We start from the raw sequence: 72,089 nt of genomic DNA, 5'->3' as shown, positions 1-72,089 counted from the left end.
CTGACGTCACCGTTACCTCACAATCGCCTTTGTTGTAATTTAAAGACACAACTTTAATCCAGCTCACCAACATAAGAGAAAATGACAGATAATACATTTAGAAGAAGAAAACTGACAAATGAGGAAATTGAGGATTTTTTTAAATTCTGATGAGAAGGTTTTTGACAGCGAGGCAGAGAGTGACAGTGATGAGGATCTTCCCCCAAATCTTGAAGCTCTGGACAACTTTGAAGACGAAGAGATGACAGCAGTTCCTAATGAGGCAGAAGAGGTAACGTTAAACTCATTGTTGTGGAAGGCAACCAACCTTTTTTATCCTCCTGGCCCAGACAATTTTAACAACCAGCACTGTGGTGTGCAAAATCCACCAGAATCACCCAGTGAGGTAAATTGTTTTAAATTGTTTCTAACGGAAGATGTCATGGGAGAAATTGTGGAGGAAACAAACCGCTATGCCTCTGACTTGCAAGAGAAGGAAATGAAAGGGAAGCTGGTTAAATGGGTTCCAACAAATATCCCTGAAATGTACACATTTTTAGTGTCAGTTCTCTTAATGGGTGTGATCAAAAAAACATCACTTCGTGATTACTGGAGCACAGACCCCATGCTCTTGACCCCATTTTTTGGGTCTTTGTTCTCACAGGATTTGTTCTTCCTTCTGCTCCTCCGCTGTCTTCACTTTGCAAATAAAGAAGACAGCAGTTTCCAATGACCCGCTGAAAAAAAAAAATCAGACACATATTCACTGCGCTCACCTCCTCTTTTCGTCGCATTTTTGTGCCATACAGGGATCTGTGTGTGGATGAGTCTCTGATGAAGTGGAAAGGCAGGCTGGCATTTCGTCAGTTCATTCCATCCAAACGGCACAGATCTGGGATCAAGTTTTTTGTTTTGTGTGATGTGCTAACTGGTTATGTGGAGGACATGATCATTTACACCGGATCCTCCACTGACATCCAACATTACCCAGGACTTGGGATTTCTGGGTCCGTTGTGATGACACTCTTAGCACCTTACTTAAGCAAATGTCATGTTCTATATGTTGACAACTGGTACAGTAGTCCCACACTTTTCCAGCACCTCTTGTCACTTGGCACTGGAGCTTGTGGGAACGTGCGCGGACACAGAAAAGGGATGCCAACGTTCACCTGCAAGATGAAAAAAGGTGAGGTGGAATTCGAAGAGAATGGGTCACAGTTGGCAGTAAAATGGCATGACAAGAGGGATGTTCATGTCCTTACCACAGTCCATCCAACTGGTATGGCAGCCACAGGCAAACTGGATCACCTCACTGGGCAACCAATGATGAAGCCAGTCTGTGTGCTGGAGTACAACAAACAGATGGGAGCAGTTGACAAAGCTGATATGATGACTGGTTTTCATGAATGCACCAGAAAGTCTACTAAGTGGTACAAGAAAGTATTTTTTTCATGTACTCGACACGGTTTTACTCAACAGCCACATCGTCTACTGGCAAATTACTGGTGAGAAATGGATACAAATAAATATAAACAAGATAAAAAGTGCTGACATTTTTAATTAATGTAATTTAAAGCTTTAACAAATTCACAATAATAAACAGACCACACGGTCACATACTATTATTTTCTCCTCACTTCCTATTGATGTGCTCTACTATGAGTAGGAAAGGAAATCACCTCCCTACAATTCAGGACGAACCTGATGAGAGGGCTGCTGGAGGAGTACAGCACATTGCGAGGTCCAACCAAAGGCGGGCGTCCTGCCTTGGACACTCCTCTGCGCCTTACAGCCAGGCATTTCCCATCTGAAGTCCCTCAGACCACTTCCCAGAGCAGCAAGACCAGGCGGCACTGCAAGGTCTGCCTCTCCAGCACACGCAAGGGCAAGCAGAGGCGCCTCACCAAGCACATGTGTGTGCCATGCAACACTCCCTTGTGTGCAGTCCCGTATTTTGAGGAGTACCACACACTGAAGCATTATTAAGCCTGTAAAAAGTCAGAGTATATTAATTCATGATGATACATTGTTAATTATTATTTATTGTAATCATATTATTAAGTGTGTATAATAGTTTGCTTTAAACAAAACCATTTATTAAAAGTCAGTATATTTATAGTTTTTGGTTTAATATTTATTGTACATATATTTGTTTTTATATTTGTTTACAAAGCTGATATAATGACTGGTTTTCATGAAGCATTATTAAGCCTGTAAAAAGTCAGAGTAGCCTATATTAATGAATTTATGATGATACTTTTTATATTTAATAATATAATTACAATAAATTATAAGGTACCAGTATGTATAATATAGTTTGTTTTAAACAAAAACATTTACCAAAAGTCAGAGTATTTTTACAGATTGTGTTTATGATACTATTTTAATTGTTAGTCATTGTAAATATATTTGTTTTCTGTTTTGTAATCGTAATAACAAACGTTTGTTTAATACAAACTGTAATACATTTATATGTTTTCTATTTTTACATTAATAAAACATACATGAAGCCCAAAACATACATTCTTTTTGGGCTATATGCACAGCTGCACTACTTCCTGAACTTCAGCCAGCTCCTTTGTTTCCGGTCTGTCATTATTGGGCAAACTGATTAATCCAGGTTTGTCTGATTATTGTTGCTGTGATTTGTTAGGTCAAGCACACCTGGATTAATCAGTTTGTCCAATAATGGCAGACAGAAAACAAAGGAGCTAGCTGAAGTTCAGGAAGTAGTGCAGCTGTGCATATGCTATACATCTCTCACTACCAAAAAAAGTAAAATCTACATGGTATGACATCAAATTATATTTCCCCATACAAACATTTGAGCAAGCTGATAAGTGAGGTGTGACCATATATCAATATAATAATTGTATAGACTATATGGTCACACTTCACTTATTAGCTTGCTCAAATGTTTTGTAGGCTAGGAAAATATCACTTAACAATGTCATACCATGTAGCTTTACTCTGCTTTAACATGGCATCTTTTGATTTGCTTTGCAATTGAGAGATATAAAACTCGGTGAGCAATATACTAAAACAAACAAGAAAATTGATTTAACGTCAAATATGTGCTTTGGTATATTCACGTTATGTATAACGTATCAATTCAACTGAAACCTGACTTTACCTCCTGAATGCACGGATTATGGAACATTTTTGCAATAACTTATGCAAAACAGACAAACAAATCGTAATGACGTGAACGACCACATTTTTGAGCAGTCCGTTTTACAAGATAATTTTTTGCATGCTTGTAAATAATTCTAGATGCTTCAGAATAAAATTAACAACGAAATACTAATACTCACCGATTGTCAAGCGGCGTTTCTGGGGGAGATGCACCGATTGTCACGCGGCTTTTCTGGGGGAGATGCACCGATTGTCACGCGGCTGTTCTGGGGGAGATGCAAAGTACCATGTGCAAGCGAAGTTTGCAGCAAACAGAACCATTTCAACCATAGTCGGTATATGCTAACAAATTATTTGAGAGGTTTTGAATAAAAAAAAAATTTAATAAAGCGAAATATTCAAGCTACTCACCTGCAGACGGTTATCCATCGTGTGCGCGCCATTTTGACTGAAATGTCACATGACAAGGTTCATGCGTCTCCATGGAAATTAGAACGCGACTGATTGCAAAATAACGGTCGCAGAAAAAACTCATGCCAGACTGCTGGTCTGACTATTTTAGAACTTACGTGCGAAAAGGTTAAAAACAAGCTTTTTGCTTTGCAAGACGTTTTAATCAGTTATCCGGACACTCATTCTGACAGCACCCATTCACTGCAAAGGATCCATTTGTGAGTATGTGATTGTAATGATAAAAGCTCCATACTCATCGGGAAGAAGGAGGCCGGAACCGGCGCACAATCAAAACATCATTTTAATATTCAAAATAAACACAAAACAGCGCACCAGCCCCTTGCGGACGACTGGTGTGCGCAAATAAAAACCAAAACATAAAATATGGCCCAGGCCTGGTCCTCTCTCGTCCTTCACGGTCGTCGCTCCAGTTTTATATCCTTCCATCTCCTACGTGGGACTCGAGACAGGTGGTGGGTCGCAGGTGTAGCTCATCTCCAATCACTACACCTGGCCTCACTCTTTGTTCCCACGTCCCTCGGCCCCGCCCCACTCGTCACAGTGATGTAAAGCTAAATTTCTCCAAACATACTCATCTATATCTTGGGTGGTCTGGAATAAGGTAAATCTTCAGCAAATTTTAATTTTTGGTTTACATTCATGACCCTGGACAGACATTCAGATGGCAGAACAAGATACATGGAAAGGTATAGTCAGTTGCTTCATGAATTATAATAAAAAGAATGAGTCTGGGAGAAGAGGTAGTTCACTTGACTAGATCTTCACATTGTGAATGGCAATGTTTGTTTGTGGCCATGTGCATAGAGAACCTGGCATTATATAGTGAATTTCATATTGTGCACTACACAGTATACTGAATAGGGAGTGATTTTGGACACAGCTCTACAAAACAACATCAAACAACACCTGGCTAAATTTGAGTGTGAAAGCCCTCTGGAGGAAAATGTAATTTCAATACTCACAATGTCAATCATCTTTTCTAGTCTCCGTGGCTTGACAGTGAAATCTGCTAGGAGCAATAATGGCTAAGCATTTGAGTGTCCACATTGAAAAGAAAACCACAATATGTGATTGTCATGGTGACAAATCTTCCCATACAGTGATGTCGACATGTGGGGGCTTGTTAGAACGAGCCATTTTAGGCGGGTGTAGATGACCCTTAACTTTTATAAATAATATTTCTTTGGATTTGAGACTTTAGTCTTTGCAACTTAAAAGATCTTCTTTATGCACCAAGAGCTTTTAAAACTCCAAAGAGAAAGGATATTTTAATCTGGATCATATGACCCCTTTAATCCTAATATAAAGTCTGCTCATAGTAAAAAAAAAAAAATTACAGACAAAAAAAAGGAGATACTTTCAGGAAATATATTGTGTGCTGGAAATCATGTTTCCTGGAAGAACATTTCTTTCTTAAACCACCAAAAACATCTAAACATCTAACATCTAAAAACACCTGCATGCATTTGTATGTTAAATATTCATGCAGTTTATAGTAATTACCAACATAATCCATATTTGGAAGATGCATTCATTATCCACTTGGTACAGAAATGAGGGACAAGTCCAGTTTGCATGGGTCTGACACTTCTGCATTGATATTTGTCATTAAACCACCATTAGAAAAGCAGAGGAAATTAGGAGACTTTCAGTGACAGATCTCTTCTGGGAGATAGAGTAGAAGACAGTCTAATTGACATTGCAAAGGTCAGAGTTCAGAGCTGTTCATTAATTAATGAAGTTCCAAACATAGGTTTGGGAGGAGCCCAATCATTCAGTCATGTAATTTATTATTATAATCTATATAAGGAGCAGTCACTGCGCCATCCCAGCGACAATTCTTCTGGCATCCTTCCACCTCCAAATCTCCTCATCCTGTTTTTCTCCTTCTAGATAGTACTAACCTGATTATGTCAGACGTCATACTTCCGCTCAATTTCAGTTCAGTTCTGTAGTCAGTCTGAGATAGCGATCCCCCAGATCTCCCAGAGATAGCGATATTCCCATCCGGCTAATCAACGAACAGAGGGCGGGCTGAGAGCCGTGACGTAAATGCTAAGCGCCAAGTTTAGGATTGTAGTTTAGGTTAGGGAAATCGAAAAGGGACATGGAGACACAGGATGCTATTTGCTCTGTTGTGGAAAATATTCCTGGCATTTGTCAAATGAGGCCCGGACAAGAAGAGTGTTTGTTTCACATTTTGAATGGAGGTGAAGTTGTGGCCCTACTCCCGACAAGTTTTGGGAAAAGTTAAATTTATCAACTGTTACTGATCATTAGCGAGTAACTGGGGAGGTCAAAGTCTGGCAAGGCGATAATTGTGGTTGTGAACTACCATGCTCACTCCGGTATTTCGCTTGATTGGTTTATTTTTCGCAGCAAACCTATGTTTACAGCATAGATTGTATGGTTTACAGTGGAAGTTTGAGGTTGCCGAGCCGGCACATTACACGTCATAACCAACCGTTATGTGATTGGCTTACGGGCAATCACATAACGCCCCCCCCCCCCCCACGAGAAATAATCATTTGTCAATTATGCCCTTCCAGACTCTGTCTACGAAGCAAAGCTAAGTAGCAGAGTTTGGTATTACCAGGCTAAGATAGTACAACAATGAGGGGGATGAACTCAGTGCTCAAGTTGAGCCTTCATTGAGGACAGCAAGAACAGTTTGTGAACCATTAACCATCAGGACTGGATGGGCAGGCGAACTCATAAGAGGTTAATTGAGTGAAAACAGAGGTTAGTGAAAATGATAAAACTAAAGGACTAAACCACAGTGTATTTTAGAGATAGATGAAAAAAAATAAGCTAATTACACTTTTGATTATCACATTTTGTCTGGTTAGTGTTATATGGAACCTAGTTAAAACGGTTAGGATTTATCTACTTAATGTATGATATGTGTCACATCTGTCTATCTCCAATTTACACGGTTGAATTACTCAAGAACTTGTCACCACAGTACATAAAATTATGTATTTATATAATTATGAATTAACAAAATTAAGTGTTTAAACAGAATTTAGTTTCTTTTTTAAAGTTTGTTTCTTCAGTGGAACAGATTTTTAAAACTGTAGCATTACACCACTTGTTCACCAATTGTTCCACTGCAGTGAATGGGTGCTGTCAGAATGAGAATACTCCACACAACTTCAGTCCATCAAGTAACACCTTGTGCAACAGCTGCAAAAAGCGCATTTGCAATAAATCCATCAGTTTTAGTTTAACATTCTACTTCATCCAGATAAAAAATGAACCCCTATTCATAATAATGCTTTCTCCAGTGAAATTATAGACATAAATGTGCAATTATGTAGCCATTATGTAGCCCTGTTTACAAGCAAAAACAGTCCTAAACAGTTCTAAACAGACAAATAAAAATGGATTACTTGTGGATTACCTGTAGTTTTGTAAGGTGTAATTATATGGATAAAGACCATTATGGAACAGGTTTTCATGACCCTAACCCTACTACACAATCTGTTCCCACACTCACAGACAGTAAGAGAACACGTGTTCAGGCTTGGAGAGACAGAGACGTAGAAAGGATCAGAGAGAAATGTATACTCTTGAACTGGCTCTAGAAAGGGGTGGTGTGCACAGACACTGCAAAAAGAACATCAACTCATCAAGTTGGCCTTGGACAACTTCAAAGGAGACATCTGCAAAAGAAGAAATCAACTGTGAATTTTAACAATAGCTTTATTATTATTTTGGCAGAAGTAGACTGAGACTGAAACATATACTATTGAATTTCAAAGGTTATGCAAGATGGCTAGGGTTTCTCAGTTTGATGCCAAATTAAGCATAATGCCATCAATGAGATCTTGGATACGCCAAACAAACACTGAATATTTGCTGTGGATTTAACAAGCTGAACACATAACTTTACAGATGCTTCTTAAAGCTCAAGTGTTTACCAAGGACAATGTTTTTATTCCTCATGTGTTGTGTGACCCAGTTTTCCCTCATTGTATTATTTAGTTCAGGTGTGTCTGGTTAATTATCCTCATTTGCTTCACTATAATATTTGTGTTCTGTTTTCTTTTTGTCATCCGGTCTACAATGTATTTACCCTTATGTGGATTTATTAGACTAATTGCAATTATCTTCGTCTTTTTTTGTGCGTTTATCTCACCGTAGCAAAACATTACCAACCCTAACCTAACAGTCTACTAATACTTGTGACGGTGGGGTGAATGAAGGACTGGAAACAATAGCGAGTTAGACAATTTAATAAAAGTAAATAAACAAACAGGAATACAACGATGATGCTGGGAAGACGACAATCCAAGATGGTGGTGAGGTGGTGAGGAATCCGGATGATGACGGTGAGAAGGCAGCAGGAGAGGATGGCACAGGAACTGCGGGGAATAGAGCCGAAGGTAAGTCTTTGTGGCTGAGTGAAAGTGCAGAGAGTGGATGAGGTTCCGGAAAAAAACACGAACATCCAAATGCAAACAACACTGAAGCCAGCAAACAGGGGAAGCGACATTAAAGAACGATCTCACAGAATACGATTAACCGAATAAGTCGGTTCCCCACCTACGAGACGCGGCGGCGGGGGAACCGGAGTAGGTGGATTAATACATGCATAAAACACGGATTTAATTATGGACACATGAAAGGCGGGGTGTATCCTCCTGTACGCTGGAGGTAGTTTGAGGTGGACTGTTAACGGACTAATGATCTTGGTGATAGTAAATGGGCCAATAAATTTGGGAGCTAATTTATTAGAAACGGAAAGCAGAGGAATCTTACTGGTAGAAAGCCACACCTTTTGACCCACGATGTAAATGGGAGGCTGGTGGCGATCGGCCTTGGCCTTAGTGCGCCCCCTCACCTGGAGCAGAGTCTCGCGGGCTCTGGTCCAGGTGCGGTGGCACCTCTGGACAAATGCATGAGCGGAGGGGACCGCAACTTCAGATTCCAGACTGGGAAAAACTGGTGGCTGGTAACCTAAACTGCACTGAAACGGAGAAAGGCCCGTAGCTGACACTGGCAACAAATTGTGGGCGTACTCCACCATAGAGTGTTGTTGACTCCAGGAAGAAGGATTCTTGGAGACCAAACATCGCAACGTCCTCTCTATATCTTGGTTGGCTCGCGCAGATTGTCCGTTACTTTGGGGATGATAACCCGAAGACAAGCTAACTGACGCTCCTAGCAATTTACAAATCTCTTTCCAAAATTTGGATATGAATTGAGATCCCCTGTCAGAAACCCCGTCTACCGGGGGGCCATGAAGCCGAAAGATGTGATCTAGGACAGTGACCGCTGTCTCCTTGGCTGTAGGTAATTTCGGCAAGGGAATGAAATGTGCCGCCTTTGAGAACCGTTCCGCTAGGGTCAAAACGACCATCATGCCATTAGAGGGCGGGAGGGCGGTAACAAAATCTAGTGCGATGCGGGACCAGGGTCTCGAAGGGACAGACAGCGGGTTGAAGAAGCCCATCAGGAGGCCGGTTAGATGACTTACCACTGGCGCAAACTGAGCAAGCTAAAACAAAATCGCGGACGTCACGAGCCATACGTGGCCACCAGAATCATTAACCAACCCATTAGTTCTACTTATCCCTGGGTGACAAGCTACATTAGAACAATGACCCCACTGGACAACCTCAGACCTTAACTCCTCCGGCACAAATAAACGGTTTGGTGGACAACCGGACGGAGGCATTACCCCTTGTAAGGCCGTCTTGACCTTCGACTTGACCTCCCATACGAGTGCTGAGACCATAAATTTCTCAGGTAAAATACACTCATGAGTCACCGGGCAGGCGGAGGGACCAAAAAGACATGATAAAGAATCGGGTTTGACATTTTTGGAACCCGGGCGGTACGATAAAGTAAACTCAAAGCGACAGAAAAAAAGTGCCCACCGAGCCTACCTGGAATTGAGTCTTTTGGCAGTTCTAATCTACTCTAAATTCTTATGATCGGTCCAAACAATGAAAGGTACCCTGAGCCTTCCAGCCAGTGACGCCACTCCTCTAACGCTAATTTGACGGCCAACAACTCTCTATTGCCAATGTCATAATTATGTTCAGCAGGAGATAATCGACGAGAAAAAAAGTGCAAGGATGTACCTTATCGTCCGAAACAGCATGTTGGGACAACACTGCTCCTACCCCCACCTCTGACGTGTCGACCTCCACCACGAACTGCCATGTGGGATCAGGGGCCACAAGGATGGGAGCCGAAACAAAGCAGCTTTTGAGGTTAGTGAACGCAGCCTCAGCTGCGTCCGACCACCTGAACGGAGTACCGGGAGAGGTCAAGACTGTCAGAGGTGAGGCTAGTTGGCTGAAATTGAATGAAACGCAAATAGAAATTGCCGAACCCCAGAAACCACTCCAGGAATCTGGAGATGGCCAATCTATCACAGCCTTAATCTTGTCAGGGTACATACGTATTCCCTCGGACGAGACGATATACCCTAGGAAGGGAACAGACTGTGCATGGAATACACATTACACATTGTAACTGTGTTGGAACCCCATTCCACCCGTGGATTATGTTTAGTTAACCAGGGGTGACCTAACACAATGGGAGCAACAGGGCAGTCCATGAGAAAAAAGGATATGGTTTTGCCATGATTTCCAGAAATAAGTAGTGTGATGGGTTCTGTGTGGTGTGTGACGTGAGGCAGTTCCTGGCCGTTGAGTGCGGTGACATGGATGGGGAGAGACACAGGCAGGACAGAATTGTTCAGGTAATGTGCAAGGGAAGAATCAATAAAATTACCTTCGGCTCCAGAGTCCAGAAGGGCGTGATATTCGTGAGAGTGATTCTTCCACCGCAGTTTCACCGGAAGGAGGGTCGATGATGTTGTTGAGGAATTCCCAGCGGAGATCCCACCCGATAGTAGCCTCAAGTTTACTACCGGGCTGGCTGTTTTTCCCGGGCATGAGTAGATGTTTTGTTCCGAGCCTCCACAGTATAAACATAGTCCTTGGGACCTCTGCCGTTCCCTCTCCCTCCAGGACAGCTGAGCTCTACCCACCTGCATGGGCTCGTGGTCGTCGACGGGACCGACCGCGTTCTCTCGACTCAAGCGCCCGCTAACTGGAGAGATGGTATGGCGCGTTGGACTAGGCTGGCGACCCAGGCGATTAATCCGTGCATCAACTCGTAAGGCCAAGTTGATTAATCCATCAAGTGTGGGGGGCAACTCGAGGAGGTAGATCTCCTTTTGAACACGGTCGGATAACCCATGCAGGAATCGATCCCATAAATAATTACATGATGTGGTGATTAATTAATCTAAGTATTCAAACATCAAATTTGGAGAAATTACTCTGAAAAGATAAAGTCATTGTTGTGCAAAGCATCAAACAGATATTACAAAAAGTAGGTTCAGCAATAAATATTTTGTTTGATCAAATTTATTACATACACTCTTTTGGACCATGTGAGTAAATGATTACAGAATTGTAATTTTTGGTTGGTTGAACTATAACTTTAATAATTTTATTTTCTTGTATTATTACTACTATGGAAATATAAAATTATTTCTTTAATGAAATGATACTCTAAATAATAAACTAGAACTGCCAGTTGGTGGTGGTAAATGTCTTAATGATTAAGTCATTGAATCATGGATTCATTTGTTTGATTCGTTCAAATGGCTGATTCATTTAGAAGTGAAGTAAATGGTTCTTTATGAATGGTTCAATGAATTATTGGGCTTGTTCGACTTGAAGCAGGTCATCACCATCAGATCGATCGGTGTGTGACATCAAAGAAGGGACTTTGATGTCATACACCGATCAGTCTGTGCAGTGCCACTTCATATCCAACACGACTATGGCCAATGGTTCAGTGCGCCAAATGAAATTCAGCTGGGAGTTGCTCGGGGATGAACAGTTCTGATTTGTCTTCATATTTTAGTTGGCTAAATTTAGCTAAACAGACAACATTGTGTCTAAAATAACACAATATTAACTTCTTAATGAACTTTTGTATAAGATGAGTATCACATTTGCACTTGTGTGATATTGCACTTAGCCTACAGCTCGTGTGATATTTTATAACTATGATGTAAATCTGAGAAAAAAAAATTCAAACAGCATTTTGCCCCATATCTTGAATTTTAGGGACATTTTCTAGACTCCATGATGCAGTAAGTTGTTGCTTTACCTTTATTAGTCATCAATCGACTGTAAGAAATGGCAGATGATCCACTTAGGTCTGGGGTGGGGCAAGTGCGTTAAATGCGTTATTATTTTTCTCCATAATGAATTAATCTAATTAACACATTAATTATGTCATGATTCTGCCTTCATGTCCTGACTTTTCTCTAATCTTGAGGCAGGATCATGACAGACCCGTGTTTTGTGTACAAGCACACATGGCCTTGTCTTTGGGCCATGTGCTTGTGTTGTCTCGTTCCCTTGCCCCGCCCCCCTTGTTATCCTAGTTGTCGTGAATGCCTTACCTGTGCCACCTGTTGTGTCTTGATTAGTTCTCCTATTTAGATCCCCTAGTGTGCTTTGTCTTTTGTCGGTTCATTGTGATTGTTTCCACATTGTGATATGTGTTTCTACATGTTCCTGTGATATATTGTAACTCGGTGTTGCTCTTGGAAGAAGACGTTGTGAGACTTGTTATTGTTTATTTGTAGTTAGTGTTCTTGTGTTTTGAGTCTTTGTTTATCGTGTCTACCCAGTCTTGTTAAGTTATTTAGTATCTGCCCTAGTCATTGTTTTCCCCCTCGTGGGTTTTGTTTTCCCCTTTTTGTGTAAATAAATCCTGTGTTTAGTACATCCTGTCTGCAAGTGAGTTCCTCCTTACCCTCCACGTGACAAATTAAAAAGTAAAGGCACATCAGTTAGAAATTATTTGAAAGACTTTTGTCTAAAATATGTTGCGTTTGATATCATAAAGGGATTTCTTCTTCAGACCCACATAACTTTCTTTTAAGGTCAGTAAATATCTTAAAATACTAAAATACAAAGGTTATTTAAAAAACAAAAATTGACTTTTCAAAGAATTAATGAAAAAAATATATAGATTTCATGATATTTATGCTACACAAATTGCCAGTCTAGCAATGCAGTGGAATATTCTGGTCTACTCTTTCGGGTTTTTCCAATTATTGGATCCAGCTGCAGCTGATCACAGCTCCTCATACATCTGGTCGTCTGGAGGAGCACCAAAGGATTCAACTAAATTTGTATTTGTTTAGCGCTTTTTACGATACAAATCAATGCAAAACATCATTGCAAAAAATGTATGTCTCTATAATTTTTAGTACTAGTTTATCAGTGGTGACTAAGTTTATGTACATACGGAAGAAATGTATGGAAAAATCAATCAGACAACGAACACGAAGATGTTCCAATATCCTTTTTCTCTTCCCGATTCCGATACCTGGGCTCAGGGTATCAGCCGATAATGAGTACTGATCTGATACCTGGGTGTGAATCTGTACATACAGTACAGCTGTATATACTACTAGCCCTGTGTAAATTGGTAGAATTATTTTATGGTGTGCTTCAGACTTATCCCTTGATAAAACATGAACAAATACATGGTGAACTACTGCATTTATTACAGTATTTTTATTATCTGACATGAATTTAACAGTAATATTATGTATTTTCTTAAGCAAAAAAGAACTTCAAATGCAGCCCAAAATCTAACACCCTAAACAGTTTTACAACATAACTGTATAAAAAACTGCAACAAATAAGTCTAGGAATATAAAAAATATATATTTTAATCAGATAATCTCTTTACAACAAAACAAGTATAAACCAAACAACCATCTAGGCATAATTATTATTATTAATAGAGACTTATTATTATTACTACATAGAGACATAGCTAAATCTACTGTAGGCTACAACCGTTGCTTAATATATTGTCAATTTACTCACGTTAAACTGAACATTTATTTTGATGGGTTGCCATGAAAACCTTTGAGTGTCTGTGTTTATGATATGACAGTTTTCTTAAATGAAATGGTAAATTCTCATGAAGTGACGGTATATGCGTTCGTGTCCTCATATACAGTAGTGACACACGGCAGAGACTACAAAACAGAGAGCTCCCACGCATCTGCGCCCGTCACCCACAGAGATGTAGAATTTGCAGGAGTAATATTTAAATAGTATTTTGCAGTTTAATCTTCACAGACACTGGTATATATTCGGTTACAGTCTGGAGCCCTGCGCTTAGACTAACACGGAAGTGACTGAATCCAGCTGCGGGTACCGAATATACTCTGGAGTCGGTAACTTACTACCGGTACTACAGAGACGCTGGTATCATCACATTTTTACATTTTCAGCACCGACTTGGTAGTGAAGTGCCAGTACTTGTGGCATCCCTAGTCGCCATTTTACTGTCTTGTTGGTCCAGTCTGAAATACCGCTAAACAGTGTACATACTGCTAACCACTGATCTATAATATAGAAGCGGCTTCACTGTCTGTTGGCAGTTTAGAATGCGATGAGCGATCCAGTCATATATAGATCAGTTTTCATTTATTCTTCGCTGCTCTAAACAGGGTTTGCTTGTGTCAACAAAGCACAACTTCCTGTTTTTGGAATGCATTCTGAGTAGCGCAGAAGAACCGTTTAGCAGTTAGGCAAAGCTACTGGTCATAACTAGGTCTTGTTTAAGAAAATGGTATCGGATCAGTATATGGGTTCATGGACTCACCGTTGCCGATGCCAGAATTTGTTGTGGTATCGGTGATATTTCTGATACTAGTATAGGAATCGGAACAACTCTATTATTAACTAGTGGTGTAATGTTACAAAGTAAAAATACTTTGTTACTGTAATTAAGTATTTTTTGGGAGTATCTGTACTTTACCAATATCTTTCTTCCACCTCAGAAATATTGCAAGATTACGACCCACATGTATGTTACATTTTACAGTCATGGAAATGCTGATAAATGCCGTCGTCTCACGGTTAATGCTCTTTTAGCTTGGGGCTAAGATTGGCAGTCATATTTCTCTAGTGTAATCTCTGCATAGGCTCCCTTTCAGATCTAGAGTGGATTTCAAAATGATGATGCTTATTTTTAAATAATTAAATATTTTAAAGAATAAAAAAATATAAGAATCCTAATCTCTTTCTCCCTTCCTCAGGTTCATAGACAAGGATGTCTTTACTTACTTAACGAACAACTGTGTGGATGGTATCCCTGGCCTGCCACAAGGTGTCAGATTTCTGATTAATACAAGATTACCTGGCTGCAGTACTGAACTTCTCACCATACTGTCATAATGACGCTTGTTTTTCTTGGCAGCTTTTTGAGCATTTTCTCTCATTATCTCATTTTTTTTCATGCCCTGTTTCCACTTTTCCGTGTAGATATAATGGTTGATGTCTCCCAGCTCTGGATTCAAACCGAACATCATGTCAACTGGCAAACGTGGGGAGCAACTATACAACAGATAAAAAGGTGAAAGACCAGTCACTTCACTGGGAGTGCAGTTATATGCATAGATCAGTTTGTTTAATTAATCTTTATAGCTAGATTTTGTCTCTCTGTGAGGGTCCTTAATATTTGGAGCAGCATACGGTTAATCCACTCGACCTGTCTGTTCCCTTGAGGGTGAGTGGTAGGGAGTGGTCCTCGACCCCGCAACTCCACAGTATTTTTTAAGTTGTTTGAACAGTTGATTTTCAAATTCACCACCCTGATCAAGATGTATCCTGGTTGGGAATATCTGAATCTCAGTGCATAGTAATTGAAAATATTTTCTGCAACACTTTTGCCTGATTTGGACGTTGTAGCATAAGCTTGTGCAAAAATGGCCAATAATTACAAGGCAAGGCAAGTTGATTTATAAAGCACATTCTGTACACAATGGTAATTCAAAGTGTTTAACATCAAAGAAAGCAAAATAGTAATGAAGAAATAATAAAACAAAAATAAAAATGTTTGACCCCTAGAGTCAAGGTATGCATTCACCTTGAAAGCTTCATCTTTGTTTCCAAATGCAATAACTATAGTTATTATAATAGTTTTTCCTTGTTCAACTGAAGAAAGTTCTGGCACATCCAACTATTAATTTTTCGTTTTGCATATACGGCTTGTACAATCGGTCCCATATCAATGATGTAGTCCTGTCTACACCTTGATGGCCCATTTCATTGTGGAGTTCTTTTAAGAATGTGTTTATATCCTGTTCTGGAAGAACCAGTTGTTTCATGCTTGCCGTTTTTCTGTACAGAATCCTGTCTTATCAAGTTCCAGCTTGTCCCACTCTCAAATGAGGCATGTCACCTGTTGACTGAGCTGTTAAAGTTGTGGCCCCGAGGGTTTTTTTTCTGTCAATTTGCACTGAATAACTGGTCCCACAATGGAGTCTGTTCTTTGGTCGTGTTTGATTTGTTCCTTTAATGGAATTATAGATGTCTCTGGAGATATTGCAGTGGGTGTGACATACCCATGGACCCTGACACACTGAATTAATTATGATGTTCTACCACTTCTGTGGCTGCCCCAATCACATCATATGCCATGTTCTCTGAACACTCTTTCATGAATGTGTCCATATCTAGAGGCATTCTGGACAGACTGTCGGCATCAACATTTTCCCTCCCAGGGTGGTATTTGACCGGGAAGTGAAAATCTGCCAGCTCTTTTACCCACGACACCCTGTTGTATTCCATTTTTCAGTGGAGAAGATATAGGTCATAGTCATGCGTGGGTCTGGTTTTTTTCCAACCCGCAGGTCCTGCTTTTATCAAATTATTTGGCCCGCCCTGGCCTGCCCCAGCCCACCCCGCAAGAAAAGTAAAACCCACAGGTTATGAAACGGCCTATTATAATTTGTCTATCAAATTGCCCAGCTAGCCCATTTCACTTCAGCACGACATTTCACACACACGCGCAAGTGTGTGCAAATGAGGATTAGCGCATATAGCCATTGAAGGCTCCATCAACAAACAGACTTACATCGTTTGCAGATATAAGGTATTTCATTGCACTTTAACAAGTAATCTAAACGGCCTATATATGTGCAATATTTTAAACAAGCCATCACTAACTGAGTTTAGTGCCACAGTTATGTTATAATGCATCTCATTCTTGTTTCTGTGGCGTTGCGTCGGTCTCGTCATGAAGTGCACGGTCCAGAGTGCTGTATGACTGATGCATCGGTTCAATTCAACTTTACTCCAAAAAATATGAACGTAACTATTTTAAATAGCCTACTTTATATATTTAATGTGTTTGTTTATGTCCAATATTCGTGTTAAACTGTTGGACTTCAAATGAAATCTACTATTGATTTATATCGTTGACTGATTTTGAAGAATATTTAGACTGATAACTTCTGTTCACAGATGCGGCAAATTTGTTACAGGACGCGCGATATGACAGCTGCGGCCGACTATATATGAACTAGCTGTTTTAATTACAGTATTTTTATATTTAAAATTAGTTTAGTTTAGTTTATCAGTATGATAAAAAATATATATATTTTTTGTTGATTATTGGTGATTCCATATGCTCTCTCTCGTGCTCCTGGGCGGTTTAAAACACCAAATAGTTATGCTATGACAAGAACAAAGAGTATCTCTCTTGCTCCACCCATGCACGATAATATCGTTTATCATCTATCTTATCTGATTTGAACAATGACCAAACGACAGAACATAAAATGGCGACGAGGATAAATACATAAAGAACAATCAGGATTGCCGTTCATTTGTCGCTGGAAAAGACATCTAGATCTGAAGGACTGACAGAGCTGGCATGGAGGGCGAAGAGGCCGTAGCACGAGCACCGCCGATACATGTCGCACAAGCTCAGTTATTGCCGCCTATTCCATTGAACCTCGGAGTTTCGGATTTGTATGCAGAATACATCACATGGAAAGACTCTTACAGTTTCTTTGAGTTGGCCAGTGGAACTATAAATTCTGCCGATGCTGTAAGACGCGCTACATTTTTGCATTGTATTGGTGCTCCAGTGCAGAGGATTTTCGCGAATCTCCCGGGTCCCAAAGATTCATATATAGAGACTGTAAATGCACTGGATGCTTATTTTACACCACAGAAAATTGTTGTGCTGGAAAGACACAAATTCCGACAGAGATCTCAACTACAAGATGAAACAAGTGACGCATTTTTGAACGAGCTGAGGGAACTGGACAAATCTTGTGTGTTTGGAGCTTTAGAACGTGATATGATACGAGATCAACTCGTAGAGAAATGTGCACATAGACGATTAAGAAATAAACTCTTGCTTCCTGCAGGGCTTACGTTGGAAAGAGCATTAACTGTTGCTAGAATTTTTTAATCAGCCCAAGCTGAGTCTAAAGTGCTTTCAGAAAACAATATCAAAGAAAAAGACAATCACGTTAATTTCACGAGGGGCACAAGAGCTCCCAACACAAAAGTGAAACCAAAAAATGCCAACAGAGGGCGATTTGAAAAGAACAACAGCGACACCAAGTATTATAGATGTGGACTGACAACACATAAAGCAGATGACTGTGGAGCAAAATCAGCAACTTGCCTGTACTGCAAAACAAATAAATAAAGGTCACTATGTGCGTGTTTGCAGAAAGAAAAACAACTCACAAGAGTATAAAAATGAAAAATACAAGGCCAAAGACAAGTCAGATCATGAAGACAAACCAGTGAGAGCTGTAAATGACAATTCTGATTCAGATGTATTCAATTGATCCAGAAGGAAAAGAGACCATAAAAGTTAATGGACAGAGGCTGAAGATGGTCGTAGATACAGGAAGTGGAAGAAATTTTATTGGAAAAGAACTGTACCATTGATTGTTTGCACAAAAAGTTGAACTGAAACAAACAAAGAAAAAATTGTTCGCCTACAGTATGCACAGACGCACCCTCTCCACTGTGTGGGATTTTTTGAAGCAAATTTCTAATGGAAGGATAATGTAACAAAAGATGGCATTTTTGTAATCAAAGGAAGTGTTGAGCCACTGCTAGGAAGACGGTCATGCTTTGACTTAAAGATTCTGAATACCACAGACCAGGTCGCTGCAATTAACAATTCGGCAGAAAGATTTTTGAAGCTAGAGGCTGAATATCAATCTTTGTTTAAAGGACTGGGGCAAATCAAAGGTTAGAGCCATAAAATATCAGTGAATGAAAAAGTCCCTTCTGTAGCTCAAGTTTTAAGGAGAGTAACCTACCTGATGGTCGAGGCTGTGAATCAAGAGTTGGACAAAATGCTTGAAGATGGCATCATAGAGGAAGTGCATGAAGCATCTGAATGGGTGTCAAACATTCTACTCATTCCAAAAAAAGACACCAAAGAAGTGAGAGTTTGTGTAGATCTGAGAGAAGTGAACAAAGCGGTAATAAGATAAAGACACCCAGTACCAACAATAGACAGTATACTGCAAGCAATGCAGGGAGCAAAGGTGTTTACAAAACTGGATGCCCGTAAGAGTTTCTGGCAAGTTGATCTGGCACCTGAATCCAGACAAATGACTACATTCATTACGCACAGAGGATGCTACCATTTTAGAAAGGTTCCATTTGGATTGTCGAGCGCTCCCGAAGCATACCAGAAAGCCATGGACTCCATTTTATGTGGGATGCCAGGTGTGGTGTGCTACATGGATGATGTGGTCGTGTTTGCTGAAAATGAAAATGAGCTGGAGCAAAGACTGAGAAATGTTTTTCAAAGATTCCAAGAAAAAGGACTGACGTTGAATAAAGAAGAATGTTTCTTCGGACTTAAGCAGATTGAGATTTTGGGTCATGTTGTCACAGCAGAAGGAATAAAACCAGATCTGCGAAAGGTTGAAGCAGTTTGTAACGCTCCCAGACCCAAAAATGTTGCACAGTTACGTTCATTCTTAGGCTCTTGTGGATTTTTGATGAAGATTGTTCCCAATTATGCAAATATGTCTGAGCCTCTCAGAAAACTGACCAGACAAGGTCAAGAGTGGCAGTGGTCATCTGATGCATTTAAAGGACTGACAAAATTATTAACTAGTGAGCCATGCCTAGCATACTTCAACATAAGTGCTCCTATACAGTTGTGATTAGTGATGCCAGTCCAGTCGGACTTGGAGCTGTTTTGCTTCAGACACAAGAAGATGGAGCTAAGAAACCTGTAGCATATGCAAGCCGCTCTCTGACACCCACGGAAAGGTGTTACTCTCAGATAGAGCGGGAAGCCCTAGGATGCGTATGGGCAGTGGAACACTTCAGAGCATATTTGTGTGGAGGCAGATTTACTCTTCAGACGGATCATCGACCTCTCATTTATATGCTCAATCCAGAGAAACCAAAGCTCTTGCCTCCTAGAATACAAAGACTAGGATTGAGATTGTATCCATATTAGAGTTGTTCCGATTCCGATACTAGTATCGGAAATATCTCCGATACCACAACAAATTCTGGCATCGGCATCGGCGAGTACATGAACCCATATACCGATCCGATACCATTTTCTTAAAAAATACCTAGTTATGACCGCAAGCTTTGCCTAACTGCTGCACGGTTCTTCTTCGCTGCTCAAAATGCATTGAAAACACAGGAAGTTGTGCTGTGTTGCCACAAGCAACCCCTGTTTAGAGCAGCGAAGAAGAAATGAAAACGCGTTAGCAGCCCTGATCTATATATGACTGGATCACTCATCACATTCTAAACTGCCAAAAGACAGTGAAGCCGCTTCTATATTATAGATCAGTGGTTAGCAGTATGTCTCTGTAGTACCGGTAGTTACAGACTCTCAAGTATATTCAGTACCGGCAGCTGCGTTCAGTCGCTTCCGTGTAAGTCAAAGCGCAGGGCTCCAGACAGTAGCCGAATATATACTAGTGTCTGTGAATATTAAACTGCAAAATACTATTTAAATATTACTCCCGCAAAATCTACATCTCTGTGGGTGACTGGCACAGATGCGCGAGAGCTCGCTGTTTTGTAGTCTCTGCTGTGTGTCATGAGGACACGAACGCATAAACCGTCACTTCATGAGAATTTACCGTTTCATTTGAGAATACTGTCATATCATAAACACAGACACTCAAAGATCTTCATGGCAGCCCATTAAAATAAATGTTTGGTTTACATGAGTAAATTGACAATATATAAAGCTACTGTTGTAGCCTACAGTAATAATAATACGTCTCTATAATAATAATAATTATGCCTAGATGGTTGCTTGTTTTTTACTTGTTTTGTTGTAAAGAGATTATCTGATTAATAGATCTTTTTTTATATTCCTAGACTTATTTGTTGCAGTTTTTTTATACAGTTATATTGTAAAACTTAAATACCTTTTTTAGTTTGCGGTGTTAGATTTTTGGCTGCATTTGAAGTTCTTTTTTGCATATGAAAATAAATAATACTGTCAAATTCATGTTAGATAATAAAAATACTGTAATAAATACAGTAGTTCACCATGTATTTGTTCATGTTTTATTGAGGGATCTGTCTGAAGCACACCATAAAAAGAATTCTAGCAATTTACACAGGGCTAGTAGTATATACAGCTGTATATACAGATACACACCCAGGTATCGGATCAGTACTCGGTATCGGCCGATACCCTGAGCCCAGGTATCGGAATCGGTATCGGGAAGAGAAAAAGGGTATCGGAACATCTCTAATCCATATGACTACAAGATTGAACACATTGCAGGTAAAGACAATGTTGCAGACTCACTTTCTAGACTTCCTTTACCAGAAACTGAGGACAACAGGTACGTGGACACGTATATGGACAGAGTGTTGTCTGTAAATATGATGGATGTACAAGCTTTGACTCTTGATGAACTCAAAAGAGCTACAATGGAAGATACTACCTTGACGCAGCTCCTTTCCATAGTGGATACAGGACAGTGGCCTGCTACAATTCCTGAAAGCTTACATCCATACAAACGCTGCTCAGATGAGTTGTCGACCTATGATGGTCTTTTGCTGCAGGGACATAGGATTGTTCTTCCTTCCACGCTGTTTCAGCGAGCTTTGAGAATTGCACACAAGACACATCAAGGTGTCATTCGCACAAAGCAATTTTTGAGAAGCAAATTCTATTGGCCTAATATGGACACGGATGTTGAAAGAATGGTCAAAAATTGTAATGCGTGTGTTCTGAATCAACCCTTGCATGAAGATCAACCACTGCATCCATTAGATCTACCACCCAGACCGTGGACTAAGATAGGTGTTGATTTGGTGGGTCCTATTCAGAATGTGTATATACTCACTGTTATAGACTACTACACATCATATCCTGAAGCAGTAATCATAGCTGACATTACTTCTGAGACTGTTTCCCAAAAAAAATATTGAGAATATTTGCCCGATTTGGGTACCCCTTGGAAGTAGTTACTGACAACGGGGAACAGTTTGTTGGTAAGGTCTTCGAAGCATTTTTGAGAACTTGTGGAGTTAAGCACATTAAGGCTTCACCTTACTACCCAAAGAAAAAACAAGTAATGGTAAAATAGAAAGATTTCATCGTTACTTGAAGAAAGCTTTCAAAGCGGCTAAAAGTGAGGGAAGGAATCGGAGAGAAGATCTCTCAAAGATTCTTCTTGCCTATCGATCCACACCACATAGAGCATCGGGTCAGACACCAGCTTATCTGATGTTTGGACGAGATGTGCGTACAAAGTTGCCAAGTCTCATAACAGACAAAAGACATTGAAAGTCATCATAAAAGTTACAATGAGAAAATGAAGCAGTACACAGACATGAAAAGATGAGCCAAAGAACACAACTTTAAGTTAGGAGATGTTGTATATGTGGCGAGTATGGAAGATAGCAAGCTGGACTCTTAGTATAGAGATACTCGCTATGTACTGCTGAAGAATACGTCGGACAATTCCTTTGAAATGGTCAATGTAGAGGATGGCTCTAGGATAGTGAGAAATGTGAAGCACATTTGTCATTTTCCTGTTCAGCTGGAGATAAACATGGAGCCTGCTGAAATACAAAATGATCAAGAAACTCAAGAGACAGTGGTCAAGTCAGATTCCTCAAAAGAGCCACAGAGTTCTTCTGGTACAGTACCAGACAGCAGTAGTAAGCCTTTGACCACCCGTAGTGGTATAGTGATTAAGAAACCTGCTCGTTTCAAGGACATGATTATATAAATGTTTGAGTATGTTGTTGACTGTTTAGTCAGTTGGGATTGAAACAATAGAATAGTATATTTTGTTCAGAGTAACAGTATCAAAGTGAATAAAACAAAAAGTAATTTGTTATTTGTTTAGTATAAGTTCTCTAATACTAACAAAGGGATGGATGTAGTTTAGTGATATCGGGAGAACAGAGGGGGGTGTGATCGTCAGAGTTGAGTGACTCGAGAAAATGGTCATGTAGTTGAGAATGTGTTAATAAAAAAGTAGATAACAGCCATACAGACTGGTTATTGAGACAAACGACAGAACAAGAGAGGAATAAGAAGACATAGATTTTTCAACCCAACTCTGTGCTATCAATTCCTGCAAATAGTTTCTAATTTTCTTATTCCCCCATTTCATTCCCCCCTATTCCAAACACAATTCATTTTGAAATGAAATTAACTAAATAGTGTAATTAATACTATGAAAAATATACTACCTGTTACATGTGCTACTTTTAAAGTCCTTCTAATATGAGACAGCTGTGAACTGATGATGATATCTGATGAGAGACAGATGATACAACTGAAGACTGCAAATGATTATGGGAAATTGAGTCCTGGGTAAAGTGGCAAAAGTCTGGAATGGAGTGTCCTCTAGCAAAGCTCAAGCTCCCACCAAGGCTCCCAGATGCTCCAAATAAAATAGTACGGTCCAGCAGGGAGGTGGAGTGGAGGTTGAATGGGGGAGAGATGGAAGGCCAGGTCCATGTGGAATTAGAGTAACAAGAAACTGAGGCAGAGCCAGTGGAGCAAAGAGCCAAGCTGGAACCAGTGGAGCAGAGAACCAGGGCGAAGTCAGCAGAGCAGGGAGCAAAGGCTAAGCAGTAAGCCAGGGTGGAACCAGTGGAACAGAGAGCGAAGGCAGAGCCTGCAGAGCAGAGTGCCAGGGCAGTGCAGTGAGCCAGGGTGGTGCTGACAGAGGAGGGAGCCAGGGTGGTGCTGATGGAGCAGGGAGCCAGGGAGGAGCAGGCAGAGATTAAGACCACCAGAGCTGAGCAGAAGACCACCAAATCAGAGCCAAGGACAACCACGGCGGTTGTTTTGAACTTCCAGACTTCCCTGTCATGGCCATGGAGAACGTCTCAGAACTATTTGTCTATCTTGTCATGGCTATGGAGGCATCTGTAAACTTTTTGTCTGTCCTGTCATGACTATTAGGGGCTATTAGAAGTCGTGGCCTAATGTTAGAGATTCAGACACATAATCCAAAATCTTGCAAGTTCGAGTCTCGGGCCAGCAGGAATTGTAGGTTGGGGGAGTGAATGTACAGTGCTCTCTCCACTCTCAATGCCATGACTGAGGTGCCCTTGAGTAAGGCACTGAACCCCCAACTGCTCCCTGGGTGTTGCAGCATAAATGGCTGCCCACTGTTGCGGGTGTGTGTTCACGGTGTGTGTGTGTGTGTGTTCACTGCTTTGTGTGTGTGCACTTTGGATGGGTAAAATGCAGAGCAAGAATTATGAGTATGGGTCACCATACTTGGTTGTGTCACGTCACTTTCACTATGGAGGCCATCTGTGAATTTGCTGCCTAGCCTGTTACAGCTAAGAGGGCCATTTCTGAATTCTTAGGGGGTCATTCCTGAACTCTCTTACCTTCCAGCCATATGTGACCTGTCACGGAAACCAGTGACACAAGTCGGCAGCACAACTGCCGAGCAAAATGAGAAAGAAGCGTTTTTTTTTTTTAATTTGTGATTTTTTTTTTTTTTTTTTGCAGAATCTGTTAGTTGAGATCACAAAGAAGCCTCTCCGTGTTTGAGATAGCAGTATTTGTATATTTAAAAGCGTACATTTTGAGGTTGAAATCAGGTTGTTTGTCAGAGATTCTAGCACGCAGTAGGGGCGTTTCATTGTCTGTCTGTATTTCCATACTGGATAAGCCGGCTTTTGTTTCTTTTGTTATTGACCCGCCCTCCGACGGAAGCATGGCTACTTTGTATGCAGCGCTCTGGCCGGCTGTAGCTGATATCAAAATTCAATGAAGATGTACGCCGCAAAGATGAACGCAGACGAGCTGAACCGTGGCCGTTACACAGAAAATGTTTTGAAGTACTTGAAGACAAGCCGGATGCTTATAAACAAGTGCTCACTGATTCTGAAGACAATCTGAGCGACGATGAAAGCGGCATAATAAGACTGTAATATCCCTAATCTACAACTGAGCGAAGATGATGACAAGAAAGAATGTATTGGACTGGCGTCAGACGAGTTGGACCGTAAGATATCAGAGGCTATATCGATAGTAACATTTGATGGGGATAAAGAAAGAGAAATGGGGAAAATCCGTAACATTTAGAGGCAAACAGACGCACAGTGCAAACTTCGGAGATGGTTACATCCACAAAGAAGACCCCGACAAAGAGAAAGTGTGCCCGAACGACTTATTTCATTGGAGACATCGAGATCTGAGAGAGTACTTTTTTTTCTTATGGGGTGAGTTTCCATAGACATCAAAGTTTGTCGTTTTGTGTTCATTCTAAGAACGTACACGTTATCTCATGTGTAGTCCATGTTTAGGCCTTCCCATATCTACCTATTGTTATTAGCTAGCTCATTGGTTATCACAGAATCCCTTTAAAAAAGTCCTAATGCTACACAATGAAATCAATTCACCAAGTTTTATGTTGAAAACCAGCAAATAACAAATAATTAGCATCAATATGTACTTTTTGTTTACATAAACATTAAAATAATAACATTAAAAATGATGGCCACATTTTAAAGATTAAAGATTTTTTTATAAAAAGATAAAACTCACATATTTCAGCCTCTAAATCATTTTTATAAAAGTCAAAAAAGATACATTACTGACATTTACAATGCACATTCTCCTTTATTATTAATAGTATGCGGTCCAATTTTTCCATTGTGTCTGTCGTTGCTGTGCAGGGAGTATGGCTTATCTAATTGAGATGTAAATGAGCCCCATTGTCACTTGCAGCAGTGAGAACTGCACAATCTTCAGAGGCTATTTCTGCTTTTTGAGCTTTTTTGAGTGCCTATCTTCAAATGGCCACAACTTCTCCAAATATTATCAGATTTCCACGTGTTACACATCATTGGGAAGCTTGGAGACTACACTTTCAGAATCTGAAACTTGTGACTTGTGTCCCTACTTTCCGTGATTGGTCACATATTCAAAAAGGCTGCCACGAACTCTTTGCTCACCCTATTATGGCCAAAGATGCCATTCCTTAACTGAAGCCATTGTTAACCTCTCTGTGTTTCCAGTTTAACCTGCACTGCCCTGGTGGTCTTCGGTTTCACCTGCGCCACACTTCAGCTCTGCCTGCTCTGACCTGAATCCCTGCTCCATCAGCGCCACCCTGGTGCACTGCTCTGCCGGCTCTGCCCTGGCTCTCTGCTGCACTGGTTCTGGCTTTGCTTACTGCTCCTCCAGCTTTGCACTGATTCTCTGCTTCACTGGCTCTGACTTGGCTCTCTGCTCCACTGGCTTTGCCTCCATTCCTTGTTACTCAGTGAGTGACATTGAGTGAATTCCGTGTAGTAGCAGCAATAGCAACAGGAGCTTTAATGGATACAGAGAGTTCAGAAACGGCACTTACGGCCATAACAGAGGCCTCGGGAAACAGGGAGAGTTCTAACATAGTGTCTGCGATGGGAACATAAGTGACAGGGAAAATCATGCTGCTACTTTTAGAGAAGGGTCTGCAACAGAAGTTGCAACCTCAGAGGGAACATGAGCAGACTCTGAATCAGACTCATAGATTGAGCCAACTCAGGAGTGGACCAATGGACAGGAGTCAGCTCTGGAGAAAACTTGGGGCCTGGAGCAGGAACTTTACCCAGGAACTAGGGACTTTGGCCTGGTACTCGGTGTGTTTCCACCGCAGGAAACAGGAACTAAATAAAGTTCCGGGTAAAAAAATGCCCCTCAGAAAGTCCTTGCTGGCGAGGTGGTACTTTTTCAAAGTTCCGGAACTTTCGGGGGCGGGACTTGGGTGCTAAACATGCTGATTGGTTGAGTTCACGCAGCATTGGTTGAGTTCAACTACCATTTATTCGGATCAACATTTTCAAAATATTACTGTTATTGTGTTATGAAATGTAATTTTAAAAGTGTTTCAGGCAAGAATGTAGTTGTTTAAAACTCAAATCTGTGGTTTATTTATAAAGACAGTGCCTATTTAAAATGTTGTTTCGCCGATCTCAGAGACTGTCAGCTCCACGCGATCAGTGGGAGCTCAGTGATCATCTATCTGCTGAGAAGCAGCCTCACCACGGCTAGACCTTCTGACATGTGCCGCTGGCTCTGATGTCTCTTTAGTGGTTAAACATAAAATATAATTCAGCTGCGGGGTAAATCTAACAGGTTTTCTGTGGTCTGTATTCAATTTATCTATATGGTAAAATGAAAATAAAAAAGGCAAATCTATATAATATTTCATTCCATTGTAATGGCTGTATATATACACATATCTCTGAACTAAGTACATTTCTGCAGCTGTTATTATGTTAAAATTAAAACGAAACGAGGCAGTGGTATTTGATATCCTATTTCGTTTTACTGTAAACATACAGAGAGGAACATTGTAGTAGCCATGGTCAGATAACTGAAGTTATCGAGTACGCTGCTGTTTGCAGATTTACCAGATTCGCATCGTCGCGGACAACACACTCCCGAGTCGAATGCGCAAAGTCTGAACTACCGAGGATGCACGTCCAAAATCAGCATACTATAGTATTGAGAAACGTGCGCAGACCTACATCTCCAGTTTATTTGCCTAATCTTCCCGGTACTTTACACCGCGGTGGAAACGCAGAAAGCAACAGGTCTGGGGGGAAAAAAGTTCCTGGGAAAAAAAGTTCCTGGTACAAATGTTCCGGATAGTTTCGGTGGAAACGCGACAAGTTACGTGTCACACCGTTTTTTCCCTTATTTCTTTGTAAACTAAACCAAATATACATTTCAAGAATTTATTTATTGTATGTATACATATACTGCAGATTATTTATATATGCATGCAATAATATTTAATATTTTCAGATCTAGGTGGATTTTTTTTTTTTTTTTACTTATACTACTGTCTCTTCAAAATAAATGAAAATAAACCAAGCATTGTAGATTTTTTTTTTTTTGTATTGAAATCGTATTGAACTGTTACCCCCGAACCATGGTACCTTTCGAACCATGACATCTGTGTACCATTTCACCCTTAAAGCTGGTACTGGGTTTCTCCGCCACGGTATCCCCGAAGCAATCTAAAATAGTCCGAATATAAACACTTATTATAGGTGCACCCTAGTGATTCAGGACAAGCTAAAAACACGGTTTGGAAAATGGATTCATGGTGTACTCGCTTATTATATAAATTCTTCTACATTTTGAACACAAACAAAGTTACGGACCGCAGCTCTGATTGGTTATTTTTTACCGGGAGCGATGGAGTTTCTGCAAATGGCAATAGGACCACTGGGAGGAGCCAGAGGAGCTTGATTTTTTTCACAGATTATCTGTCTCAAATTCTACTGTCAGGACATAATGACAGGTTTAATAAATATGTAAAAAATATTTTTTTACAAAAGTTCCCTACAGCACCTTTGATCTGCGTAAAGCTTTTGATACTGTCAATCACCAGATACTTTACAGTAAATTAAATCAATAAAGTCTCTCTGAGCACACCCAAAATTGGATAAGATCTTATTTGAGCGACCAACGTCAGTGTGTACAAGTGAATAACATCCAATCTGCATTCAGAGCCACTTCGATGGGAGTGCCGCAAGGGTCTGTTTGGGACCCTTGCTTTTAAGCTTCTATATAAATGACCTCCCTACAGTCTGTTTGGACATTGACATAATCATGTACGCTGATGATACGGTTATCTTCACTTCTGAGGAAAACGAGCTGGAGGTTGCTGACAAATTATCAAAAGATGCAAAAAGTTGCAGAATGGTTACATACGTCTTGTCTGACCTTAAACATTGATAAAACGGTCTCAATGTTTTTTTGTTTTTTTTAAATAAATGTAAAAAAAAAGTAACTCAAGAAATTCAAGTAAATGGACAAACAATTAAAAATGTAAATGAAACAAAATATTTAGGTCTAATACTTGATTCGAACCTTCGTTTTAAAAGTCTCATAAAAAATCTTAGTAACAAATTGAAATTTAATTTGATTAATTTTTCAGTTCTGAGGGAATATTTGTATTCTGATTCTTTATGAATAAAATTGTTTATTTTATGCAAAGCATCAGGCTTTTCCATCACTCTAAAAGACACTCGTTAAAGGTGATTCATACCGCGCTCCATGTTGCTCTGCATAAATTTGAATGATATTCAGCACAGTAAGGGTTTTATAGATAAAATAAAATGTATACAAACCTGTATTTTATTAGAGTGTATGCCTTCTTGTTGCTAAAGTTACTAAAGGTACAGGAAACCTGGCCCTAGATGCGTTTAAAAAAAGTCCCATTTGGCGCTGGGGGTGGAATGCAGGGCTCTTACGACTGCTGCTCTTAGTCCTGTTCTGGCCAACCTGAGTATGGTTCTCAGAACTGGTGGTGCTCCACAATGGTTCTTTGTGGAAGATTACTGTAAGGGGGGACCTTTTCTCTCAGGAAGTGGATTCGGATTCCATCCCTCACCCTCGCTTGGATTTGTGGAAGCTATATGTTTGGCGTCTGAGGAGGCACAACTCAAGAGCTTGAATACCATGATCTTGGTTTCCATTTCTGTCTGAGCACAACTTCAATTTAACTGATGACATGGAACCCTAAGGGAACTGCCATGACAGCTGTCTAAAAACATATTTCTACAATCTATCTTCCAAGAGTACACTCTTAAAAAAAGGTTCTTCAGATTCTACAAAGGTAAGAAAGAGATTGTTCTTCAAAGAATCTTTGACCTTTGACTGAATTGTTATTTGTGGATCCAAAAATGGCATTGCTGTGAGGAACCTTTTAACCACCTTTATTTTTAACAGTGTTGAGTAATTTCTATGGCAACTTGCTTTATGCCAGCTGTGAATAACTTTTTGAACTGGAAACATTATTAGATTTTCTCTTATCTTAAGGAAGATTTGTATTAATCAAAATATGAATCAATCAAGTATAATCGATGTGAATATAGCCATTTATGTATCAAGTTATTCCACTGTAATAATCATGTTTTTGCCTGTGTGTATACTGTATAGAAGCCTGCATCAAAATGGGAGGTGCAAACATGCTGAAGCTGCACATCATATTTGGACATTAGACAAAATATCTGATGAGGCCTCCTCAGTGCAGACATTGCAAAAATACAGTATATGAAGCTACACTTGCTTTTTTGACATTAGGCAAAATATATGGTGGGGCCTTTTCATGGGACATAAATTGGGACATCCTGTCTGCTTCTGGGCAGGCTGGAGACACAGCCAAAAGAAGAGTTGATGGACAATAACCATATCTATGAAATGTATTGAACATGGTCATGCCTTCGGGAAGCTCTGTACACAGGAGAGTACAGACACAGACACTATAGATTGTGCCGCAGTTTTCTCGGTTTTATTGTCTCTGATAATAAAATCTAAATTCTGGCATCATTATCCCAAGACTCTGAGAATGATTCCTCACAGCATCGGCAGAAGCCATCACAAATTACATCCGTTGACTCCAATAGTTCCTTAGAAATGTTTATATACATATATTGTTTACAGTATACGACTGTTGGAACTCTATAGTCTATAGTGAATAGCTGCTTTTTTGAGAGTGTGTGAGAGCTAAAGTGCTTATTTAAGAATTTGGATCCTCCAAATGGTCACCACCTTTAATCCGCTCTCATAACTTCCCTGAAAAGACCTCTCCACCCAAGATCACTGAACCGTGCCAATCAGAACAGACCCCATGCTGCTGAAGGAGAGGACAGAGTAAGTACATCAAACCTTGAACATTCAACCCCTAAGTATAAAAGCAAGTTATGAAATTTCTTACTTTCCCAGTTCTTTCAGACAGTTCGAGAGGTCTCTCAAGTGGTTAAGAGTTGCCACAAGGGGCTTGTGATGGCGCTGAGGAGTCATAGACGTGCGCAAATCTTTCAGGAGAGGAAGAATCTTGAAATATTTGACAATGAGCAGTTAATCAAACTGCTACATTTCCTCAGTTGTTCAAACAGAAAACAAGCAAAGAAAATTTAGATTACAAAAGAACAACATGAATTACTTCAGTCTAGAATCAACTCTAAGATTTCATCCTATACATCACTTAAATTACCAATGAGATGCTTAATAACTAACTTGAACTAAAATATGGGCCCGGATGTCTGAAATGAAAAGTCTGCTTCAGAATTTAATTAAATTGAACACTGTATTACAGCTATAATACAATTCGCAATCTACTTTATACAAATTATTATATATATTTTCTGCAATACTCAAAACAGTGTTTGGTGTTTGCTAAAAAATATTTTGGTAACTTAAAAGGCATTCACTGTACAGATTTTTGCAACATATAAAACACTTTATTTACAAAATAGTATATGCACCCAACAATTAGTGTTATTAAATTGTTAATGCAGTTAATAATAATAATAAAAAAAAAAATGTTCTGGGCTCCAGTTATTTTGTTTGAGATGGTCAAAATAGTGTAATATTGTAATTATTAATAATAATGTAATTTTTTTATGCATGTATGTTGCAGATGAAAAGGCAGATATTGTTTGGATGTATTAGGCAGGACAGACATATGAGAGAAACATGCTGATTGCATTAGCAATGATAACAGGTCCAGGGTGAATATTTTCAGTAAGATAGTGACAGGAAGTCATCTGCCAGATATCGAAGTAGATTACTCCATCAATATCTCTGAACATCTCTTTCATCACTGTGTTCTCTTGCAGTGCGTACCAATCACTTTGAAAAATATCCTGTAACGACAAAAATCAATAACAATAGATACTGTCAGACATAGAATAAGTTTATTGTCTGTCCTTACAGTTTTAATTATTTAATTCCTCAAACATTCATATCCTAGTCACTTTTTTTTTCAGAGAGAGAGAGAGAGAGAGAGATCATCTATATTTAGATTTTTACATTAAAGGGTTAGTTTACCCAATAATCAAAATTATGTAATTAATAACCCTCATGTCGTTCCAAACCAGTGACCAGTTTAACTTCGGAACATGGTTTAAGATCTTTTAGATTTAGTCCGAGAGCTCTGTCCCTCCATTGAAACTGTGACACATGTACTGACTTGTAACTGGTAGACTCAACAAAACTCAACTGAAAGACTATGGTATATAAAGAAAGGATAACAAATACAGACATGTTCACGGAATTACTAAATTAATGGCGACATGGAACACATGGGAAAGAAACTAAACACACCTGGGAACTAATCAATTAACCAAACAAGGGAAACAGATACTGGGTCACAGAGAACATGGTAAATGGAAAACACAACATAATGAGTCCAGGGGTGTGACATTATCCCCCCCTCCTGGAAGGTGCGATCTCACACTGTGGAACAAAAGAGGGGAAAGGGCAGTGTCGGATCTAGAGATTTTTTTCCTTGGGTGGCAAAGGGGTGGCATGAGGTTTCAGGAGGGGGGCCATGGACATTATTCATACTGTAATTTAAAATGCTTTGGTTTTCATTGAATGTGTTTTGTTCTCTACACTACAGGCAATGTGAGTCAAACGTGCAGTGCTTGTGCATCATCAACTTATGACACCGCTTAGATATCTCAGTTTAATTCAGCATGTCGACCTTTTTTCAAAATTGGATAGTCATAGATGCTGAGAATATGGATACATCCCAATTTTGTGTCAGCAGTAGTTTAAACACACACAAACAGCTAGACCAATGTTAGACCCTTATCTGGACATTATTCATAATTTAAAATGCTACGGTTTTCATGCCCTGCTGCCACTGACTGGTGACATTTTGTGAGGGTCACTGCCGTGATGGGTGAACCATTGTGACTGTAATCGGGAGGGGATTCTAAATCGGCGATATCTGTTTGAGAGGAGTTTGGTGCGGGTCTCCTTGGCCTTCATCGTGTAGGCTATGAACATAAAATATACTTAAAAATAGTTTCTGATTCATATTGGGGTGGCTACAGGGGTGGCAACAGTGGCCACAGTGGAGCCAGAGCTACAATGGACTGAGGTGGAGCCTAGGGGATGAAGGAGCCTGATGGAGCCAGAGGAATGGAGTCCCGAGGTGCAGGATGGTACACGCCAGACCAATGCGAAGCCAGAGGGATGTGGGAGCCAGGCAGAGCTTGTGGACTGCCGGCCCATGGCGGAGAGGTGGAAGCTGGGAGCCATGGTGGAGACGATGGGTCAACAGGCCGAGGCGGAATCCAGGCCTCAGAAGGCAGGAGGCGGAGATGAGGGATACTCAGAGCATGGTGATGCTGAAGGATGCCAGTCCTGCAGAGCTCGCACCGCAATGATGGTGGGCTGAGGTCAAGCAGAGGGGCTGCCAGATGACAGCAGTGGAGTACGCAGGAGGGGGTGGGAGGGAGGACATTTTGGATGATCGGGCACCTGAGGGCACATTTTAGGAGCAAGCACCAGAGGACAACCAGGAAACCAAGGAAGAAGGAAGGCTGGACGAGAGAGGTTGGAGAGAGGAGAGGGGATTGTTCAATCTCCAGTTATACAATAATAAATTTAGAATCATTCACGCAAAAGTTTCGGTGTTGCCCTAGTTATTGTTTGTTATTAAAATTTAGATCAGGTTACTTGTCCGGTCGGACAAGTAAAATTCTCTTTCACTTGCACATTCACAAAACCACTTGTCCCGGATAAGCGGACAAGCATTAAAGGAACACTCCACCGTTTTTTGAAATAGGGCTTATTCACATTATTTCCTACATTTAGATAGGTGGGCAAATGCATTTTTGTGTCAGTGCATGCATTGTTTTAGTTTGACTGGGTCGGCGTTAGCTTAGCACAATGAATGGAATCCTTTGTTGCCAGCCAGCATGGCCTGAGTAAAAGTGATCAAAAAAATAAAAAAAACCCACCTAATTACTTCTTGTGGACTGCGTATTCACAACGAGTACAAATAGCGATCCAGATTAACACTAGGCTATTTCCTAGGCAGATATTGGCTTGGGACTATATTATGGGGAAGCACAGGCGAAGCACTGCTGCTTAGGCGCAGAGATATCACGCAACACATGAAATCCCACGACTTCCGTCAACATACCGGCGTGAATAGTAGCTGCCTGCCTGGCTATTTTCCTTACAGTACACGAATGGCGATGAACATGGCTGATTTTGAGAGAGACGAAGAGGGTGACTTCTCAGACAGTCAAGAACCAGAACCATACCTATTTGAACCAGAGTTTACAGAAGACGAGCTGCGTGCTTTGGAAATAGAACGACAGTAGGAGACTGCGGTCAAGCCAGCCGCACTTCAGAAAAACACCGTCAAGCCAGCCGCGAGTGAAATTTATATGCGCGTGTATTAGTTGCGATCGCTCAACAGCCTGAGGACGTGAGGGTGAGAGCCAACATGAACTGGTGGTGTGAATGTGGGGGAATATGCCAATCTATGCCGACGGAAATAGAGTGTCTTTGCTGTAGAGATTGGGACATGTTTTTGCCATTGATGACCAGGCTCAACACGTCAGATCAAGATGAGCGTGCCCGAAGTTGTGTGTGTCACATCTACAGAGGATTTCACGGCGCTGATCCATTCTGCAGTACTCGATTTTTTTTTCCGGTGTGACAAAGTGAACTGGAAAAAACGCCCCACGCCGAATGGACCAAATGGACAGCTGTCCACAGAGTAAGTGATTATTTTAATCATGACGCATGTATAGATCGACCCATATTATACCTGTATTCACGTAGAGTTGATGTTTTCATGTGTTGCGTGATATCTCTGCGCCGAAGTAGCAGTGCTTTCTTCTGTGCTTCCCCATAATATAGTCCCAAGTCAATATCTGCCTAGGAAATCGCCTAGTGTTAATCTGGATCGCTATTTGTACTCGTTGTGAATACGCAGGCCACAAGAAGTAATTAGGTGGGGTTTTTTTATTTTTTTGATCACTTTTACTCAGGCCATGCTAGCTGGCAACAAAGGATTCCATTCATTGTGCTAAGCTAAGCTAACGCCGACCCAGTCAAACCAAAACAATGCATGCACTGACACAAAAATGCATTTGCCCACCTATCTAAATGTAGGAAATAATGTGAATAAGCCCTATTTCAAAAAACGGTGGAGTGTTCCTTTAAAGGGATCCCCGGGTACTTAGACATGTATAGCTTAATATAACATCAATTATGTCTCTTGCTGAAATATGTAACAGAAAACCTGTGAAAGATGTATGCTATTTTAAAATATTGGCATCGTTTTTACACTGTGGGGGGCGCCATTATTTTATTTGCACAATAAAATCTGTAAAATCTACATTGATGATGTCAAGTGGTTGCACTCTACTGACGTTTTTTACCGTGACACAACTCAGAAAATAAACACAAGACAAAAAAATACTGATACAATACCACATTGTGTGGCTTTTGGATGTAATTTTCAGTTGGAGGGCAACAAAGGAAGCAATATAGGACTGATTTCCCTAGCTAAGAAGAGGAGAAAATAATGGGAAGATGCATGTGAACGAATAAAACGCCCTCAAGACCCACTTTTTTCTCCATTTGAACCCTGATGCCTTTGAGGTTTTTAGTGGACCACAGCTACTGAAACAGCTTCCAAAGGCTGAGACAAGAAACGCTATGCCATCCTGTTAGTTTCTCAGTGTGGATTTCCCTCGAGATCCGGGGCATTTAGACTCCTTGTGTTAAGCCAATACTTATATCCATCACCACCTGTAAGCTCTTTAAGTAGCTGTAGTCATCATATCAGTATTTTATTTTCTGAGTTGTCTATTCCAACTTATATTGTGGTAAAAACAGCAACAGGTAGCGGCAGTGATTCACCGAGTGCAACCATTTTACGTCTTCAGAATAATGCCCCCCCCCCCCCCCCCCCCCGCATCTCCATAAACTCAGCAGCAGGAAGCATGAAGTGCTCTAAATCTTCCTGGTATATGGCTGTGTTGACTTTGGACCTCAGAAAACACAGTTGACCAACACCAGCAGATGACATGGCACCGCAAACCATCACTGACTGGGGAAACTTTACACTGGACCTCAGAAACGTGGATTGTGTGCCTCTCCTCTCTTCCTTCAGACTCTGGGACCCTTATTTCCAAAGGAAATGCAAAAATGTACTTTCATAAGAGCACATAACTTTGGACTACTCTGCAGCAGTCAAGTCCTTTTTGAAGCGAGACACTTCTAATGCTGTCTTTTGTTAAAGAGTGGCTTGACACAAGGAATCCGACAGCTGAAACCCATGTCTTGCATATGTCTTTGTGTAGTAGTTCTTGAAGCACTGACTCCAGCTGCAGTCCACGCTTTGTGAATCTCCCCTACATTTTTGAATGGGTTTTGTTCAACAATTCTCTTCAGGGTGCAGTTATCCCTATTGCTTGTACACTTTTTTCTATCACATCTTTTCCTTCCCTTCCTCCACAGTAACCAGATCTCAACCCAATAGAGCATCTTTGGGATGTGGTGGAACGGGAGTTTGGTGCACTGGATGTGCACCCCACAAATCTCCATCAACTGCAAGATGCTATCCTATCAATATGGGCCTACATTTCTAAAAAATGTTTTCAGCACCTTGTTGAATCAATGCCACGTAGAATTAAGGAAGTTCAGAAGGCAAAAGTGGCTCAAACACAGTATTAGTATGTTGTTCCTAATAATCATTTGGGAGAGTGTATATATATATATATATATATATATATATATATATATATATATATATATATATATATATATATATATATGTATATTAGTCCATGTTCTACCATCTGAATATTTCAATAGAAATTGAGACTTATCAGACCAGGCAACATTTTTCCAGTCTTCAACTGTCCAATTTTGTTGAGCAAATTGTAGCCTCTTTTTCCTGTTTGTAGTGGAGATGAGTAGTACCCGGTGGGGTCATCTGCTGTTCATCAACAAGGCATTTTCACACACGGGACTGCTGCATACTGGATGTTTTTCCCTTTTCACACCATTCTTTGTAAACCCTAGAAATGGTTGTGCATGAAAATCCCAATAACTGAGCAGATTGTGAAATACTCAGACCAGCCCGTCTGGCACCAACAACCATGCCACGCTCAAAATTGCTTAAATCACCTTTCTTTCCCATTCTGATATTCAGTTTGGAGTTCAGGAGATTGTCTTGACCAGGACCACACCCCTAAATGCATTGAACCAACTGTCATGTGATTGGTTGATTGGATAATTGCATTAATGAGAAACTGAACAGGTGTTCCTAATAATCCTTTAGGTGAGTGTATATGTATGTATGTATGTAAGTATATACACATACTTGTATAATAAATGAAAAGTAAACAGAATACAAAAAAGATTAGAAAGGTAGTTAGATGTTTTTTTAAGAATATAATTAAAATAGTGAGTGCTACAGTTAGAAGCAGTGCTTAATTTTTAAATTGCAAGGTACCGGAACAAAGCGGGGCAACGGATCCATCACGCGATTACAGAAGGGAGAGGTAACGGGTCACTTGCGCAAGTGATTAAGAGCATGCATCAGTTGCTTTTATAGGGCCCGTTGTCATGATCTCAGTGGGATCTGAGGCTTTTTCTGTCCTGGGGCACACGATTTAGGTTTTGCTGGCTCGCCAGGTGTTTCACTATTCCCGCCATGTTTTCTCCACCCCTCTTGTTATCCCTGTTAACGTATTCTGCCTCACCTGCACCCTGTCTTATGCTGATTATCTTCCCTTTATCATGCCCTTGTGTTTGCTGTCTTGTATCAGTCCATAAGCATTGTTAAAGTTAAGCTTTCTCCTTGCTAGTCATAGTTTTCTGACTCGACTTTATGTTATTTTTTTCCTCTGTCTTGTAGATCTGGTGTTCCTGTTTTTTGTCCTTTTTTCTCTGCCTTGCCTTGTTACTCAGAAGGCCACATCCACCAGGCGACTGACTCTACTTACCTCGCTCTCTGCATTGCCGTCGGATTCCGGCTTAGGACTTTCCAGTGCTGATTTGCCACCTGTTCCCCTCTGCTGTGCGGCTGATGCAGAAAAGATCCCTGAGCTGTCCGTTCTTGCAGAGTGCTGACTGTTTCGTGCTCCAGCCGATTAAATCCTGAGTTTTTATCAATAAACGTGTCATTCAATAAACCGCAGTTGGATCCTGGTCCTTTTCCTGACAGTACAGATTGACCAGAAATGGATCCAGTGGGTGAAGAGTTTGTTCGGTCGGCTATGGCGCATCAAGGCGCTCTCCTCGGCCACAAAGCCAGCCAGCTTTCATCCACCGCTCAGGAGGTAGAGACACTCACTGCCCAAATTGCTGAATTAAGTGATCACTTCCGAGAACTACAAAATGTCCTGTCGACCACTGCTCCGGTGGTTCCCCAGCCTCTCGCTCAGCTCGAGCCCGAGTCGCATGCTAACAATCCGCCCTTGTATGACGGAGATCCAAATTCATGTCGGGTGTTTCTGTCCCAACGTGCGCTGATATTCATGCTGCAACCACGCCGTTACGTTACAGAGCGTTTGAAGATCGCTTATGTCATCACACTGTTGACAGGAAAAGCTTGCGAGTGGGGAACGGCCGTTTGGGATGTGAGGGCCCATTTTTGCTCGGACTTTGAGGAATTTTGCTGTGAAATGGTGAAGTTGTTCGATCGCTCACCCTTAAGGGGGATGAGGCTGCATCTAAACAAGCACGGCTCCGTCAAGGTGGACGTTCTGTGACTGAGTATGCCATTCAGTTTAAGACTCTAGCGGCCTCTTGCGATTGGAATGAGGGGGTGCTGCGGGTTATGTTATGGGAGGGGCTGAACTTTGACAGACAGGATGAGATTGCGACACACGAGTTACCTAAGAACTTGGAGGGCTTTATTGATCTGGCCAGTCGTATCGAGAGCCATCTTCATTAGCGTCAACAATACTTGTCTTCCTGTCCATCTTGGGGGCTAGAGGATACCCAGCCATTCAAGGCTCAACAACCGCCTCAATCGTCCCAGATGGATTCTGTTGGGTCAACTTCCATTGTCTGCCCAGGAGAAACAACATAGGCTGGTAAAGGGCCTATGTCTGTATTGTGGTGCATTTTTCTTCCTTCCCCTGTCACGGTCTGGGGCCTTTCTGGTCAGCCGGTAGCCACCATAACCCACACCACTCCTCGTGTAAGTCTTGTTGTTTCAGGCAATCACCATGAGTCAGTTGTGCTGTTCCTTCTGGAGTCCCCTCAACCACATCACATCTTTTTGGGGTGAATTGTGTCTTATTCCTCTCATCGTGAAGCAAACAGTAAAATAAAAAACTTGAAGAACAGTCTCGCTGCTTTTTCTTCTGTTATGGGTGTATTCAAGCCACGCGCTTCAGTTTGAATCTGAATAGAGCGTTCAGCATGGGGGCGTGGTCACATTAGATATAATGAAGGGAGACGTGAAAAAACGGACATCGCCTTGTTTTCATATGGATTACTTTATCACAGAATATCTGTTTTCGGCAGCACTTGTTTAGTTTAAAAGTAGACATGTCAGCTTTATATAGATATCTCTCGTATGTCTCTTCGTTAAGTATTCACTGAGTTACAGTTCATTTTAATGACGTGTTTGTAAATGAAGATCAGCACAGACAAAGGCTGCAGACAGCACACCTTGTTTGTTATCTTTATTTTATAAGTGCACAAAGTTTTGTTGTTATTATGTCTGTATCCAAAAAAAAGTAGACTAAGTTTAAGTTCTTTTCGGGGTTATCAGGAGAAAATGACTCATAGCGCGTATCCGCATTAATCGATTCCAGAGGGTTAAAGTCTTGGTTTATCTCTGCTCCTGTTCTCTCTGCTCCAGGTCCTGAATGGCAATTCATTGTTGAGGAGGATGCGTCGGAAGTTGGGGTAGGCACAGTCTTGTCCCAGCGTTCCTGTAAGGATGGGAAGGTGCACCCCTGTGCATATTTTTCCCATTGCCTAAACCCTGCAGAACGAAATTACAACATAGGCAATCGTGAGCTGCTGGCAGTGAAGTTGGCCTTGGGTGAGTGGCGCCACTGGTTGGAGGGATCGGCGCAGCCCTTCTTGGTCTGCACGGACCATAAGAACTTAGAATATGTCTGTTCGGCCAAGAGGCTGAGTCAGCGCCAGGCCCGCTGGGCACTCTTCTTTGACCATTTTAACTTAACCCTTTCATACCGGCCTGGGGCTAAGAACGTCAGACCTGATACTCTATCCCATCTGTTCGTGCAGCCGGGAGAGGAGGTTCCAACCGAAACTATACTCCTGAAGGGAGTGGTGGTGGGGGTTCTCTCCTGGGACATTGAATGACGGGTGGAGGAGGCCGGATGAGGGGTGGAAGTACTAGATGAGTGTCCGGCGGGCTGCTTGTTCGTGCTGGCAGTGTTAAGCCCTGAGGTCCTTCAGTGGGGTCATGAATCTAGGGTCACCTGCCATCCAGGAGTCAGGAGATCTCTGGCTGCCATCCGTCAGCGATTTTGGTGGCCCTCAATGGGTCAGGATGTCAGGCAGTTTGTATTGGCTTGTTCTGTTTGAGCCCAAAACAAGGTCTCTAACCATCCCTACAATGGTCAACTTCAACCCCTGCCCATTCCTTCTCGTCCCTGGTCACACATTGCCTTAGATTTTGTCTCTGGCTTGCCTGTTTCGACAGATTGTGGCCTCTACAAGTCTGTCATCAGGGTTTCATCCCCAGACCAATGGTCAGTGTGAAAAAACCTCGAGCGAGTCCTCCGCTGCCTGACATTCTGTAACCCTGCCTCCTGGAGCCAACAGCTCACTTGGATTGAGTATTCCCATACTCTTCCAGTAGCATCCACAGGTATGTCACCCTTTGAATGTTCTGTCAGTTACCTTCCTCCCTTATTTCCCTCTCAGGAACCAGATGCTGCAGTTCCGTCTGCCCTATCGTTTGGAGTAAGGCTAGGAAGGCCCTGGTCCAGGCCTCTAGACGGACCAAGGCAGCGGCTGATCGCCACCGGATTCCGTGGTCAGAAGGTTTGGCTGTCTACCAAGGACCTGCCTCTCAGGGCTGTCTCTCGCAAATTGGCACACAGGTTCATTGGCCAATACCGGATCACCAAGGTCCTTAATTCGGCTGCAAAATGGCTCAAGTTGACCTCCTCTCTTGGTCGGGTTCACCCTGTTTTCCATGTATCCAGGGTTAAACCGGTTTGAAGGTCCCCCCTTAATACCAACATTTCATCCCCTGCCCTGCCTCCCCCTCGTCTGGTGGATGGTTCTCCTGTCTATTCTTGTTAGGAGATTACTAGATGTTCGTCATTGTGGCAGGGGTTTTCAATACCTGGTGGACTTGGAGGGTTAGGGTCCAGAGGAGAGGAGTTGGGTTCCGGCTCTGGATATTCTGGATCGGTCGCTGATTGATGACTTCCGCCGTAAATATGGTAAGCCCCTCCCATAAGTTGCCTGATGGCGCCCTTGGGGGAGGAGGTACTGTCATGATCTCAGTGGGGTCTGAGGCTTTTCACCTGTTCCCCGCTGCTGTGCGGCTGATGCCAAAGAGATCCCTCAGCTGGTCGTTCTTGCGGAGTGCTGACTGTTTCATGCTCCAGCCGATTAAGTCCTGAGTTTTTATCAATAAACGTGTCATTCATTCAACCGCAGGTGGATCCTGGTCTTTTTCCTGACACCTGTAAGAGCATGAATAACATGGAAATGCCATGCGATTTTAAACAATTTCCAGGCCTAAAAACTTTGCTGAGGGGGACTATGTGTCGCATGATTTTAATAAATCTCGCAGCTTTCAAGTTTAGAATGAGGGAATTTCCTGCATTAATTCTACATAGCTTGTAGGTTTGAATAATAAAATATCCATATAATTTATGAAGTCTCTCAGAGCGCACTTCTAATCAGTGCATCAGTGACCTGCACGCTGCTATACAAGACGCACTCGCATTTCAGGACAGCTGACAGAACTTTCACTTGACTAATCGTGTCATTGTTGCATTGTCACAAAAATGTATAATAATTTGCACACATTTGAAAGAATTTTAAGCCATTTGGTACTCACGCACTCCAAAGGCATTATGTGCCCCCACAGTCACATCCAAAGCTTGTGCGTATAAAGCTGACTCGTGAGTATTATATTATATAATACTTATTTTCCTTGGTTTGTTGAGTTTAAGCAACCAAATACAAACAATAGGATGCCTGATGGGTGTTGACAAATAAAACAGTTTCATGGAACTGAAAGGGGGAAAAAGAAAGAATAGGGGGAACAAATCAATAATTAAACAACACTGTGTCATCAGTTAACATCAGGCTATATGAAAAAAAAAAAAAAAAACAAGCTCAAAAGGAGTTAACAAGTTATTTGGCCGGCGAATGAGGAGATCTGTGTTTTGTCCGCATCTGAGGAAAGTGCAGTGCATTATATGCCATTATGACCTATTACAGGTTAGGATATAAGATATATTATTATTATATTTATTTATTTTTTTGCTGTTTAATACACTTGGCCAAAATCTCATGATATAAACGATTTAGCACTTAGGCACAGGATATTTTAGATAAAACAATAGCCTTTACAGACATAGTGTTTAAGTATAGAAATGCTGTACAATTAAAAGTTATTTGTTTACCCTTGCTTTGCGAATAAGCGGTGATCTGTTTCCTCCAGGCTGTGCGCGGTGCTCAATCTGAGTGGAGGCGGGGTGAAGCGACGAGGTTTCGTGAGAGTTTGAGGATCCAATGACATTGCAATATTTTACAAAAAGCTCCTTTGAATACTTTTCATTGGTTACATATTTCTAAAACTCTGTGATTTAAAATAATAACAATGAATTATAATAGAGATATTAATTTTGGAGTTTTTACGGCACATATCTGGCTATTCTCTGTCTGCCATACTGAAAGCCCCCCATACTGAGATGTGAGTAGCTACCTTCAGATAATCAGGATGGAATGAGAAGTACAGTTGAGTGTCATCAGCATAGCAGTGGTATGAAAAGCCATGTTTCTGAATGACAAAACCTAATGATGCCATGTAGACAGAGAAGAGAAGTGGTCCAAGAACTGAGCGCTGAGGCACCCCAGTAGTAAGATGTGACTTGGACACCTCACCTCTCCAAGATACTTTGAAGGACCTATATGATAGGTAAGACTCAAATTACTGAAGTGTGGTTCCTGAGATGCCCTTTGACAGGAGGTTTGGAAGAGAATCTGGTGGTTAACCATGCCAAAAGCAGCAGACAGATCAAGCAGGATGAGTACTGAAGCCAGAAAACGAAGACAGATTGACTCGTAAACCGTTTTCTTCAACCAGTTTATTGAATCGAATTGTCCGAAAGAACCTGTTTGCAGAAAAGAACCGAACTTCCCATCACTACTGGTGATCTGAAAACCAATGCAACCGGATCTTGACTAGAGAATGAGTCAATCTTTTGTTCGTTATCTGGCTCGGCTCGGTGTTCATCTTCTGTTCTCTCTTCACAGCAGTTCAGTCACTGTACTGTTTGAGTAAATTAATTACTCCAGGATATTGGTTTGTTTTAACTCAGAGGGAATGTCAAAACATTTTAAAAAGTTAACAGCTTAAGTCATTTGTGAATTAATGCTTATTGGAGATGCAAACCGTTTCAAACGATTCAGTTTGATTAGGTGAACTGGTTCAAGAAGATCCGGTTACATCGAGTAATTCGTTTGCAAACCGGATATCACTACACTGCAGTGAACGCGCTCACAACAGACCCAGAAGAGAAGACAATGCTGAACAAAATTGTAGCTTTTTGTTATATTTAGACCAAAATGTATTTTTGATGCTTCAACAAATTCTAACTGACCCTCTGATGTCACAAGGACTACTTTGAAGATGTTTTTATTACCTTAGTATACTGCGCACACACACTTTCAATGGAGGGACAGAAAGCTCTCAGACTAAATCTAAAATATCTTAAACTGTGTTCCGAAGATGAACTTACGGGTTTGGAACTACATGAGGGTGAGTCATTAATGACATAATTTTCATTTTTAGGTGAACTAACCCTTTAATCCCTTTAATGTTGAGCCCTGGAATGGAAAGCACAACATAATGAGTCCAGGGGTGTAACACAATGCAGTAGCAATTTAAACAATACATTTTATTTGAGAATCCATGTTCAGATATTCTTTTAAATCGTTAACTTTGAACTATTTTAGAATTTGGATCATCTGTCTTCAAATTGAGGTAAATATTGATGCATTGCTTCCTCTTATGCGACTTTCCATATTCTTTCTCAATAACACCCCACTAAACCCACAGCCACTTTAGGGGTCTGTTAAAACTCAGTGTGCTCAGGAGAGGCATGACAGAAGGCAGTTCTGTAACTTTAGCCGCTGGTTTAGCTGCTGATATCATTGACAGTAAACCTATTCCTTTTATCTATGTTAAAATAATTATTTTTAATTCATCCAAATTTTTTCGTGTTTTTTTAGACTGTTTTCATGATTTTTATTTATTTATTTATGGATAAATGATCATTCTAAACTAAGGAATTTTATACTAAATATAAATTATTGTATATTAGTAAAAAAATAGTATGTGTGTTGTCTAAATATATGGACATGCACCTATATGAGCCCAGTATTTCTAGACTTTCAAAATGACACCAACAGAAGAAATGCATCATATTCTCCTGTTGACCATAAATATCATCATAATAAAACAAGATGACAAGAATTGACTTAGTGTACCTTTATTCCTGCAGTGTTTCCAGACTTGATGATGATGGTTGTCTGTGGTGCACGACTCAGCAGAGCAACAACAGACTGACGAATTTTGGCCACTTCATGAACATAAAATGTTATTGGGTGAAACACCAGGTGGGCAAAGAGTGTAAAGACAACGACTACATGAGGACCACCAGCTATTTTATCAATATCATTGGCAATATAATGCAGGTTGGTCATTGGCATTATAGTAAATCGCAAAGGAACACTATGAGGCCTCCAGTGAATAATGATATTATTTTTCAACTCCACAGCCATTAGGGGTCCAGCCAAACGAGGAGTGTGGAGGTTCATTCTTTTTATGCCTAATAAAGATAAGCAGAAATTTACATTAGAAACATTGCTGCTTTTTTTTTTTTTTTTTTTTTAAACAGCTTTACAAAGTTGCCTTTGGATATTGTATACAGCAGTCCCAAGAAGTATATGTCGCATCACTTGCTCACCCAAACACATGTAATATGTTTAAGTTATTACAATATTACAATATTATATTCTGTATGACGTTTATAATTTATTTATTTACTGGAACAATATATTTTGAAGAATGCTTTATCCCAACCATCTAATACGAAGACATTTTATACATCTTTGGAATAAGTGTCAAAATAATTTGTGGGGCATCTATATGTGCATTTCTTAATTTATATTATACAGTCATGCTATCAAGTCTTAAATATTTATTTATTTATTTATTTTTTATTGAGAAGTAATAACCCCAAAATCAAAGCCATTTATGTCGCTGATCAACTTGCCTGGCACTTTTTTTTCCAGAAACTCAAACCACTGCCTTGTGGTGGAGTCTCCCATCATGTAGACAATCTTATTTTTGAGACATTTCCACATTTGGGCAGAATCGAACTGTTGAGTATTGCATACAAAAGACTTCCAAACATCTTTCAAATAGAACCCTGCAGGAACTGGTGTCATTAATCCTGATCTGCATCTCTCTATTGTGCCTAAAGCAAAGAAACATTTATTTGAAAAGACTGTGCAGAAATTATTCTAATTCAATTAATTCTCCTGCATTTGATTTAAGATGATATATGTTTGTGTGTGTTTTGACCATTTCCTGTTTGAAAAAAACATACTAACAGAATCTAAGTGAATTAAAGAATCAAGCCATTCTGTTTGCTAAGAAGAAAAAAAAAATCAATTAAAAATACATTATTTCCTTTCTGCTTCTATTTATTCATTTCCAAACAGTGAATTAAATGGTCAAAATGTACACAGATCATATGTGAACATACCATTGCCTGCAGTGTTAGGAAGGATATTGATGATTTGTATGTCTCCAATAATACGAACATTAGTTAAAGTCCTGTGAAGAGAGAGGGAGAGAGAAATTTTCTAAAATGTTTGTATGGTTATACAATTCTTCTGGAATTTGTTTTGACTAATGTCTTACTTTGCAAAAAACTGCTTCTCAAAGGGATTTAATGGGTTTTCTGTGCCTCCTTTTGAGTGATAAACCAGTTTGTCACATGGAAGTTTCTTCGGTCTCTCACACTGCCACACCGTTCCAGTTTTTATATCCTTATACTCACAGCAGCAGTTGTGTTTCCTCCAGCTTCCTTCTCCACCCCACTTAAGATTACATTCTACTACTTCACTGATCCTGGTTTTATTGGGTCCTAGCCCTTCAAAGTGGCCATTATAGTGACTACGTGGGAATGAAGACTGCCTGTATTTTTTAAGAATCTGCACAACCTCACTGGAGTGCTCAAGACGTACAAAAACTTGTGCCTGGCCTTCCCAGGGAAGAAGAAGAACAACTGAGTAAGTCCCATTACGATGATCCACAACCTCCCCGTACACACTTGCCTTCAAGAAGAATGGAAAAGGATAACTTAATGCCAAAAACTTTGCAATATAAATATTATAAATGACCTAAATGTACTTAAACACACCTTTAGCTCTGAATTGAAAAGCTTTGCTTTGAAAAAATCTCCTCCATATCTTTTTAGGTTCTTGTTGTGGTCTCTGGCTGTGATAATGACGGAGATGTTATCTCCCACTTTGTAACTCTTTTTCAGTTCCACAATAGAGAATGTTGAGTGGACTGGACTTGTGCTCAGATTCAGCTGAGTGATTTGTTGATCTGGACCAGGCCAGTCGAGAGCCTTCTGTAGTCTTTCCCACTCCTCATCACTGATTCCCATCTCAGACACTGATATTGCTAATGAATAATCTTTTTTTTGGAACTTCTTTAGGGGCAAGGGGATCAAATTTGCTAATTTGGAAACAGCTCATTCGCCATACAATCTGGAAAAGGATCATGACAAAATCATGTATAATAATACATATATATATATATATATATATATATATATATATATATATATATATATATATATATATATATATATACTGTATATATATATACTGTATATATATAGGGGTCAAAGACGTTAAGATGTCTGCATCAAAATAAATTTTGTGTCCATAGAAAGCACATTTTATGTAAGTAAACTGTCTACTTTTAAGGTTTCATTTAAGTTTTTAGAGAATAAAATGTCAAAATTTGGTTGAAATAATGTTACATTGTCAATCAGTGTTACACAATATTTATGCAAAAATTCAAACAACATGCTTATTCTGACATGTACGTATTAAAATATCCAAAAGAATAATGGAGCATACTAAATCTTATTGTGTTTTAAATTAGTAAAAAAAATCTTACTGACAAATGGGCAAAACCTAGGATAGTGGCAAATGTTAAAAATGTAAAATTACAACTCATTAGTATTTGGGATGAAAGTAATTAGTCTTTAAATATGTCATAAATAGATTTTTGTTGTAAATATGCCTGACAAGATTGTTACACTGAATGACATTTTACTGGGTGTCTTCTGTAAATCAGGGAAAAATGTATGATATTTATATTTTGCTCAGAAAAACAAAAACAAAATTGCAATTAAATAAAACAGAAAACTTTTCGCATTTTTGTGGGGGAAAAAATATAACAGTTTAAAGCAGTATTACACTTTTTTATGCTTAAACACTTTTTCATCTTTGACCCATAGACACACACACACACACACACACACACAATCAATCATTATATACAATACATAAGGTTCTCAGATTAGGTCATATGAGATAGTAATATATGGTGCCACATTCGGCTAAACACACTGACACGTGGCATATTTTTGCTCAAAAATATCTGGAAATAAGATAAGAAAGATCATCTTAAAAGTATACTACACCCCAAAATTGAATTTTTGTCATTAATCACTTACCAGCATGTCGTTCCTAACCCATAAAAGCTTTGTTTGTCTTCGGAACACAATTTAAGATATTTTGGATAAAAATGGTGAGGCTTGTGACCGTCCCATAGACTGCCAAGTAACTTACACTGTCAAGGTCCAGAAAAGTATGAAAAGCATCATCAGAATAGTCCATCTGCCATCAGTGGTTCAAACTGGATTTTATGAAGCGACGAGAATACTTTTTGTATGCGAAGAAAATTAAGTTAAATGTTACTTGTATAGCACTTTTTACGATGCAAATCATTGCAAAGCAACTTTACAGAAAATTAATTTTTCCATTAAAATGCCAATGAAATGAAATCGGATCTGAGCTTCTGCTCATCATGCCAACATGAATCATGAAATATAAAACAAAAATAATGACTTCATTCAACAATTCTTCTCTTCTGTTTCTCTCTAAATCACTGTAGTGGCATTTTGGAGAATATGAGCTGAACGAAGGCAGCTATTGGACTATTCTGACAACGTATTTCATACTTTTCTGGATTCCCGGTTTTCATCCAAAATATCTTAATTTGTGTTCCGAAGACGAACAAAAGGTTTACAGGTTTGGAAGGACATGGTGGTAAGTGATTTTTGAAAAAAAATATTAAAGGGAAAACAATACTATTTTTCCTACAAAACTGTCAATTTTTCTCATGTTTTAAGCAAAAAAAAAATAATAATAATAAAAAATAAGAGAGATCTAGATCTAGATGTTTTGATATAATGGAAAGCGAGACAAATATTATATTTGAAAAAATATTAATATAAAATATTAAAGAACTATTTTGTAAAGAAGTTATTCAATATGTTAAATAAAAGACACATTCCAAATGAGTGTCCTCTCAGTAAATTAAGTGTTATTTGACTTATGGTTAATCATTGACATATTTTGAGAAGTTCATTCACCACAATACACATTCAGACATGCATTGACACATGCATTCAGACAACTCTGTAAAGACCAGGGATCTCATTTATAAATTTTGCATATGCACAAGATTTTAAACTCTGCTTTCATGTTAATATACATATTTACATTACATATTACACTATAATTAATTGAGATAAGCACCGTAATCAGGCTACATTATGCTATGTTTTAAAGGTGTCATATGATGCAATTTAAAATGTTCCTTTCTCTTTGGAGTGTTACAAGCTCTTAGTGCATACAGAAGATCTGTAAAGTAGCAAAGACTAAAGTCTCAAATCCAAAAAGATATACTTTATAAAAATTACAACTTGTCCACTCCCCCCTAAAATGCCCTTTTTAACCCTCTGAAGTCGTTTGACGTGTATAGCTACCCGTTATGAGTCATTTTCTTCTGATAACCCCGAAAATAACTTAAAATACACTTTCAGTTTTGATCGTACAGATAAGAGCAATACATCAATCGAATCTGTAAAGGGTCTACTTTTTTGTAAACAGACATAATAACAACAGATCTTTGTGCACTTATAAAATAACGATAATAAACAAGGTGTGCTGTCTGCAGCCTTTGTCTGCGCTGATCTTCATTTACAAACACGTCATTAAAATGAACTGTAACTCAGTGAATACTCAACGAAGACACATGAAAGAGATATCTATAGAAAGCCTGACACCGTCTACTTTTAAACTAAAGTGCTGCCGAAAACAAATATTCTGTGATAAAGTAATCCATATGAAAACAAAGCGATGACCGTTTTTCACCTCTCTCTTCATTATCTTTCCCTTCACAAATTCTGAGTATGGGTAACCATACTTGGCTGAATGTCACTTCACTTCACTAATGTTTCACTGAAGCGCGCGGCTTGAATACGCCCACACAACAGAAGACAACGCAGCGAGACTGTTCTTCAAGTGTTTTTATTTTACTGTTTGCTTCGCGACGAGAGGAATAAGACATAATTCACCCCAAAAAAATCTGATGTGGTTGAGGATTTGAGATTTGGATTTCCTCAGAAAAAAAAGACTGAAACACTTTATTCAGCAGAGATCATAAACATGAGTTATTCTCTTTTTATTTATTTATATACTTGTACTAGTTTTCACATAACGTGTAAACATTTTACTAGTTAGACTTTTTCCAAACTATAATTCCTGACTAAATGTATAATCAACTAAAATATTGTTTAAGTTTCAATAACAATATACAATACTATATAATTCAAAAGCTTGATGTAAATAATACAAATGTAACAAATAAATGTAACTGTAACAAATGTAATGAACAATGCTGTTCTTTTAATTTATCTGCCCCCAAATAACTGAAAAAAATATTCTCAGCTCTTTTCAACATTAATAACAATAATAATAATAATAATAATTTTTTTTTTGTGTGTGTGTGTGTAGAAAATAAGATTGTTAAAAGGATTTCTGAAGGATTGTGTGACTGTAGTAATGATGCAAAAAATTCAGTTTGAAAGTCAGCTTTGATTGTAACCTAATAACTGTTTAACTGCACTCGCAGGTGGATATTAAATTATGTTGTGGTATAATTAAATATATTCTAAATAAACTAAAAACATTAAATTGTATAGATTAATTTTGCCCTTTCATTCTTTCTTGTAACTCCTCCCTCTCAGTGGCACAGCTGACTGAAAGGCTCATTATGTAGCTCATTATGCAATACATTATGCAGGCCTTTGTCTTCTCAGGTGTAAATCACAATGATATTCATGATATGAATGATGTTCACGCCTACTTGCATATGACTTTTACCAACAAAAAGTGTCTTAGAATTTTTTTATTTTTTTTTAAATCAATATAATGTTTTCTGTGAGTGAGTAAACAAGATGATTTTCACATAATTTAGAAAGAAAAATTCTATGCTACAAGCTCCAGTTCTCAAAAGTCTCAGGAACCAATTTTCTGTATTTGTTTTATGGCATTATTCAAGTGATTTAACTTTTTTTTTTTTTTTTTTTTTTTTTTTTTTAAATACAATCATGTACATACATGCTGCTCACATATTATTATAGCCCAGTATGTGCTGATTACAGTGAGATTAGACTTTAGCCATTTAGATGTGTATAAGAAATTGAAAAAAGCACAAATGTCAGGGCATGGCAAAACTTCTCCAGGCCCAAAAAACCTTAGACTCTGGAGGGTTAAAAACATTTACATCATGATGTGGGATGATTTGCATAACACCGCCCAAATGTTCACGCAAAGCCTAATTTTTATTCTCGCTTTAGTATTGTTGTTAGCACTGTGAAAGCAAAACGACTTTATTTGGTTAGTATGTGTCATGGAGTCCTTGTATTGATCACGCCACTTCAGAGTCCTGTTCTTGCCCGTTGGTTTTGTTCTGTGTATTTTTGATTGCCATTTTGGTTTTGACCCCTGCCTGGACTGGTTTTGATGTACGGTTTTCCCTTATTAAATACTACTGCTATTGGATCTACCTGTCTTCCATTCTTTTGTGGGTATCGTGACAGTAACATTTCCATCACATGCTTGAGGTATTCAGTCAATCATAAATGCACTGCATAGCTGGTCAATCAGCGTTCAATAAACATAAAATTTCTCAATACCTATTTCTAAAGGGGGCTCAAATAATATGGCGAAAACTATACTTGTAAGTATATGTATACACATATGTATACACAGAGAAATGGTTATACTATTATTAGGGCAGCAGGGAGACCGTGGCAAATTAGACAGCTTCAAGTGTCCATTAAAGACTGTCTCCCTGCTGCACTGATAGTTACTACGATCCGACACAGTGTTGCCAGGTCTGTGGTTTTCCCGTGGAATTGGTCTACTTTATTACTGTTGCCACGGGTTGTTTTTCATGTTCCCAGGATGAAGCGACCCCAATAACATGTATTTTCGCCCTGCAAATGCGATTTTTACTGGGGGTCACCATCGAAACGCAGATAATGTTTTGGGCTAATTTTAAATAGCAATTGAGTGGGATTTGTTATGAAAACCTTGCAACCCTTTTCCTCAAGCAGGTAACATTATTATTGCTAACATAGTGGAAACATCTGTATTAAAAAGAAAATAATCTTATGTTTAAGTGAATATTATAGCTTTGACAGCCTTACTTACTGGAGTTCCACAACTGTTGGCTTTTTTCTCTGTCACCGTGCTCACGCGCGTGTGTGTGTGTGTGTAGTTGATGTAAAAGAGGAAAGCAGGCATTTGGACCAAAGCCCTTTGAGGCAAGGGAGGTGGAGACTCAACAAATTTTTGCCCCGTTTGTTTTGTTTTAATACTTACAATTATTTCAAATATAAATTATTGTTATTTACAATGTGTTTTTATAACCTTAAACCGCATTAACACATTGCATTACATCAAATAAATTTTTAGTTGCCCCATGTATCATCAGCCAAATGGTTTGAATAGGTCCAATGACAATAGCTTACTGTACAAACACAGCTGCATGGAAGTGTTGATGTCATGTGAAGGCATCTCCAAAACATTATGAAAAATATAACTGTATGATTTGCATGTTTCCTTCTTAAGACCATCTCACACTTGGCCCGTAGCCAGCTATGAGGTCACTGAGGTCCGGACCTCTGTAATTTTTTTCATGTTCAAAATAAAATGTGTCCTATGAATGACTAATTTGCTGTTAAACTCCTCATATTGAATGTGTTCATGTATAATTCATTTGAATTCAGGATGTTTAGCGTCCGTTGTATGGAAATGATCGCTGCCAGACGCTGCTGAAGTGAACGAGTCTTGAGAGTGTTGTGAGCAAGAGCGCGGACGTTGCCAGATCCATTATCAATCTATAGGGTCAGCGATATCTATATCTTATCTAATCTCCAAAAGATTTGAAATAATTTTGTTCATTTTAATTATTTATAGGTTTTTGTTCATTTTAATAGCAATAACTGGCAACATTGCATCAATGTCGAAAAAGTCCACAGACAGGTTATTGCTGACAAGATCTGACATTCAGTAATCCCCTCTTACCCAATGTCACATCTTGTCAGCAATAACCTATCTGTGGACTTTTTATATTACCTGTTTTTAAATCATACCCTATTTACTGCAGAACAATTGTTAATGCTTTACTATATTTATGGAGTGAATAGTTTTATCAGTTGTTTATTATTCATGCAACCTTTCATATTGCTGTTATAGATTGTATAACCATTATATAGCTGATTACTTTGTCTAGTGCTCTTATAAATGTTTATAGCATGATTTGTGAAAGTTTAACTACTATACTGAATGACTTAGCATATATTTATTAATAGCTAGTGTTTGCATATTTCATTTAATTCAGTACCCTACTTGTTCTACAGATCTCTTCACTAGTGTTAAATGTTACAGGTTTTTATAGCATTGAAAATGTTTCTGACAGGTGATATAAAAAGTCCACGGACAGGTTATTGCTGACAAAATGTGACATTAGGTAAAAGGGGAATACCGAATGTCAGATCTTGGCAGCAATAACCTGTCTTTTTGACAGCGAGGCAATGTTGCCAGTTATTGCTATTAAAAATAAACAAAAAACCTATGAATAAATAAAATTAACCAAATTATTTCAAATCTTTTGGAGATTAGATATGATAAAGATATTGCTGACCCTAAACCACAATTCCTAATGTATTCAAATTCTAAAGTGTCAAATTAAGTGGAAAAGTCAAGTTAAGAAACACTTATAATAGCTGGACCTGGCAACGTCTGCACTCTCGCTCACAACACTCTGAAGACTCGTTCACGTCAGCAGTGTCTGTTTAGTGATATGGTATTTACACTAAGTGCAAATACAGTAGCAGCATTTTTAGTGATATGGTACAATTTGCAAAAAAAAAAAAAAAAAAAAAAAAAACAGATGGGGGATGTTTTGAAACATTTTAATTCATACAAATATATCATGAGAACATTAACTAGATGACGTCATGCGCTAATTAGCATATTTATGACGTAAGTCCGTTGTATTGTATTGCCTCCCTATGCTCACATACTGCAATTTAATTTAGCCATTTAATTCAATTCTCAATAAAACTGTTTTCATTACTATATTTTAATGTTTCTGTTGTCAGACAACGGAATGAATATTAAAATGACTGAAACGTGGTCCATTAAGACTACATAACCAGCTCTCAAATATTAATCTGCACTAATGAAATCAAATACGATTTTGTGGTTGAAAAAAGTGTAAAAGCAATAGGGATAACCGCACCCTGGAGAGGATTGTGAAACAAAACCCATTCCAAAAGGTGGGGGAGATACACAATGACTCCAGCTGCAGTCCACTCATGGCTGCAGATCAGGCGGCCACATCGCTCCACTCCATAGCTGTTCTTCAGGCCTAAAAAAGTGGAGCTCTTAAAGGTGCCATATGCAGAAATTGAGGTAAAAATATCCATAACATGACCTACACGCATCAAAAGAATGAGAAGAAATAAGGGCGATGATGTCATTAAAAAAATGTCAAGTTATAGTGCTGCAGAGATATCAACCTTAATTAGCATTAGCATTACTAGCCCCGGCCCGGCAGGTGTTGTAATACCAGTTTCGGCCGTGGGAGGCGGTATGCGGGCGACATAACCACCAGCCAACCTGCAATACACGAATAACTCGCAGGGCGTACCTGGACCTGATATCAATCGTGTGGAAAGTACAGCCCACTACTTTCAGTTCAGAAGAGAGCGGAAGGATAGCTGAAGCCCTTGGCAAGAGACCACCACCTGCTACAGGGAAACAACCGCGCTCAGAATCACAAATCAAATCCAATAAGAATACCAGAGTAAACATCGGCACTGCTTTTAATCGCTGGAGACAACTGATGGACCTGAAAGAAATGAGGTTTGACTCAGAACTTGCAAGTTAGATGCTGTTAGTATTTCGCTAGAAGTTTGTTTTATATGTTTGTGTATTTGCTTTCAGGAAGTTATAACATAGAAATGTATCGAAGGCTGTTCGATAAACGTGCTAATGTTAGCGATGGCTAACCGTAGCTGCGTTTGATAATTAGCTAGCTATAACTTAACGTTACCCATTTTATTATATAGGGCTGTGCATGTCTTTACTCATGTACATCTCATCAGTAAAGACGCTCCTGTAATTAGGAGTATATCTCCAGCACGTGTGTTCAGATCAGGATTGCCAGGTTTTCACAACAAATCCTGCCCAGTTGCTTCTCAAAACTAGCCCAATCTCGCTTCCAGAAGGTTCCCTGATAAAACATTGCTTCCCGGGGTTAAAATATAGTTTTTTTAGCAGGGTTGCCTTGGTATAATTCGCATTTTAGGGGCTAAATATCACATTATTTGTATTGGGGTCGCTGTGACCAGCGGACATGAAAAACAACCACCACAGACTTGGCAACACTGGTTGGCATTTACTACACAGAGCCGTAATTCACTGACAATCTACACAACATCGATGTTAAAATCGCAGGCGATTCTTTGTCGATTTTGAAAGCGATTTTGTGTTAGTTGTCGGTAGACTAAGGCTCTGTGCAGTTACTGCCGCTCCACCTGAACCAGTGTTGCCAAGTCTGCGGTTGTTTTTCATGTCCGCGGTTTGAAGCAATCCCAATACCAATAATGTGATATTTAGCCCCTAAAATGCTAATTTTACCAGGGAAACCCTTCCAAAAAATTTATATTTTAACCCCGGGAAGCAATTTTTATCGGGGAACCTCCCGGAAACGCGATTGGGCTAGTTTTGGACTAGTTTTAAGAAGCAACTGGGCAGGATTTGTTGTGAAAACCTGGCAACCCTGATCTGAATGCACATGCTGGAGATATACTTCTAATTACAGGAGCGTCTTTACTGATGAGAGGTGCATGAAAATCGCATTCGATTTTTTGCACAGCCCTATGTATCATAACTAACCTGCTCTGTCTAGTCTGTTGGTCTCCGTGTCCTCTTTGCTTTATGGTTTTTCTGTGCGTGAAAAAATTGATGTGTGGCGTGAAAGCGTGTGAAAAGAGTCAATTGCGTGTGTCTCATGGTGAATGCTTGAGAGTTGGCACATTAGTTTCCAAGCAGAATAAAGGACAGGTTGATTATTGCTGTTTAGCGTTTGTATTAATCTATGATGTGTCCCTGTTTGCCTACAGGGACATAAAAAAATTAATTAAAAGTGATACGTGGACCAAGGTGTCTGAGATTGTTCATTTTAAGTAAAGGATCCTAATATTTCGTCCACAACAATATTTAATGAGGTTATAACTCCTTGTGGTTAGTCTGCACGAGATCAACAAGCTTGTTTGCTTTGCGGCCACTTTAAATACAAAATAAGCATTCGATCTACGTCAGAACGTCTGAGCGCTCATAAATCTTTCTGCAGCGTCGTGAGCAGAGCGGCAAGAACGATTTTTGACGCTCTAGACGCCGGCGGTGTGAACGCACAGTTAGGCTTCGGCTATGGCTGTAGTGTTGTTGTGAAAGTAGGAGCGGAGCACAGAGACTATGCCGTTTCTCGTTTGTTACTCTAGAGTAGACCAATTCACCTTATTGAGGCATACTGCCCCCATCTGTTATGGAATGTGGAGTATGACTTGATTTTTTTTTGCCAAACATTACAGATGGCACCTTTAAAGGAATTCGACGAAGTAGAGGGCATCACACCCTAGGTTGTGAAAGAGCTGCAACGACCAATAGATTTGGTGCTGCACGCTACCAGACATACTGATTGAGCAGCGGGCCGTTCTATGGCTGGGTTGATAACGGTTGAGCACCACCTTTGGCTTAATCTCACTGACATTAAAGAAAAGGACAAATCTTTTCTCATGAATGTCCCTATTTCTAAGGACGGTCTGTTCGGAGAGGTGTTAACTTTGGTGGTGGAGAAGTTTAGGGCAGCGAAACAGCAATCCACCTCATAAGAAGGGCCTTCACCTATGGCGCCCCCTTGCAAGGATTTGGGTCCTAGACCTGAGCTCGACAGCAAATGCTTTTGTCCTTGGGCCCCTAACAGCAGTTCCTGATACTCTTTATGTTCGCCAGGGACTGTGATTTGTTCGCAAACCGGATATTACTAAACTGCAGTGTTGTGAAATCTCACAACAGACGAGGAAGAGAAGACAATGCTGAATAAAGTCATAGTTTTTTGCTATTTTTGGACCAAAATTTATTTTCAATGCTTCAAAAAACTGACCCTCTGATGTCACATGGACTACTTTGATTATGTTTTTCTTACCTTTCTGGACATGGACAGTATCCGTGCACACAGTTTCAAAGGAGGGACTGAGAGCTTTTGGGACTAAATCTAAAATATTTTAAACTGTGTTCCGAAGATGAACGGAGTTCTCACAGGTTTGGAACGACATGAGGGTGAGTTAATAGTGACATAATTTTGATCACTGGGTAAACTAACCCTTTAAGAGTGCAAAGCGTATCAATACAGTGTTCTTCCCTTCGGCTTAGCCTTGGCTCCTCGAACATTTTCGAAATGCATGGATGCAGCTCTGGCCCTGTTGTGGCTCCAAGGTGTTCGCGTATTGAATTACCTGGATGATTGGCTGGTGTTAGCACAATCGCAGACTCAACCACACTCTCATTGGGATCTTGTGCTGAATCATCTAAACAGCCTGGGTTTAAGCATAAATTTCCAGAAGAGAGTTTTACTTTCAACGGATAACCTTTCTGGGAATAGACTTGTACTCTCACTTTTTCTCCCGCATGTTCAGTCTCTCACGTCATGCCTGCACCAATTCAAAGCAGGTCACGCAGTGACAGTGAGTTCGGGTCTAATGGCAGCGGATCCCCTGTAATCCATCTTGGCTTGCTTCACATGCACCCATTATAGTGGTGGACAAAAAGCCAAAACATTATGCGCATCGGACAATTTCTGTGACACGCCTGTGTTTTATGTCAATAAAACAGTGGATGTCACCCAAATTCCTTCAAACTGGATTTCGGCTGGATATGTGTTCTTTCCGCGAGACTGTTTAGATGGATGCGTCTTTGACCGGTTGGGGAGATATTTCTCAAGGACGCCAAATCTACGTAGTATGGACGGAGACACAACTTGGCTGGTATATAAACAGATTGGAATTGCTGGCAGTTTTTCTAGCTCTCCAGTATTTCTCTAATCTGCTGATCGGCCTTAATGTACTAGTCAGTTCAGACAACATAGTGGTTGTGTCGTATCTGAATCATCAGGGAGGATTACACTCTGGCCCCCTGTGCAAGCTGGCGAAGAATATTCTTCTTTGGTCTCAGAACAGATTTCTGTCAATCCAAGTGGTTCATGTGCCCGGGCACTTGAACCTCGAAGCAAATTTGCTCTCCAGACAGAGCCTGGAGCAAGGAGAATGAATGTTGCATCCCCAAACGGTGAGCCTTATATGGCGAGTGTTTGGAGAAGCGAAAGTGGACTTATTTGTGTCGAGCACGACAACGCATTGCCTGCTGTGGTTCTCCCTATGCCCTCCATCGACCCTAGGCTTGGATGCGTTAGCTCACGATTGGCCCAGGACCAGCTTATATGTTTTTCCTCCAATTTGACTAATTTCAGCAGTGCTATCCAGAATATGGCTGGACAGAGTGGAGCAGCTGCTGTTGGTGGCCCCGTGGTGGCCCACACAGCCATGGTTTGCGGATCTGGTCAATCTGCTAGTGGGCCCTCCATGGGAGATTCCCCTCAGACAGGACTTACTATTGCAAACACGACGGATGATTTGGCACCCAAGGCCAGATCTATGGAAGCTTTAGGCGTGGCTTCTTTCAGTTGAAACCACCAAGAATATAATTAATTCTATGGCAGCTTCTAAGAAGTGCTTATATGCTTTCAAATGGAAAATGTTTATTGCCTTGTGTGGAATTCATAATAAGGATCCAGTTTTCTGCCCCATGACTTCAGTACTGGAGTTTCTTCAAGACCGTTTTTCTAATGGAGTAACACTAGCCACTCTTAAAGTTTACATGGCAGCCATTTCAGCTAACCACATATATATATAGATGGTACTGTACTTCAGTCGGCTGTCATCTGCTGGTCTCTCACTTTATACAGGGTTTGCAACAGCTAATGCCTTTGTGTGAGTTCCTTCATGGGATTTATCCATTGTGTTGCAAGGTCTATCAGAACATCCGTTCGAGCCCTTGGAAATGGTATCGGAAAAAATCCTGACTTTAAAGACAGTTCTTCTTGTGGCTTTATCCCCCCTTAAGAAAGTTGGGGATTTACAGGCTCTTTCTGTTTCGCCCTCATGCATGGACTTTGCACCAGGGTTTGTGAAAGTATTGCTGCGACCGAGGCCTAATTATGTCCCTAAGGTTGGCTTGAACCCTTTTCACTTTCAAAAAGTGGTCTTGGAAGCTCTACCCCCTGCAGAACCAGGGTTAGGAGTTCTGAGTCTCTGCCCTCTCAGAGCACTAAAGATTTATGTTGATCGAACAGCTGTTCGAACAGGGGTCCTGGCTGTTCCATACCGTGATAGCGTTCTTTCTTCAGTTCATTAAATCTGAGTTAAATAGCAAAACATGGCCAATAAAATTGGCTATGTGGTATAGGGCTTCAGACATTCGTCATATATGGTGACATCACCGCAGCATCTTGTTTCCTATTCAGGGAACCATGGTTACATACGTAACCGAGATGTTCTGAATCTCCTTACCATTTTGCATTGGAGCAGCCTGGGTCATAATCAATTTGCAAGGTGGGATATATCTTTTATGTACTCGGTGTATATTATTTGATATATTTCATTGTATATACATGTATTATTAGTGTGGTTGTTAATAATAGTGCACAGACTGTTTATTTCTTTCACTACCTAAATAATAGAACTAATTAGGGGCTGGGTTGAAATGTGTTTTTCGATTTTAGTATTTTTTTCTTGTTACTATGATCTCAGTGTAAATCCTAAGAATCGATAGATGGTTGTGATGAGTGGGGCAGGGCAGAGAGACGTAGGAGCAGGAGCGAGGCTGGTGGAGTGATTGGAAATTAGCGACACCTGCTCGACCCACCTGTCTCGAGTCCCACAGAGGAGATGGAAGGATATTAAACAGGAGCGACGACAGTGAAGGATGAGAGAGGACCAGGCCTGGGTTTTGGTTTGTGTTTGCTTTTTTTTTTTTTTTGACAATCAAATCAAACTTTAATTAGAAAATAAAGACAAAACAGATTAAAAACCAAATACAAAATGAAATCCAGGCCTGGTCCTCTCTCGTCTGCCACTGTTGTCGCTCCGGTTTTATATCCCTCCATCTCCTCCGTGGGACTCGAGATCGGTGGGTCGAGCAGGTGTCGCTCATTTCCAATCACTCCACTGGCCTCGCTCCTGTTCCCACGGCTTTCGGCCCCATCAGTGTAATATACTAATGTACCAATTGTTACGGTTTATTGTACAGTATCCGCATTAGTTGAATAAGATTTTTAACTCGGCTTTAGCTGTATGTCTTAGTAAATGTCACGCTGTCTAGTCTCCGTTTCCCTGGGTGTCCACTAATGGGCTCACTTCCCCTTAGGCACTTCACCATAGGCACTAGAATTACTCTATTCTGGTCCTGTTTCACCAGCTGCAGGCAATTTATTGTCGTTAGCCTCCTTATAAATACCAGTCTTTCCCTGTTGTTTGTATGGAGTCCTTACCCTTCGATGTTCCAGTGTTCTCGTTCCCGAGTTTCTACCTTCCTCATATTCTGAGTTCCCGTTCCGTTCAGTTCCCTTCCCTTTTCCTATTCCTTTCTTGTTTGTTTGTTTTTGTTTGGACTGCATTCTGGTTTTGACCCTGGCATTTTTGACAACAATTTTGGATTACCTCTAATAAAACATACCTGTGATTGGATCTCTGTTTTTCCCTGTGTTTCACTGGTTGCGAATCGTCACAGGACTCCATCACAAATGATCCAGCGATATTTCTAATCATAGTTCCTCCCCAGTCACCGAGCGGGTGAGGAATGGTTTTGAGGGTACCCGCCTGGTAGTGTTCCGTGGAACCAGGGCAGGTCGCTCAGGAGTGAGTAATCGAGTCGAGTTCCGGCAGCGATCTCCACTGTGGCCTCCCGTTGACCCGGGGTTCGGATGGGAACCGCCGTTTCCCCATTGTGGACAGAGAGGGGAGAGGAGGCGCAAATCGGCTGAGCCAGTGCCGCTGCACAAGATGGCTGCCAACCCAGTGCCGCTGCGCAGCATGGCCACCAACCCCACACCACAGCACAAGATGGCCGCCAGCTCAGCGCCACGAGGCAAGATGGCCGCCAGCCCAGCGTCACAGCACAAGATGGCCATCAACCCAGCGCCATGAGGCAAGATGGACGCCAGCACAGCGCCACAGCGCAAAGTGGTCACCAGTCCAGCACCACGGTGCAAAATGGCAGCCAGCTCAGCGCCAACGTCCAAGATGGCCGCAGAGATGTTTTTGGATTATTTCTCCATGCTGTCAAAGATCCTAGAGATTCCCAAAACTGTTCACGTCACGTCTGCTGAGCCGGCACCACATTATAAGATGGACACCAACCCAGCGACACTGCACAAGATGGCCGCCAGCTGGAGCCACTGCAGAGGATGACACCTACAGTGGGTTTTCTGGAGCTGAGTCAGGTTCCGGTTAACCCTCCAGAGTTGAGTCAGGTGGTCATGGACCCTCCAGAGTTGAGTCAGGTGCTCATGGACCCTCCAGAGTCGATTCAGGTGCTCGTGGACCCTCCAAAGTATCTATCTCAATAAATATGGAGACACTCATTAAAGAACATGTGGTAAGAGTGTGTCAGCCTGCTCTTTTTAAATGATAAATGTCTTATGGATATATTTACATTGATAGTTATGTTTATTCTCTTATTGGCATCGCAGTCTCGCTTTGCCCATGTGTGCAGTATGCAGCAAATTAGCTCATTTATTATCTGATAAAACTCGCTCTCTTAGTAGAGGTAACTAGAAGTTAGTATGAAAACTTGAGTATTTTTAACTGTTTTACAAGTTCAGTCAACTTAAAGATTTAAGAACACTGAATTCAAAACAATTTTGTATAATGAGAATTGAGTTAAGTTTAAGTACAAATAATTACAAAGAACGATTGATTCACAAAAAAAAAATAAATATATATATATATATATATATATATATATATATATATATATATATATATATATACATAAATACAAACATATACATACATATATATATATATATATATATATATATATATATATATATATATATATATATATATATATATATATATGACATTTTAAAGTAAAGTACTGAAATTGTGTTCAGTACGGTCATACCACAAGCTCATGATTTTATGCTTGACTGTGACCTGTTCCATCATAATTCTCTTCTCCTTAAGGTAGTATAGTTCAGAATAACTATCTATACATTTAATTCTTATGTTATACTGACAGGCCAAAAAAGGTCGCTGTCTGGATTTATCTACACACTGCATCAGTTTGGGCTAAAAGAATAATTGGCAAACATACAACAAGACGGAAACATAAAAATCACTGCAATAATCATCCACTTCTAGACTCTTCAGTATTTGCTCATTTAAATCCAAATAGTGACTTTTTTTTTTGGCCAGGCAGTGTACATTTGAATGATTCTAAATATCCAAAATTTAAGAGTTTGTAAACAACTTTTTAAATGTCTGAATGACACTGTGACTGGCATTGGGACAATATACATTCTCTTTGTTTATCCTACAGGACTGTGTAAGTGTTTAAGCTGAGTCTGTTGCACAGACAACAGTAGGCATGTATATATTTAGTTCAGATGGTACTGGTGTTGTTTCTGGAGACCAGCCTGCGGATGTTGGTGTGGAATTTCTGCAGGGTCACTCTCGGGTGTTTGATGCTTTTTGGACTGATTTATGTGCTTAACTGAAGCTACGCAATGAAACTCATGTGCACGTTTGAAGAAAATCCTGGATACAACCAAGCTGTAACCAAAGAACTCTTAAGTAATGACAATTGAGATGTCATTTGATATGTCAAATTGTTGTACTTGATTCAATTTAAGTGTTCAAAGTTTAAAATGCTGAATGTTCCTTTGATACTCATGTACTCCTAACGTGCAATGAAATATGCATGAAAAGTGTGAGTCAAACGGCATTTTTTCTAATCATTGTCCTATTTTTCTAAATTAATAGTACTGTACTATTATCATAGATTTACCTCATGTATCGTTCTACCTCAAATTGGCACAGTTATTGAGGAAACTGATCTTATTTCTGCACTCTGTTGTAAATGTTTTTTTTTTTTTTCATTTATTTCTGCAGAATGGTTTTGGAAAATAGGGTTCAATCTTAATGTGCATATAAATCTAAAGGAACTTTTTTTGTTGTTGTTGCACACAAGTGTAAAACTGTGTAGTATGTCTTGCTATCTCATATATAGCCAAATGCTTTGAAGCATTAATAAACTTATATAATGTAACAAAGTGGTCTTGCTGTTCTTTTTGTGTGTGTTGTAGTTAGATTATGTTTAAGCACAGTGTGATTGGGTGGGGTATGATTAAACATATACAATATTTTGGGTTTGTTGATAAAAATTATGTAAATGTTATGCATTTTAAATACATTAGGTTTATTACCTAAAAATAAATTAACATGTATCGTATGCATTTAAAACAAATTGGATGTATTAGTACTATTCCATACATCTTATGACTTACTTGTTTCATTTACATAAGGCTGGCAAATTTGTATCACACAAAGTTTATAAGTTTGCTTAGGTTAAAAATATGTAGCCTAATCGAAATGGATGAAAATTGTATATGCAATTGAAATACATAAATCTTAAGAATTGGGCCTAAATATTTTTGAGTACCCCCAGCCCAAGCCCAGGCCTGCATATTTTGTATGTCTCCCTCATCTGTCACACTTGATTGAACTCATCAGCTCATTAGTAGAGACTTTAAGGCCTGAAGTGTGTGTATCAGCTATAAGGAGACACACAAAACATGGGGTAACTTCATGGAGAGGTTTGAGAAGTATGAGAAATCTGTAGTCTTTGATTTCTGATTTGACGTTCACCGGCAGCTGATTAATGGCTGTTTCAATAAAATTTTACCTCCGAAGAAATTTTGGCAGTATCAGAAGATTTGAAGCACAGTCCTGTGGCTTTTTTTTTTTTTTTTTTTTTTTTTTTACGGTATGTCAGACTGTTTTCGTTTTTCAAGACAAGCCATGATCAGAATTAGTGCTAGAGTTTCCTTCTAACAACCAACGCCCCCATCCTCTGCACAGAGAATGACGGTCGCACTATTCTTCTTAAAAACAACGCTGTTGCTGCCATTCATATACTTTTCATTATAGCCAACATTTAGGCCAATGCAGCTCACAGTCACTGAACGTGCAGGATTCATCACGAAAATTTTGTACCGGGCTCATCTTGACTGTCATACACTTTGACATAAATCATAACTTGGATCCCAAAGTGAGAGAAGATCATCATGTTCGCAAAGTCTGACAAGCAACAATCCTAAAGGACTATTAAAAACTGCACAGTGTGTACCCAGCTTTAACCCCTTTACGTGCAAACATCACAGACAGCCCCAGTTTATTATTGTTTCACTTTCACAGCACATTAAAACATCACTGTCTTACTTCATCTGGACAAACTGTGCATCAATCGACAGTTTAAAGACTCTAGCTTAGATATTTGACCAATATTTTGATAAACATTGTTGCAGTGACAGATATTTAGTGATTTATGTCAGGAGTGCAAAATAATAAATCCGTATTATGCCACATTTTGAATAGAAATTCACCACTCACTCATATTCAGTCACGTCAGCAGCAGTTTATTTGTGTTCACATAGACTCAATGAACAGCGTCAATAAGGATTTATAGACCAAAGATGCATATCTGCGGAGATATATGGATATATTTACTGATGTTTACTTCATATTTCTTCAGACAGAATCGTCACTTCTATTCATTTTCCATGGATTTACGTGATCTGATGATAAACAGCCTTTCCCAGCGATCTGTGTGTGTGTGTGCAGTGCTGTCAGCTCATGCTGTGTGTCACTCAGACTCCGATTGGGCCTTCCCAATGTCAATCTTAGAGTGTCATAACCGGACACCGCCACATCGTGTCACATGCTTCCTGCACACTTCCTGGTAGTTATCTGGCCAAAACAACACTGAAACATCTCTGTACACACAAAATATCTGAATAATAAACCTGCGATCACGATAGTAAAGCTTGGTATGAGAATTTCTTGAGATCTGGGGTGTTTTTATAAAAAATTGAAAATGTACATCGGAAATGCTAACTTGTGCAGCGATGAAAAAGGCTACAAATAACATATTTTTACAACAGTAAACGACCAAATTCCACCCCTGATCGCTAAAGGAAGTTATTATAAACACTCGATCGGGTGAGTTTTGAGTAAAAGTGTACTAATAATTTCATAAATTGTCTGATGTAGCTTGATGCTAACCAAAGCTCCAATGCTAGGGCTTGGGTGCCAGGTTGCATTCTGGGATGTGGCGGCCATGTTGCCAGCTTCGCGAATGTAAACATACAGCCAGTTGAACGAGAAGAGCAGAGCTGGGAGAAAGAAAAAAAGATGTCAAAATCGTGAAAAGTTTGTGGGATTTATAGGGATACGCTAAATAGGGATGCCAGGGACCGGTATGTGGACAAAATCGGCACTATTAACGGTTTGGATCCATATGAAATTCCCAACAAATAGTGGAGTACCGACGTAGACTTGTTGCCGCAGGTTTGCATTACAGATATCTTCGGCTACCTTGTTTGTTTTGTGAGCGCCTACACTTCAGAAAAGTTCCGAAGCTACAAGTCAAGTCTCATGTACAGTTCACAAATGGATGGGTTCAGGAGCTGCAAATCATAGAAACGGAACAGCGGCAAAACAGAATATAGTAATCCGGTAAACTGTGCTCTACCTAGCTGCTAGTTTAGTAACCGTTAGTGCTAACAACCATTCACACATGGACTTTTAACAATGTGTTTCAAAAGTGTAGTTAGTAGCTGTCCACCCTCCCGTTTTTCCGGGGTTCTCGCGTATTTGAGCTGTTTTCCCGCTGTCTTCCCGTTTTAGTATTTTCCTGTAAAATATCCCGTTAGCCCCTCCATCAGACCTGTCAAGTCTCTGTGTTGTTGTCCTGTTGCTACTCCTTGTCCTTCCAGCGAAACAGATGTTTTCAAAGCATCGTTTTGCTTACTTGAAAGCAACCTTAGCGTGATGTTGGGCTTTTTAAGATAGCGTGGTTGTTGTGAGAGCACGATTTCACGCCAGTCTGTAACTAAAGTCACGTTAGACCTAGCTTCACAAATCGCTTAACCTTACTTAACGAATTTTTGCTGTCAGCAGAGGGATAGCAACAAAAAGATGAATGTTGAAATTTCCCGTATTTTGGATGAGTAACTCAAGAAATTTCCCTTATTTTCAATGTCGACTTAAGCTATATAAATTAATATTCAGATGTTATGGTCTCCGTAGTAGCGCCTCCAAGCAGGAAAGCGGTGTAAAGTTAATCCATTCTCATTTTATTTTCCCCATGGCGATTATGTGTTGCGCTATTACACCCCACAATACAGCAACGGTTGAAAATGGTTAAAATAGATTTTTTAATTAATCAAATTAAGACACACGGATGAGAGGGAGTATGTCTAAACACTGCGCAGTAGCCCGAGTAGCAGTAAAGGAGGCATTCAACGTGGCGGCCACGCCAAGTAATGACGTCACGACGCCCAAGCCCTATAGCAGGTGCATTTCTTCTTCATAATGCATTTTTTGTCTCAATAATTCACGTAAGGTCGTAAGAAAATGTTTTGTTGTATTTTTATAGTAAGACTTTTGACAAATAAGGGCTAAATGCAAAGAGAGACTGAAGTGAGATCGCTGCTTTGTTGCTTTGTAAAGCCTGAAAAACCACAATAAAGGTGGAATAAAAACAAAAGAAAAATGATAAAAGAATAATGCGGATAATGTGTCATACCTGGCGGAGGTGTGAAAGACTCGTTTGGTGAGAACAATGCAACAATGAATCAGGGAGTTTTGCAAAGCCAACACACATACAAAATACACAGGAGAGTTTACATGTCATCTTACAGGGATGACAAGGGCCATGAATCAATCTGATTAGCCTTCTCTAAAAACACACATGACATGGCCTTAGAAAATATTTAATAAAATTCACAGTTTTACAGATCTGATTATGAAATTTTTTATGTAGTTTTGGAAGACTTGTGTCTTGTGGCCTTACTGTGTTTTCAAACTCATTTCCTACATCAACTATTTTTAAAATACATTTAAAACATATGTTTTTAATATTTTTATTTTTGTTTTTATGTTTGAGCTTATATATCTCTATTATCATAACAGTCTGAGTGATTCTGATTCCTGAACAGTAAACTTTAAAGTGTCAGCTTTGTGAACAAAGGTTGATTATGTATCTAGTCAGAAAGAATCATGAGCAGAAACCTTTTTATTTTGGGTACGTAATTTCTGTCTCCATGCCAAAAAAGGGGGGTTACTAGTAAGGGGTTAAGATTGTCTACTTTGGCAGTCATGCGCAGAGTCAGACAATTGAATATAGGAAAATGTGTTCACTTTATCAGCAAAACTGCACAAATTGAATTCAACTTGAACTGCTTAAAACACTTTAAATACCATCTCGCCGGTGGAAATGTATTTGCTTTCAATGTACTCATTTGGAAGTCGCTTTAGATAAAAGTGTCTGCTAAATGACTAAATGGACATGAATGAGATCAATTCTGTTCTAAAATATTTATCTGAGAACAGTTTTTGATGGTAGTTTGATATTTATTCTAAAAGGTAGCAAGGATACTGGATTATTATTTTTTAATATTATTATTATTATTATTATTATTATTATTATTATTATTATTATCATCAATCAATTTGTTACGGCATTTATATAATCCATATTTCATATTTGCTTAATCTCTTGTTTTATAAATAAAACCCCTGTTCTATAAGTTTTTGACTTTCTTAAATTCAAATTCTGCATGTTGTATAAATGAGACTGAGGAACTGAATTTGAATATAAAGAATATCTTGTTGTCATGGACATATGTAGTTAGTATTTAAGTGTATATAAATATGAACTTACCAGGCAGAATGTAATCCAAACAGAACATGCAAATAGTAATACATCTTTTCTTAACCCGTAAACTGAAACAAAGAATATATAAATTGCCAAATCCTTTAAAAACTTAAACCATAACATCACTTTGTAATAATGCCCATGAACTACCGATTACCTTGTGTATTTGAACGCATCGTTGATGGTATGACCACGGCTAAGTCTGTCATCAGCTTGTAAATGAATAATATGAAAGAAAAAAGAAAGAAAGAAAAAAAAACCTTACACCTGCTAAACTGGTTGCGCTGTCAATCACATACAGTAAAGTATGCTAATGCCTGGACATCCGTCTTCGATGGCACGATAAACATCAAGAAGTGAGAACTGTTTGTCTTGACTGTATTTATTTTACTCCTCCATTGACTTCAGCCGAACTCCTCCTCCAGACGAGGCATTAAAAAAAAAAAAAAAAAAAAAAAAAACGCTGAGGCGAGAGGAGCTAATGAGATCTTTTATTAACAGAAAATAAAACTAAGTGTACAGAAACGGGAAAAGTGTCCAAAATGAACAGGGGATCTGGTGTCATCGTTGTGCTACAGGGTGAGTGAATGTAGGGCAGTGTTCGAGAAGGAAGGGTCCAGGTCAGAAGCGGAGTCCGGCGGTCGCACACGCTCCACTCTTGGAACGGGGCCGCACAACCAGGACGTAAGGAGCGGCTACAATAACAATAACAAAACAATTATATATGAATAGAATATGTCTTGATTTTTAAGAACAGGTACTTTTTGTGCCAAATTTTGCCAGTAGGGTTGCAAATAATAATAATAAAAAAAATCGTTAAAAAACATATGCTGTTAGTGCTCCTCACCTCACAAAATAAGAAAAAAGTATGCCAAACATTTAACGTTGCTATAGAGCAGTGGTTCCCAAACTTTTTTCAGCATGCACCCCTTTCTAGTGTTTGGCACCTGTCAAGCACCCCCCAACACCTTACTCCGGTTAGATTTCACATTTTTAATTGCAATAACTAAATACAAATATTCACTGTAAATTAGAAAACATAATAATAATAAAAGATCACTTCCTTTTTTTGTGAGATGGATGGGCCTGCATGTTTGCACACAGATCATATACATTAAATATATATGATATATACATATAAATATTTAATTTCTTTAAAGCCCGTTTTTAACCTGGATTCACGAAACATTCTTAAGAAGAAATTTCTTCTCAACTTCCATTTTCTTATTTTTTAATTTTGGAAAAAACTTAAGGATATTTTGAATTCCCAAAAAAATTCATTTTAAGAATATTCTTATCTTTTCTTAAGATCGTTGAAGATAATCTTCTTAAATTTAGGACAGCCCCAGACTTGTCTTAAATCCAAATAATAATAATTATTTAATGAATTTATTGGGTTATTTGAAATTAATTGTTATATTTGAACATTACAGCAACAGCTAGGAGGACTAGAGATGTGCACAAGTTTTCTGAAGGGACAGCGATGTAAACATGATCGCTCATGATTAGCCTGTGTGTGACGCTGCTTTTTGCTGACTTCAAAACTCATTAGCAACCCTGAAACGAGTCAGGGTTAATTTTAGCTTATTAATACATCATCTTTGGCAATATTCGGTGCATATGAGTGCGCAGGATGCATTTGCTGTAGAAGCGCGGACTAAAATACCGGAAGCGTTCACTCAGATGAAAGTGCAAAAACACGACACAAAAATTAATGAAACATATTGCTGCAGCTTAAGACAGGCTATTTTAAAAGTAACTGTTCAAAAACAGGCCGCATTAAAAACATGAAGCTGAGTGCCATTCAAAGTCGCAACAAAAATATACAGTCTGCTGCGTGCTTATGATCATGATTATTAGGGTAATCTACAGGAGTGAGTTTAGCTGCAACATGTATTTATTCAGATAACGGCTGTTAATTTCTTCTTAAGAAAAAAAAAATTAAGATGTTCTTAGGAATATATTTGAGAACGTTTTAATATTTTAATTTATTTCTTAAGAAGATTTTTGTGAATCCGGCCCCAGGTGTCCATTCTGTTGAATGTAGTAAGTGAAAAAATGAACGAATTATCAGTTAGCACCTAATATGAACTAAAAGAACAGGGCGGGGCTATTGTGACACAAACGTGCTTGTAAAATGAAATTATATCAATTGTAATTTATACAGTAATGTAGTGTGTAATGTGAAATCTGAAATGTATTAATTTCTTAATAAAACCTTTGCATGTAAAGTTTACCTCAGTTAAATACATAAAAATAATAAAGAGCGATCTTTTTCCCCGCCATTACAAACATTCTCTTGCGCACCCCTGGTGGTCAGTCTGCGCACCACTAGGGGTGCACGCACCCCAGTTTGGGAACCTTTTTTTTTTTTTTTTTTTTTTTGCAAAAAGGGTACAATTCACATGTGATTAGCCATAATATACATAATATACAAAAAAAAAAAAAAAACAGAGATAAACAAAAACAATTAAATTAAAGTAGCCAGGGGAAGCTTACAGATCATTACAAAGTGAAGGAGGACCATATGCTGATAGTTTTAACAGCCTTTTTGTTGTTTGAGCCAGAAATCAGATTAATATAATGTTCAACTTCATGGTTAAAGAGTACAAAACAAGGTTTTTTAGAGCTGAATTTACATTTATGAATGTGAAATTTTGCCAAAAGTATTAATACATTTATAATGAAGTACGTTTTTTCTTTACTTTGACTTTTATAAAAACAAAAAATAACATCCTTCCACAATAAGGCAAAGTCTTTATAAATATGGTCAATGATGAATCTGCTGAGCTTTTGCCAAAATGTTCTAGTGTGTGGGCAATACCAAAATAGGTGCAAAACTGTTTCGGGTTGGTCTTCACAAAAAGAACAGTTTGCATTGATGTCCCTTTTAAATTTAATCATGTAATGATTAGCAGGGTAATATCTGTGAATTATTCTGAAAGATACTTCTTTCACCTTGTTTACTAATAAATACCTGTGAGGAATCATCCAAACCTTTTTCCAGTCAATGTCATTTACAAAACGGTTCCAATAAAAAGTAACATTTGGAATAGAAACAATCTCTTTCTGAAATAATGCACGAATGTTCTTATTATTATGTGGAATATGGGAAAAACAGATTCTTCCAACTGGTGAGTCAGCCACACCAGGGAGGGAGACAGAAGTAGGTGAAAGTCTGCTAGTATACTTAAAAAGCATGATTGTGCCTGATGGAATGGCGTCAAATACGATTGCGAATTCTTTCGGCGTAACAGGAATGTTATATGCTGACAGAAATTCTCTATAGGAGAAAAGTCGCCCTTCTGCATTAAATAACTGGTCCACCAGCAGAATCTGATTACGTACCCAACTCTCAAAATAAAAAGACTTGTTCTTATATAAAATATCTCTGTTATTCCAAATTAGATACCTGTGGGGTGAGAAATTATGCTTGTAAATAAGAGACCAAGCTAAAAGGACCTGCTTATGAAAAGTGGACAGTTTTACAGCAAGTTTTTCTACATTGTAGTTACAATTCAAAATAAAGTCCAGACCACCAAAACGAGAGAATATATAATGGGGAATAAAATTCCAAATCGAAACTGGGTTTTTAAGAAAATGCTTAGCCCAATTAATCTTAAATGTATTATTTAGAGTATTGAAGTCCAAAAAATTTAGCCCACCAGATTCATATTTATTCATAACAACACTTTTTTTGATATAGTGGATACGATTTTTCCAGATGAAGTCAAAAAGCATTTTATCAATGTCTTTACAGATTTTATTCTCCCAATGTAGAGAGAGAGCTGCATATGTAAGCCGTGATATCCCTTCAGCCTTGGTAAGCAACACTCTGCCTTTTAAAGATAAGTCCCTTTACAACCACTGGTTCAGTTTGCTCTGAGTTTTTTTAATGATTGGAGAAAAATTTAACTGAGATCTAATTTTCTGATCTTTAGAGATAATAATACCCAAGTACGTTACTTCTTTCTTGATCGGAATGTTGCAAATAGTTTGTATATCACAGTCTTTTAAAGGCAGCAGCTCACATTTATTAATATTTAGGCATAAACCAGAGGCCTCTGAAAACTGGTTAATTACTCGAATGATGACAGGTATCTGGCTTGCATTTTTTAGAAAGACTGTGGTATCATCAGCAAGCTGACTAATGATGATATCCCTACCCCGCAATAGAGATTCCTTGTATAGCACTATTACATACATAAGTTGTGAGAATCTGTGTACAAAGTAGAAACAAATAAGGGGAAATTGGGCATCCCTGACGAATGCCCCGTTCCAGATTAAATCTAGGGGAAGTACCATTTTTCAGTTTTATAGAGCTATTGCCATTAGCATAAAAGGTTTTAATTGCTTTGCTGAAAAAGTCCCCAAAACCAAATTTCTCTAAAGATAGAAAAATAAATTGATGTTCTATTGTATCAAACGCCTTGTAGAAG

At 39.4% G+C, this 72,089-nt stretch overlaps 1 protein-coding gene across 1 annotated transcript; it reads right to left on the bottom strand.

Moving 5' to 3' along the window:
* Nucleotides 1–31,243: 31,243 nt before the first annotated feature.
* Nucleotides 31,244–63,999, bottom strand: LOC113041849 (NXPE family member 3-like). The gene is made up of 7 exons (XM_026200420.1): nucleotides 63,927–63,999; nucleotides 46,347–46,684; nucleotides 45,845–46,260; nucleotides 45,687–45,757; nucleotides 45,192–45,395; nucleotides 44,404–44,744; nucleotides 31,244–31,556 (listed from the first exon to the last, which is right to left on the bottom strand). Exons 1-7 carry the CDS (start codon nucleotides 63,997–63,999, stop codon nucleotides 31,359–31,361), a joined length of 1,641 nt encoding a protein of 546 aa, XP_026056205.1. The 3' UTR covers nucleotides 31,244–31,358.
* Between the last annotated feature and the right edge of the window lie 8,090 nt (nucleotides 64,000–72,089).

Source organism: Carassius auratus, chromosome 24, assembly GCF_003368295.1.
Source record: "Carassius auratus strain Wakin chromosome 24, ASM336829v1, whole genome shotgun sequence".
Taxonomy (NCBI): domain Eukaryota; kingdom Metazoa; phylum Chordata; class Actinopteri; order Cypriniformes; family Cyprinidae; genus Carassius; species Carassius auratus.
Note: the sequence above shows the minus strand (reverse complement) of the source record. Positions and strands in the feature narration are given on the sequence as shown.

Coding starts and splice junctions, on each gene's coding strand:
- LOC113041849 (XM_026200420.1), bottom strand. CDS start 63,999: ATGATGATCTTCTCTCACTTTGGGATCCAAGTTATGATTTATGTCAAA. Junction 46,685..63,926: donor TGACAGTCAAGATGAGCCCG/GTACAAAATTTT, acceptor ATGGCGAATGAG/CTGTTTCCAAATTAGCAAAT. Junction 31,557..44,403: donor GAAACACTGCAGGAATAAAG/GTACACTAAGTC, acceptor TTGTCGTTACAG/GATATTTTTCAAAGTGATTG.